Raw genomic sequence first — 60,948 nt, 5'->3', positions numbered from 1 at the left:
TGCTTTGATAGATTGAAGACACAGTATTTCTTTCAACCAGTGTTCTGTAGACAAGCCAAATCTCAGGCATACAGCATTTCCCTTCAATGCCATGCACACAAATTCAACCACACAGTCACTTCAATAATTGAAAAGAACATCTGATGAAAATCAAACATCTCTGAAGGAAAGAGGTGTGGCTTCCTCAATATGCCTATACCAAAAACATTGAAAGAGTGCATTTACTAATTTGTAGGCTGTTTCAACTCTGCTACTAACACAAAGACTGATACAATACAGTATGGTCACATCATTAATAATACTAGAAAATACAAATTTGACTTTTCCTCGAATGATAAAGCGGCAGTTTATTGTGCACTCGGATAAACAGATGTTACTGGTAATTAATTGTTGGAGGCTCCTTAGATGCTTGTGTGCCAGTCATAATACAGTTTGTTTACAAATGAGAGATCAAACAACAAATTATTTTGTAAAATCTGTCTTCACTCATTAAAAAAAACATTCAAAAATAAAGCATGTTAAGCTGTACACATTTGCTTTGGTGAACGTACGAATTATATAAAAGGTGATCACATGATACACCACAAGTAAAAATGATCAAAGCATTGTACATGTTGGTTCAACACATTTTCACATCACTGAAATGTAATCCAAAGCATTTGATAACATTTTTACTTTTCAGTTTTCTTAGATAATTCTTTCAGATTATTACCATTTCTTGATGTTACTGAAACTCCAGAACAGCTTCCACTAATATTCTCCAGCATATTTTCCCCCTTAGATTGCTAGCAGATCATGACAATTTCAGACTCCCTAAGTTATATATTTTTACACACTGTAATACAATTAGTATTAGTTATATAAACTTTCATCAAATTACATTAAGGCTTTGATCACTTCATTAAACTGTCTCTTATCCCATTCTATTTTAATGCTCCTATATAAGATGTGTTATCCCATAACATTTTATAGTTTACAAGAAAATTGAACTAAAACACCGCTGATTTTCATCCGCTCTCATTGCTTACTTTGGAGAAGAGCACAATCCAAAAGAAAAAGTGTCTATGAGTTATTAAAGGGTATTGACCAAATAAACAGAGCAAATGTTTATCTTTGCACAGCTATCTAGAATGAGAGGTCATGGTTTTAGGCTAAGTAGGGCAGATAAAACAGAGATGAGGACGAATTACTTGTTTCAAAGGATGGTGAATCTGTGGAATTCATGACTCCAGAGTGCAGTGGATGCCGAGACGCTGAATAAATTTAAGGAGATAGATAGATTTTTAATTTAGTAATGGGCTGAAGGGTTACAGAAAGTAAGCAAGAAAGTGGAGTTGAGGCCGAGATGAGATCAGCCATGATTATATTAAACGGCAGAGCAGGCTCAAGGGGCTGAATTGTCTACTGTTAAGTATGTATTTAGCCCAAAGTCATAAATTGGTGGTTCCCTATCATAGCTGATAAACAGAAGCTTAGATCTTTATCTGCTGCAACCTGTGGGCTTACGTCGGTGGTATTGTGATGCTCACGTTTTCTGACTTTTCTTATGCCTTCCACCATTTTAAATTGTGTGCTTTGGACATTTGTGTGAAACTCTTTACTTCAGCAAATTTGGGCCTCAATGAGATCCAAAATATTCATCAAATGGCAATATTCATCAAATCCCAACAGCAGTTTAAGTTGATTTCACGAAGCCGATGCCTGATTAAAGAAATATCCATAAAAGATAGATGAGAAGCTAAGTGATTTCTCTTCTGAAGTTTCAATAACAGTGAGGAGGAACAGCAGGTAGTTCTTAATGAAACATAGGGCCCACCCTACTCACCCTCTCTTCCTTATCAGTGATCATCTACCCACCCTTTTCTAATCCATTTAGCCAAGTGACTAGGAACTGTTTGCACTAATGCTTGGCTGCATCCTTTCCTGCAGCTTCGATCATTAATGCTACAGTGGGGCATGGGTGTATTTAAACAAACTCTGAGGGGTCAATTGATCCGGGTTTGATATCAGAGAGCTTGCCCAACAGCCCAAATGAATGTAACTCAATTATCCAGAGTGAAAATTAGGATAAAATCTCTATGACTGTAACAATAACTTAATGACTTTCTTTTGTTAAAAATGTGCTCTCAGTTTGAATCTTGCACAGTCCATGTCAGATTGAACACAATCTCAGTCACTAGCAATGCATTCACTCATGATATCTGAATTTTCTTGTATTTGTGTATAGAAGCTTCTGTCACACCAAGACTCACTTGGAAGATACCTTTAGGTACCAGAGAGGCAAAAATCTGTGTTTCCACATCAGACTGCCCTTTGTCAACTGACACATGCTGCACGCCGATATTTTCTTCTGGAACAGTACCCGATTCCTTTGGTGATGTGTCTGTGTTTTGCTGGGCAGTAAGATTCCCTTTGTTATTCGGGGGGCTCTGTAGTTTCTGCCAATGCTGCATCTGTAGTGAGAGTTCTTGGCTAAGTAGTAGTACAAGTGTCCCACCAATGCTAAGCACCCTATTTTAAAACAAGTAGATCACAGGTATTAGGTGCAGAGTGAACGCTCTATACTGAATTTGAACAAAACCGTTAAAGAGAGATTTAGAAATAAAAAAAAATCATGAACATTTGGTTTCAGTACGTTCATAACTGAACTCCAAAAGTAATCAGATTATGGCATGAATTTCACTTCCTGACTGTCAACTGATCTCAAATTTGCAATTGGCTCAATCACTGCAAGCTCTGGAATTTCTATCCTCTATGACAGAGAGGCTGCTAAACGTGTGTCTGCCACATCCAAACCCTTAGCATGATAGTTGCAATATGGGGAATAGCTACAAGATGCATTGCACAAACTCATCAAGCTTACTCAGATAGTCATTCTGTCCCTTATGGCCTCCACAACCAAGAACAACAAAAGCAACAATGTCAAGGGGAAACCATCTGGTTCCCCACTAAAGTCACACAGTATCACCTCTTGGATCTAACTAGTACCACCGTAGGAACATCAGCACAAGGGCTGTCTGAGTTTAAGGAGATGGTCCTCCTGAAAAGTCTCAGGCCGACTGTGCTGTGGTGTAAACAGCAGGGAAGTAATGTGGTAGTAAACTTGTACTCATGCTTGAGTAGTATAAATAATCAAATTAAACAGACTAATTGCTAGTAGATTTTTCATGCCACGTGGGGTTTTAATTTCATCACCATCAGCACAGTGTGAAACTGTAATTCTAAATGAGCTGTTTAAACCAGAATTACCATATATACTCGCATATAGGTCGATCGCATGTTTAAGTAACCATTTTATTTTTGGCCAAAAATGTTGTATTTTTCATATATCTCATTTATAAGTTGACCCTAGTATGTCACATTATAACCTCTTACAAACGAAACTGCATGTTCCCATCAACTTATTTTGCTGAAATTTCATAGATTTTTCAAAAAATATCTGCTTAATGAAGAAAATAATTCAATTAGATTCTCTACAATGTGGAAACAGGCCCTTCGGCCCAACAAGTCCACACCAACCCTCCGAAGAGTAACCCACCCAGACCCATTTCCCTTTGACTCATGTACCTAACACAATGGGCAATTTAGCATGGTTAATTCACCTAACCTGCACATCTTTGGACTGTGGGAAAAAACCGCAGCACCCGGAAGAAAGCCACGCAGACACAGGGAGAATGTGCAAACTCCACACAGCTAGTCACCCAAGGCTGGAATTGAACCTGGGACGCTGGTGCAGTGAGGCAGCACTGCTAACCACTGAGCCACCATTCTGCCCACTTTCGCATTCATTCAGTCATACCAGTAACTTTACTCATCACTCTTTGACTATACTGCATCTCTGTTCGTTCATTCATAACTCTACTTAGCCCACTTGTTTTACTACAGCACATTTTGATTCATTCATTCACTCATTCATTCAGATCAGTACTTAGTCTATCGGTACTTATTGCACTTTGTTCACTATACATCCAAAAGTTAATATTGTTAAAAAATGAATCATTTTAATTGTGCCATTAAATCTGAATAAAAGTGAGACATACCGGTACATCTTTAATTCTTTGACATTTCAGTATACCGTTTTGTTCAGTTCCAAAACCATACGAGGAATAACATTAAATCCACTCATGTAGAGGATTTTACTGGATACATTGTTCCTCTTTTATAATACAAAATTGGATTTTAAAAGAGGAACAATCAATGTTGGTGCAATTATGCTAAGTTAATTTACAATTAGTACTCTCTTTAGAATAATAGTGTGGGTGTGCAGTTTAAGTTTCATTTCTTTAATTCAAGCACAGGTTGTTGATGAGCTGCTGTGTAACAGGGCCTTGCCCCCACTCCCCGTGGCTACCCTCCCCCCTCTCTTCTTCTCTCCCCGCTAAATTCAGTGCTATGCTACAAACCTCCAGCGCCTTCCATCAGCACGGTCCCGCGCAGGTGCATGGCGGGGAAGCAGTGCCAGTCACCTGTCTCCAACAACATCACTGCCCGCTAAGCAGAACACTTGCCTGTTTGATGGGCAGGCTGCAATCCAATCAGAACTGCAGCCTGTGGGCAAGGAACCCGCCCACCCGACTGTCACAGAGAGATTGGAACTCCATGTACTGTATCAAAGAATGTAGCAAATTGAGGAAAGTTTGTGTTTCTGACTCAGACCTGGCAGGAAGATGGACCGCAGAAAATTAGGTTTCAGTAACTATTTAGGATTCTTCTTTGCCCGGGATTAATTGTGCGATCAAATCAGCTTCTGCTAATAATATAGTATTTCGAACTACAGAATGAATTTCAGCCGCTCGAAAACAATACCTTGTGTCCAAGTCGACTCCTAATTTCAGTTTTAAAAAAAATCATCTTCAAAATTCAACCTATACACGAGTACATACAGTATTTCTTACTTTTGTATGTTCATGGAATCTATGTGTTGGGAGTCAATTTATTGCCCATTCCGGATTGACCAAATCACTCAGTTGAATGGACAATCATGTCAGAGGGCAGCTAAGAGTCAAGCATATTACTCTGGGTCTGGACTTACATGTAGGAGAAAGTGAGGACTGCAGATGCTGGAGATCAGAGCTGAAAAATGTGTTGCTGGAAAAGTGCAGCAGGTCAGGCAGCATCCAAGGAGCAGGAGAATCGACGTTTCGGGCATAAGCCCTTCTTCAGGAATGAGGAAGGTGTGCCAAGCAGGCTAAGATAAAAGGTAGGGAGGAGGGACTTGGGGAAAAGGCCAACCAGGTGAGTATGGATCCCATAAGAACGTGTGTGAACCAAATCGGTTGCAACCATTGATTATAGTTGTCATGGTCAACATAACTGAGACTGGCTTCCAGTTCCAGATTTTATAGTTCAATTTAAAGTCCATTAACAACAGTGTTAGGATTTGAACTTGCTTCCTTAGAGCATTAGGGACACTGAGTGCTGGAGTGGCGTGGGAAGGGCACACAGAGTGCTGGATTGGGGTGGGGATGGGACACACCGAGTGTGGGGATGGCATGGGGCGGGGGGACAACACAGAGTGCCAGAGTGGAGTGGTGGAAGACCAAGTGCTGGAAGGGATCAAGTACTGGAGTGGCGCAGGACGTACCGAGTTCCGGAGCAGTGCAACTTACCATTGTGCAGCTGAATCGTGACGTGGAATGGAGTGGACTGGAGGCTTGGAAAGGAACTACTACCTTGCCTTTTACTGCTCTTTTGTATCCAAGATTTGTACCTGGGTACTTGTACCTACGTTGGCATCATTAAAGGCAGCCATTGTAAAAGGTTTTCACCGTACTTCTGCTCTTCCGTACTGGAGTACATGTGACAATAAAGGATATTCTATCCAAGTCCACCACTTAGTGTGGTTATGGGCCATGTTTAACATGGACACTTAAATTAGTCATTGGCAGTAATATGCCATCTCAGTTCCTACTACCATCTGTCATGGGTTTGTTTCCTGATTTTGGCCTTGGTGGGAGGATTTCAGCCTCCAATAAAATTTAGCTTTATGTAATTTAAAAGTAGTATTTTGGCATTCCAGTAACAGTTTTCTTCCCCTCCTGAACCTTAATTGCAATTTTAACTGAAATCCAGAAACAAAATCTAAAGTTAAAAACAGAAGAGCCATATCCTACCTCACCATCTCTTTGAGGATGTATGGCATTATTGTCTTCATATCCTGTGAAATCTTAAATTTTTTTCCAAATGGAATGTCACAGATGACTACATTCATGCTTTCTGTAAGTAGAGGCAATTCTGCAATATGTAAAACCAAAGTTATAAATTTTAAAGTGAAGTAAAATTCAACTTTGTCAAAAACACTTACTTATAATCAGTGCAAATCCAAGTTAAATTGACTTGTTGCTGAAGTACAGTGAAATTAATCAATGTTAGTACCAATTAACCAATTAGTTTTAGTATTAATACAGTTTGAAGAGAGTATCAACATTGATAAGAAAGTGAGGTCTGCAGATGCTGGAGATCAGAGCTGAAAATATGTTGCTGGAACAGCGCAGCAGGTCAGTCAGCATCCAGGGAACAGGAGAATCGACGTTTCGGGCATTCCTGAAGAAGGGCTTATGCCCGAAACGTCGATTCTCCTGTTCCCTGGATGCTGCCTGACCTGCTGCGCTTTTCCAGCAACACATTTTCAGCTATCAACATTGATACTCCTTTTAAGAAAGAATCAAATAGATTAAGCATATGGAACATTCTCTCCTCATTTTTGAATGCATTTTATTTGAAAATGAGGACACAATTAAACATTAAAATGTATTTATGAGGGAGACAAATTATCGCAAGATGCACTCCTAACCCAAGGATCATTATGTGCATTGCTTAAACTTTCTTGCCTAAAGGATGTCAAAAAAGGACTTAATCTACCTATCCCACCAGACGTGGGGCACTTGTTAAAGATATGCCCAAAGGTAGGGCTCTAGCTTATTCATTAAAATTACCATTATGGATTTATCATAGCACGATGAGGATTAACTCTACAAATTTGTGCTGGAAAACCACAAACTCCATAGGAAATCCATGCTCAAAAGTCATGAGAATACACAGGAGCCTTGATTACTTGAACACTATTTTGTTCTAGTGCTAATTAACCAAATTGATTAGTGGTTAATTGATTCGATGCCTCTCCTCTGGGGCTCGGAGTTTTCTGAAGTTTCCTTTTTCTTTGCTCTGCCTGCCTTGCTGCCTCTCTCTGTCTCAGGGTTTGTTTCTGAGCAGACACACCCTTGTGTAAGGGACCTGCAGCATTGCTGAAGTCTACCCTCCCACCATCAGTTCAATACGATTGACACAGTGAGCACTTGCTAAGTCCGCTCTCTGTTCAGGAGACTAGACAGCAGCACACCATGTGCGAGCCCCCGCACTCCCCCCCCCCCCCTCGCCGCTGCCCACCATCCGTCCCCACACCCCTTATCCGCCCCTCCGACCCCGCTCCACATCCACCCCTAACCTTGCCCCGTCCAGCCCCACCCCTGCCTCCTGTCCAACACTGCCCCCCTCCTGTCCAACTCCACCTCGATTCACCCCTGCCCTCACCCCAGGAGAAGGGTGGTTTCGGGTACACCCATGTAGAACTCCAGGGAAAGTGTGGGGAGAGAGAGAGGAGGGCGGTCAGTCATTTGGAGACGGTGCCTGGGCTCCCATCGATGTTCAGGACTGTTCTTGGCAGCATTTCACTAAGCAGAGTTCATTTTTAATCACTGTAAACAAAACACGCGATCAGTGTTGAAAAACCTCTTTGTTGTAATGTTTCTATCAGGACCTTGAGATCAATTTGGATAATTGATATTCGGATAATCGAGGTTCCTCGGCAGATGGCCTCGCCTAATTTCTGCAATACTGCCAGTTCTTCTGTAACGTGATCATTAAGTTCCTGTGCAACCCTGTGCCATCGTTATGACACGGGTCAACCCCCCTGCTTAATTTAAACCAGCTACACTGAAAAGACTTATCTCATGCAGCAATCTGTGAAAATTCAAGGGGCCAAGAACTATTTAACTTTATTTCTTAAAGTATAACAGAGAATAATTAACCAACAACTATTTACAACTCCTTTCTCTACCCTATCTTTTCCTTTCCTTTCTATTATACTAGTCTGATAAAACCCTCGAGTAAGATTTACCAAAAATTCAAATCTCAAAACCAGGCAGCTGTCGAATCTTTCCTTTATATATTTTCTCCTTGTTAGGGATTTCTATTTCACAGGTCCTTGATAAATACAGGTACCTTTAAGAAAGCTGTGTTTTGGGCAATCTGTACATGCTGGTGGCTTGGCAGTTCTCCTCTCAACTGTTCAGGTTTTCCTGGTCTTATACCCCAAGCATCAGATTGTGTCATTGGCTTTTAATATTGTCAACATACTAAATTTAAACTTGATTGGAGTTCGGTTTTTTTTGGGGTATATTTTAAACTGATTAGTCAAATTCAATTTTGTTTTTGTATCTAGGCAACTGGCTACTCTAGCTGCTGGACCAAATGTTACAATATAACTTCTCCTGCACTCTGTGTGCCTCTCTAAGTCCTTCACTCCCTTAAAGGTACAGTACACTTCTACACTTTCACAACACTGTATAAAAATTGCACAATAGAAATAACACTTACAAATGTTGGCAATGCAATCACGTTAAAACACACGTTTTAAAAGTTCACATTTTAGAGACAGTGTTCCCTATTCATCAATCTTGTTACAGCCATTTTGTGTTAACAAAATATACATCATATCAGAACTGACTGTATGACTAAACTTTGAATAGCAATTTGAAGAAACTGAGAGATACCTTCAGAAATGCAATTTAAATCTAAATAAATTACATCCAAATTAAATTGAAATAGAAATCTGTTAGATTGCACTTTGTAAAAAGATGGTAAGTAGAATCTGTAGTTTTACACAGAGAGATTAAAAGGTGCAGCTTGACTAGCCATCATGCTGCATGTTTCCTCAAGTAACCAGCCACACTCTGAAGTTAACACAAAATAAAAATACACCAAACATTCCAGAATTGGATTAGAAATTTCTGTTAGTATTGCAAAATGCATGTTTGCCCCCAAAATTAGGAGGTGCCTATTACCTGTGACAGAAGCTCTCATTAGGTCAATGTTGCTGGTCAGTTTTGCAAAGCACACATTAGCAGATGCCATCTGCAATTGTGAGGCAGTATTGTCTACTCCATGGTAATATGCATTCTAGAGAAACCAAAAAGAAAGTCAAGGTAACTGCATCAAGAGGAGAATGTTCATAGGTAAGGAGGAAAGATCTTCATTGCGAGTTCTTAAAAAGGTGAAATCTTTTCTCCTTCCTTTCCTTTTTAGGTTTGAAGTCAAGTATTATTGCTGTCGATGTATGCAAACAATATGTTGTCATGTCTCTTTTAACATGATTCAGCCAATTACATCAGAATATTTATCTGCCCAGAAGTTGTCACTCAGATGATAAAAACTCATGATAGGCACCTCATTATAATCATCGTCAAAATTCAGAACACGCACTGTGCTTAAAAAAAGTCAGTTGTAATATAAATGCAGAGACTGCAGTATCCTATAAGACTTAGAATTTTGTTGAAATACAATCAGGAATTACAGGATCTGCAAGACAGCTCTTATAAAAAGGTTTTTGACCTGAAACTTTGAATCAATTTCTCACTTTCAGATATTGCCAAGTCTGAAAATTTCCAGTATTTCCCATTTTAATTTTAGATTTCAAGCAGCCACAATACTTGCCTGAATAATTTGATGATAAACTACACGCAATCATAGCAAGAGGCAGATTATTTGTCTGCACTCCAATGTTCAGTAAAATATCAGAACCCCCGGGATATACAAACTTTGTGACAGTGCCACAAACTTTGATATTATTTCATGCCACAAAAATAAATTTAAAAAGCCATGATCAGAATTACTTTGAGATAATTCCGTGATAAATGTATAAAAAGTTATAATTTCCTCTATTACCTTCAATGAAACTGATTTTCATCAAACCTTTTAGTATTTTCTGCGTTGTACCTACAATGCTTCATCCATGATTAGCAATGTTTAATTACTGTGAAGTATAAAAAGACACCCAAGTACTACAAAGTTTAAAAACTAATCTGGGTGTAGTTTTATGGTAACATATTATTCCAAGTTCTTAAAATAGTATTAAGACACTTGACAGGGTAAATAACTGCAGGACCTTCCCTCTGGTGGGGATTGTCAGAATTAGGTACACAGTTTAAGGGGGCTGCCAGTCTGTGGAATTCTCTTGCCCAGAAAGCAGTAGAGGCTGGATCCTTGAAACTATCCAGGGCAGAGTTTGATAGATTTCTGATAGACAAGCGAGGCAACGGTGCTGGGAAAGACACAAGAAAATTGAGACCACAACTGGATCTTACTGAATGGCCTACTCCTGCTCCCAACTTCAAATTTTTATGCAAGACTTCATTTCTAATATTCTTAGAGAACAAAGGTTTAAATGCTCCTTCTCTACACTGACTACACCAAACATTTATAAACTATTCGTAAGTTCATACTGAGATATTACTTACAGGCCATTCTTTGGCAGCTTCCAGCAAAATGGTTCCTAATCCACACATCGGATCAAGTACTAGTGAACCAGCCTAGAAATAATGAGAAAATATTTGTGTTCATACTCTGCATGATGTAGTTTGGAAATCTTATATTGCCATGCATTGTGCCCTGTAAAATCCAAATCTGTGGTCCAGCAATTATACATGAGGTGCAGTTGGCTCGAATGTTTTACACTTTGATGAAAGTCGCACTGTGAACGCAGAGAAGAATTGCAAACAAAGCATCATTCATTATGTGCTAGACAGCCTCTTCCTTTAAAATATAAAATGAAATTCAAACACGTGAATGACTCAAAGGCCAGAAGAAATATTGTTATGTTGGTGCTTCCATTGGAACCAGGAATTATATACCTGGTAGACACATAGTAAATCTGAACAGGAACATTTTACTTATGATGTTCACACCTCCATAGCTGGTTCTAGAGTTGACTCAAGCTCATTCCCCCCACCCTCACCTCCTTCCACCTATCGTATTCCCAGCACCCCTCCCCCAAATTCCCTCCCCCCTACTTTTATCTCAGCACACTTGGCACACCAGCCTCATTCCTGAAGAAGGGTTTATGCCCGAAACATCGATTCTCCTGCTCCTTGGATGCTGCCTAGCCTGCTGTGTTTTTCCAGCAACACATTTTTCAACACTGGTCTCCATCATCTGCAGTCCTCACTTTCTTCAAGCTCACCCCTTCCAGGTCACATGACCAATTCTCTCACAGGAACAGCACCCAGCCTAAATACATCAACACCCTTCCTACTTTATTTTAAAAACTCCAGTTAATTAACATGTATACAATTATCAAAATTATACATGCATTATAGCCAACATATGTACACAGTCAGGAATATCTACAAAAGCATGGCAAACATGGCATAACAACTACTCCCCCCTTTTACAAGATGTTCCATCCATAGACTACATCAACATGATCAGTCTCTCAGGGGGACACTGATTCCTCGAAGACCATCTCCTCATCTCAGGAACGTTGTCTAGAGTAGTCTCCCAGGCTTACGGAAGCTCCTGGTATTCCACAGATATGCCCCTCTCTGATTGGCTGTCATTGCCCTGTGACACTGCTATCGACTCCTTCATGGTATGAACAACCCGTGTTGGAGACACACCGCTAGGTCGACACCCCTGGTCCCACCTGGACCAGTTTGGTTTTCTGAGGGATGTCCTCCTGTTGATGGGGTCCAGTGGCCAGCTGCTCTATGTATCTCCACCAGAGCAGTACATTCTTAGCCTGTACCATATACGATGCCAGTCCTGTATGAGCAAACATCACAGATGGGATCCATTTCTCCCCAGACCTAAAATTTTGGGCCAGCACGATCTTTCCTCTTTGGAATACCCTCGACCTCATGAGGCAGCTGCTTTTGTGTACAGGTCACAAAGTCAAAAGGTGCTGTGAAGAGGAGTCTTAGGGAGTTACTACAGTGTATCTTAGACACAGTGCTACTACAATGCACTGGTGATGGCACAGTGAATGTTTAAGTTGGAGGATCACATCAGGCAAGTGAGAAGTATTCAACCACATTCCTGACCTATCCCTTTTAGATGATGGACAGGATTTGTAGAACCAGGTGATGTTATTCACTGTGGAATTCCCAGCCTCTGACATGCAGGTGTAGCCAAAATAGTGATATGGCTGGCCCAGTAAGGTTCTAGTCAATGGCAACCATGTGAATGTTGATGGAAGGGGATTCAGTGACAATAATACCACAGGGAGTTGGTTGGACATTTGCTCATTGACAGTGGTCACTGTCTATCATTTTGAGGTAACAATACAACTTGCTATTTATCAACCCATGAGCAAAAGTTGTTCAAGTATTCAAACTATGGGCATGTACTGATTCAATATCTGAGGAGTCATAAATGATACTGAATACTGTGTAATCATCAGTGAATACCTATTTCTGACTTTATGATTGAAGGTATGATAAAGCAGCTGAAGATGGCTGGGCAGATAACATTATTCTGAGGAACTCCAGCATTGAGTCCTGAAACAGAATTGATTGCCCTCCAACAAACATAATCATCCTTTGAGTTAGATCTGGCTCCAAATAGCAGTTTTCCCTGACTCTCACTGACAAGTTTTGCTTGGGCTCCTTGTTTCCACACTTGATCAAAAATAACCAAGGCAGTATTTGAAGAAAAAGAAAAAAGGGGAGCAAGACTACTTGGAAAGTTTTTTTCACCCCCCCAATACAAAAATATCAATCAGGAATGAATGATTTAGAAGCATTCTGTGCTTTATGAATCTAAACCACATTTCGCTCTGCCTGCTGCAACTGGATTCTCAGCTTCCTGACCCACAGGCCACAATCAGTGAAGATAGACAACAGCACCTCCTCCATGATAATCCTCAACACTAGCATCCCACAAAGATGCATTCTCAGGCCCCTACTGTACTCCCTGTACTCCCAGGATTCTGTAGCCAAATTTCATACAAAAACTAAGTGCGAGTTTGCTGACCTAATCACCATGGTAGGCTGATATCAAACAAGATGAATCAAAATATATGAAGGAGATGACTTGCTTGGTGTCATGGTGCAATGATAAATACCTCTCTCTCTCTCTCAATGTTGGCAAAACAAAAGAACTGATCATTGACTTCAGGAAGAAAGGAGGAGGACACACCCCAATCTACATCAACGGAGCTAAGGTGGAGAGGATCAAGTGCATCAAGTTCCTAGGAATGACGATAACCAACATACTGTCCTGGACCTCCCATGAAGATGCGATTGTCAAGAAGGCACAGCAATGCCTTTTCTTCCTCAGGAGACTCAGGGAATTTGGCATGTCCATAAGGACCTTCACCAACTTTTACAAATGCCCCATGGAAAGCAGTCTATCCATGTGCGTAACAGCCGGGTATGGCAACTGCCTGCCCAGGACTATAAGAAACTATAGAAAGTTGTGTGCATAGTCCAGACCATCACGGAAGCCAAACTTCCATCAATGGACTCCATTTACACTTCTATTGCCATGGAAAGGCCGCCAACATCATCGAAGACCCCTCCCAGCCCGGTTATACTCTCTTCCAACTTCTTCCGTCAGGCAGAAGGTACGGAAGCTTGAACACACTCACCAACAGGTTCAAGAACAGCTTCTTACCCACGGTTCTTAGACTGCTAACTGGACCTCTCTAATCCCAAATAATGTTAATCATGTTTTGTGCACCTCTGTGCAGTTGTAACCTTGTATGCCTCACTCTGACTAAGCACCCCATAATCTGCATGTCCTTGTTTGCCATATGCCTGTACTGCTCACAAAACAAAACTTTCCACCATACTTAGGTACATATGACTACAATAAATCAAATCAAAATGGCTGTTTGCACTTTCATTGATCCTTTGTCTCTCACTCGCTATATGAATGAAAATTCTGATTATTTTGTGTGTTACTTACCTTGATGTCAGCAAGATATGCCATAGCCCAAGCCACTGTAGATCTCAGTCCTGCACTTTTAATATAATCCCTGCTGGCTAAAGGAAGCCTAGAAAAATACAAGAAACTTACATGGGATTCTGTGTGCAATTCGCCTACAAAGATCAAACACTTCAAAAGTATTTACAAAAAAGATACAATAAAAACACTACAGATTTGCACCAATAATAAGTGATCTCCAAGAGCAAGACCATGTTAAATTTTGAAGAATTCAACAACATTAATTATTCTGTAAGAAAAAATTACCTTACAATAGGAATCCCGACCACACAATGAATGTCACTTAAATGAACATAGACCTGCAAAGAAAGTTTTATCAAATTAAACTTGGCTACAGCGAGTCCTCTGTGTTAAGCTTCTCCTACTAATTTTGTCTCAACACTTATCCTTTGGGGCCTACTTTTTACATTTGCATGGTTAATACTGAAAATCAAAAAGGCACAAAGACAACAAATGCCAAGGGGAAACACATCAAAGGGTTATATCAACTGTACTTGAAGAAGAGATTTCCTCTCATGATCTCAACTATTATATGGTGAGGTCTTGCATTGGTTTGTAAATGTCTGTGATGGTTGGCAACACATTCAAACATGATTAGGCAAAATTTGATCAAAGTCTAATTTTGTCTCAGACCAGCTCAATGAGAAAGGGCTCCCAGTACATTACTGAAAATTGACAACATACTTTTCCTGTCTACCTTGACGCACCATACTCAGCTTAATGCTCCAAGTTACACCCTTAATAGATTTTAAACTTAAATGATAAAAATCCTTTGAGAAAAATGGCAGATTTAATCAGTGAATTAACCAGTTGAAAGAAGAGCCAATTTTTTTCATGAACTTAACTTGAAGATAATATTACAGATTAAACTGAAATGAATAATTTGCTTTGCCCAACATTCCAGAGATATTCTGGTACAGCAAGTATATGTAAATCCCATTGGTATGAATCTGTGGAAATTCCAGAAAAAACATTGGAAACCCATCTGCAGGTAAATGTTAGACTTGGGTAGCCACCTGCAAGACAGGAATAAGCTTTGTCTGCAAAGGGTGAATAATGGTGAGGAAGCAAATCATTGAGGCAACTAAACACAATATGCAAAGCTAAAAGCAGATTTGAAAATAAATGAGACATCCCTTGATTGAAAGACTACCAAAGAAAATTTTTAATAATGCATTTTGCTTTAAGATTGGAAGAGCTGCAGAAAATGCACTTCAGGGACAAGGTTTCTGAGAGATATGGAGAAACTTTCTGTGGATTTTGGGGAAATATTAGAGGATCATCTTGGGGCCACCCCTCAGCTTCTAAGCTGTACAAAGGAAGCCATTCAGCCAGTCATGCTGACTTATTTTGCAAAATTATTTCAACTGAGAATGCGTAGTGCTACAATACAGCATTTGATCTGGCCCTTTTCCAAGTGAAACGTGCAAAGGAACCTAAATTTGACTTTAACATTGATGCCCATATGAATCGATGATTCACTTAAAGTTGTCACAGCTAAAGTTGTAATTTTCAGGAATAACTTTAAGTAAGCATTTACAGTGGTAGAGAAAATGCTCAATCTTGTTTATTATGAGCCATAAAATCTCAATTACTTTAAAGATATGAAAAAAAATGGATGCAGTGCTCTGAATTCCATAATTACATGTTAAACATGTTGACTTTCAGTGGTACCACCTTGTGAGTCAATGCCCAGTGTTCAGGTTAATAGTCAGAGGAATTAAAGACAGAGCTCGAGACCAAGGCTAACATTCTAACACAGATTCGAATACCAGCAATGGTGAACTTTGAACTAAATTAATAAATCTGGAATTAAAAGTGATTCTGATGCTGACCATGAAACTATGTCAATTGCCAATAATCAACGAATTCTGTGAAGCCATTACAAGCACAGTGGACAATGTGGACCCAGTCGATGTGGTGTTTCTAGAATTCCAAAAAGCATTGCAGAAGGTGCTGCACACAAGGCTGCTGACAACGTTGCACGGTGTAACGGGCAATGTATAAGCATGCGTAGAGGACTGGTTAATTAACAGGAAACAAAGAGAGGAGATAAATGAGTGCTTTTCTGGGTGGCAGTGATGAGTGGTGTGCCACAGGGATCAATGTTGGGATTGCAATTATTCACAATTTATATAGATGACGTGGAGTTGGGGACCATATGTATTCTGTCAAAGCTTGTGGATGACACTAAGGAGAGTGGTACAGCAAAGTGTGCAGAGGACTGTGAAACTTTGCATAGGGACATAGATAGTTTAAGTGAGTGGACAAAGGTTTGGCAGATGGAGTACAATATTAATAAATGTGAAGTCATCCATTTTGGTAGGAAAAACAGTAAAAGGGACTATTATTTGAATGGTAAAAACCTGCAGCGTGCTGCTAAGCAGAGGGACCTGGGTGTCCCTGTGCATGAATCACAGAAGGTTGGTCTGCAGATGCAACAGGTAATTAAGAAGGCAAATGGAATTTTGTCCTTCATTGCTAAAGGGATTGAGTTTAAAGTTAGGGAGTTATGGTGCAGTTGTAAAAGATGCTGGTGAGGCCACATCTGGAGTACTCTGTACAGTTTTGATCTCCTTACTTCAGGAAGGATGTACTGGCACTGGAAGGGGTGCAGAGGAGGCTCATTAGATTGATTCCAGAGTTGAGGGAGTTGGCTTATGAGAAGAGACTGAGTAGATTGGGATTTTATTGATTGGAATTTAGAAGAATGAGGGGGGATTTCATAGAAACATATACAATTATGAAGGGAATAGCTAGGATAGAAGTACAGAGGATATTTTCACTGGTGGATGAAACTAGAAAAAGACAGGATAGCCTCAAATTAGGGGGAGCAGACTTAGGACTGAATTGAGAAGGAACTTCTTCACCCAGAGAGTTGTGAATCTGTGGAATTCCCTGCCCAGTGAAATAGTTGAAGCTTCCACATTGAATGTTTTTAAAGCTAAGATAGATAACGTTTTGAACAGTAAAGGAATGAAGGGTTATGGAGAAAGAGAAGGCAAGTGGAGCTGAGGCCATGAAAAGATCAGCCATGATCTTATTGAATAGCGGATGGTCTCAAAGGGCCAGATCGTCTACTACTTCTCCTGATTCTCATGTTCTAATTAACAAAGACAAGTATTTCATGTGTTGTTGGAGTTCAATAATCTCAACCATACGACATTATACTGAGTAATTCCTGCAATGGTATGCTAGGCCCAGATACCTTCAGCAACTTCATCAAAGGCCTTCTCACCATTATAAAGGCCAGAGTTGGGGATATTACTGAAGTTTGGATCACATTCAGCACCATTCATGACTTTTCTCATAATTGAATCAGATGGCGTTCAAAAGCCAACATTCAGGTTTGGGCTATTAAACGGATTGAGAAAAGGACCTGTAATCCAGAGGCCCAGGCTAACGTTCTGGGACAAAGGTTTGAATATCTCTTTGGCAGATGGAGAAATATAAATTCAAACCCAAAATAAAAAGCTAGACTAATAATTATGATGTAACCACTGTTGATTGTCATAAACAGCCATCTGGTTTACTAATAACCTTTGGAGAAGGAAATCTGCCATCCATACCTATTCTGGCCTACTTGCGATTCTAAAGCCATGGCAATGTTGTTGACTCAATTTTGCTTGGAAAATAAATACAGGCGATGTCCACATCCTGTGAAATAATATATTAAAAGATTAAAAGTAATATTTGCACCACACAAGTGCCAGTCAATGACCATCTCAAACAAGAGAATCTTCCAGTGACATCGAATGAAATTTTCCATTGCTGAATCTCCCACTATCTACACCCTGAGGTTACCACTAACCACAATGGGAACTGGACCAGCCAAATAAATACTGGGACAAGAGCAGGTCAGAGACGAGGAATGCTGTAACTGAGTTACTCACTTGCTGACTCCCAAATATCTATCCACCTTCTACAAGGCAAAAAGAAAATCAGGGGTGTAAGGAAATACTCACTTACTGCCTCGAAGAGCATGGCTCCAACACTCAAGATGCTTGACGCCATTCAGGATAAAGCAGCCTGCTTGACTGTCAACCCATCAACATTCAGTACCTTTCGTCACCCAGTGGCATCAATATGCAACAACTCACCAAGGCTCCTTTCACAGAAGTTTCCAAGCTCACAATCTCTACCAGCCAGTAAACAAAGGCAACAAATACAACAGCTCATTCCTGAAGAAGGGCTTATGCCTGAAACGTCGATTCTCCTACTCCTTGGATGCTGCCTGACCTGCTGCGCTTTTCCAGCAACACATTTTCAGCACTGATCTCCAGCATCTGCAGCCCTCACTTTCTCCTCCAACAAATACAGGAGAATACCTGTAAGGTCCCATCAAGCCACGCGCTATCCTAATGTGGAAACATATAACTACTCCTTCACTGTAGGAGAGTCAAATTCCTGGAACTGCCTCACAACAGCACTGTGGACATATTTAAACCACCTGGACTGCAGCAGTTTAAGAAAGAAGCTCACCACCACCTCCAGAGAAGGTATTTGCGGTGTCAGCAGGCTTAAGAATGGACAAATCCCCAGTTCCAGATGAATTGCGTCCCAGGCTGCTGTGAGAGACAAGGAAGGAGATTGGAGAGACACTGTCCCAAATTTGTTTTCTCTCTGGCCACGAGGAGGGGTCAGAGATCAATTAATCATGCTATCTGGGATGGAAAATTTAAGTTATGAGGAAAGGTTGCATAGGCTTGGGCTGTTGTTCTTGGAGAAAGTGAGGACTGCAGATGCTGGAGATCTGAGTCGAGTGTGCGCTGCTGGAAAAGCACAGGTCAGACAGCATCCAAGGAGCAGGAGAATTGACGTTTTGGATTGATTTGACTGAAGTATATAAGATTGTGAGGGGCACAGAGAGTGCATAAGGAACAGCTGTTTTCCCTTAGCTGAAAGGTCAGCTACAAGGGACACAAGTTCAAGGTTCTTCAGCCAAAGAGTGGTGAATCTATGGAATTCACTGCTACAGAAAGCTGTCGAGGCCAGGTCATTGAGTATAGTTAAGACAGAGATAGATTGGTTCTTGATTGTCAAGGGGATCAAGGGTTATGGGGAGAAAGTGGGAGAATTAGATTAGATTACTTACAGTGTGGAAACAGGCCCTTCGGCCCAACAAGTCCACACCGACCCGCCGAAGCGTAACCCACCCATACCCCTACATTTACCCCTTTACCTAACACTACGGGCAATTTAGCATGGCCAATTCACCTGACTTGCACATCTTTGGAGTGTGGGAGGAAACCGGAGCACCCGGAGGAATGGGGCTGAGAAATTTATCAGCCATGATTGAATGGCAGAACAGACTTGATGGCTGAATGGCCTAATTTCTGCTCCTATGTCTTATAGGTCTAAGGTGAGGGGCAGGAGATTTAGGAGGGATGTGATGCAAGGAATACCTTTTTAACCCAGAGGGCAGCGACAGTGTGGAATGCACTGCTTGGCAGGGTGGTAGCAGCAAATTGTCTCACATTCTTTAAAAAGGACCTGGATGAGCACTTGGCAGGTCATAACATTCAAGGCTATGGACTAGGTGCTGTATTTAGGATTTAGCTAAAGTCAGGTATTTCCCACATGTCAGTGCAGACACTATCTGCACTGCATGATCCTATAATTCAATGAAGAGCAATTATGGATGGACAGTAATTGATTGTCCTGCTAGTGATGCTCATATCCCATGAATTAATATTAAAAGTTTCAACTGAACCAGGGAGACCAAATGTAATTCAATACCATTTTGAAGACTAATATTGTCATTGTTTTGACACTTCTAGTCAGCCTTCTGTAGTGCAGTCTTTGGGTGGAGCTGAACTGCGAGATAGTAAACATTGCACTGCAATGGATTAGGACTGGAGTGAAAAGATGGAATGCTAGGCTTAGGACAGTGGAAACTTTAGATAGCACTGCTCTTCATTCACCTTCAGCTCCCCTAGTCCATCATTAGATGTTAGGATTAGCCAATAACCAACAAGCTTCCTACTAGGGAGTGAGATAGAAAGAGATGTGGATATTGTGTTGTATGGCTGAGTGAATAAATAAGGTTTTATCCAATTTAAGACCCTTTCTTAATTTGCTAAATGGAGAAAAGTGAGGGGTGGGGACCAATTTAGACTGGTTTTGGGGTCAGGGGTGGTGGTCAATTTAGACTGGTTTTGGGGTCAGGCGTGGTGATCAAATTAGACTGGTTTTGGGATCGGGGTGGGGACCAATTTAGACTGGTTTTGGGGTCAGGGGTGGGGACCAATTTAGACTGGTTTTGGGGTCAGGGGTGGGGACCAATTTAGACTGGTTTTGGGATCGGGGTGGTGATCACATTAGACTGGTTTTGGGGTCAGGGGTGGGGCCCAATTTAGACTGGTTTTGGGGTCAGGGGTGGGGCCCAATTTAGATTGGTTTTGGGGTCAGGGGTGGGGCCCAATTTAGACTGGTTTTGGGGTCAGGCGTGGTGATCAAATTAGACTGGTTTTGGGGTCAGGGATGGGGACCAATTTAGACTTGTTTTGGGGTCAGGGGTGGGGCCCAATTTAGACTGGTTTTGGGGTCAGGCGTGGTGATCAAATTAGACTGGTTTTGGGATCGGGGTGGGGACCAATTTAGACTGGTTTTGGGATCGGGGTGGTGATCAAATTAGACTGGTTTCGGGGTCGGGGTGGGGACCAATTTAGACTGGTTTTAGGGTCAGGGGTGGGGACCAATTTAGACTGGTTTTGGGGTCAGGAGTGGGGACCAATTTAGACTGGTTTTGGGGTCAGGAGTGGGGACCAATTTAGACTGGTTTTGGGGTCGGGGTGGGGCCCAATTTAGACTGGTTTTGGGGTCAGGCGTGGTGATCAAATTAGACTGCTTTTGGGGTCAGGGATGGGGACCAATTTAGACTTGTTTTGGGGTCAAGGGTGGTGGTCAATTTAGACTGGTTTTGGGGTCAGGCGTGGTGATCAAATTAGACTGGTTTTGGGATCGGGGTGGGGACCAATTTAGACTGGTTTTGGGGTCAGGCGTGGTGATCTAATTAGACTGGTTTTGGGATCGGGGTGGGGACCAATTTAGACTGGTTTTGGGGTCAGGGGTGGGGACCAATTTAGACTGGTTTTGGGGTCAGGGGTGGGGACCAATTTAGACTGGTTTTGGGATCGGGGTGGTGATCAAATTAGACTGGTTTTGGGGTCAGGGGTGGGGACCAATTTAGACTGGTTTTGGGGTCAGGGGTGGGGACCAATTTAGATTGGTTTTGGGGTCAGGGGTTGGGACCAATTTAGACTGGTTTTGGGGTCAGGGGTGGGGCCCAATTTAGACTGGTTTTGGGATCGGGGTGGTGATCAAATTAGACTGGTTTTAGGGTCAGGGGTGGGGACCAATTTAGACTGGTTTTGGGGTCAGGGGTGGGGAGCAATTTAGACTGGTTTTGGGATCAGGGGTGGGGATCAATTTAGACTGGTTTTGGGGTCAGGGGTGGGGACCAATTTAGACTGGTTTTGGGGTCAGGGGTGGGGAGCAAATTAGACTGGTTTTGGGATCGGGGTGGTGATCAATTTAGACTGGTTTTGGGGTCAGGGGTGGGGACCAATTTAGACTGGTTTTGGGGTCAGGGGTGGGGAGCAATTTAGACTGGTTTTGGGGTCAGGCGTGCTGATCAAATTAGACTGGTTTTGGGATCTGGGTGGTGACCAATTTAGACTGGTTTTGGGGTCAGGCGTGGTATTCAAATTAGACTGGTTTTGGGGTCAGGGATGGGGACCAATTTAGACTGGTTTTGGGGTCAAGGGTGGTGGTCAATTTAGACTGGTTTTGGGGTCAGGCGTGGTGATCAAATTAGACTGGTTTTGGGATCGTGGTGGGGACCAATTTAGACTGGTTTTGGGGTCAGGCGTGGTGATCAAATTAGACTGGTTTTGGGATCGTGGTGGGGACCAATTTAGACTGGTTTTGGGGTCAGGGGTGGGGACCAATTTAGACTGGTTTTGGGGTCAGAGGTGGGGACCAATTTAGACTGGTTTTGGGATCGGGCTGGTGATCAAATTAGACTGGTTTTGGGGTCAGGGGTGGGGACCAATTTAGACTGGTTTTGGGATCGGGGTGGTGATCAATTTAGACTGGTTTTGGGGTCAGGGGTGGGGACCAATTTAGACTGGTTTTGGGGTCAGGGGTGGGGACCAATTTAGACTGGTTTTGGGATCGGGGTGGGGATCAATTTAGACTGGTTTTGGGGTCAGGGGTGGGGAACAATTTAGACTGGTTTTGGGATCAGGGGTGGGGATCAATTTAGACTGGTTTTGGGGTCAGGGGTGGGGAGCAATTTAGACTGGTTTTGGGATCAGGGGTGGGGATCAATTTAGACTGGTTTTGGGGTCAGGCGTGCTGATCAAATTAGACTGGTTTTGGGATCTGGGTGGTGACTAATTTAGACTGGTTTTGGGGTCAGGCGTGGTGATCAAATTAGACTGGTTTTGGGGTCAGGGGTGGGGACCAATTTAGACTGGTTTTGGGGTCGGGGTGGGGACCAATTTAGACTGGTTTTGGGGTCAGGGGTGGGGACCAATTTAGACTGGTTTTGGGGTCAGGGGTGGGGACCAATTTAGACTCGTTTTGGGGTCGGGGTGGGGACCAATCAGACTCGTTTTGGGGTCAATCACACAGCAAATATACTGGAGAAAAAAAACAAGAGAACACCGTGATAGCAGGGTGGAAAGAGAAGAAAACATTATATAGACTCAATATGGAACTGATATGAAATAGGAGAAAGTGAGGACTGCAGATGCTGGAGATCAGAGCTGAAAAATGTGTTGCTGGAGAAGCACAGGCCAGGCAGCATTGAAGGAGCAGGAGAATCGACATTTCGGGCATAAGCCCTTCTTCATGAAATAGCAAAGTGTAACAAACAGAAATACTGTTCTCCATTCTCTCTGGTTATAAAACTGTAAGCTTTGCAAAACAATCTGCTGATAGCGACAGATAGAGGAAAATCACTTCCCCATAAAATTGGAAATACCTAAGAATGATTAATGTTTCAGGAGTAACCTTTCTGTCCTTTACACACACAGGCTGCGTTCTCAGCATTTTCTCTTGTTTCAGATTGCCAGTAAATTTTCAATCAAAATAGAATTAAGGAGAATCCAAAGGGTTTTTACAAATATATTAAGGGCAAAAGGGTAACTAGGGAGAGAATAGGGCCCCTCAAGGATCAGCAAGGCGGCCTTTGTGTGGAGCCACGGAAAATGGGGGAGATACTAAATGAGTATTTTGCATCAGTATTTATTGTGGAAAAAGATATGGAAGAACTAGACTGTGGGGAAATAGATGGTGACATATTGCAAAATGTCCATATTACAGAGGAGGAAGTGCTGGATGTCTTGAAATGGTTAAAAGTGGATGAATCCCCAGGACCTGATCAGATGTACCTGAGAACTCTGTGGGAAGCTAGAGAAGTGATTGCTGGGCCTCTTGCTGAGATATTTGTATCATCGATAGTCACAGCTGAGGTGCTGGAAGACTGGAGGTTGGCTAACGTGGTGCCACTGTTTAAGAAGGGCGGTAAAGACAAGCCAGGGAACTACAGACCGGTGAGCCTGACCTCGGTGGTGGGCAAGTTGTTGGAGGGAATCCTGAGGGACAGGACGTACATGTATTTGGAAAAGCAAAGACTGATTCGGGATAATCAACATGGCTTTGTGCATGGGAAATCATGTCTCACAAACTTGATTGAGTTTTTTGATGAAGTAACAAAGAAGATTGATGAGGGCAGAGCAGTAGATGTGATCTATATGGACTTCAGTAAGGCGTTCGACAAGGTTCCCCATGGGAGACTGATTAGCAAGGTTAGATCTCATGGAATACAGGGAGAACTCGCCATTTGGATACAAAACTGGCTCAAAGGTAGAAGACAGAGGGTGGTGGTGGAGGGTTGTTTTTCAGACTGGAGGCCTGTGACCAGTGGAGTGCCACAAGGATCGGTGCTGGATCCTCTACTTTTTGTCATTTACATAAATGATTTGGATGCGAGTATAAGAGGTACAGTTAGTAAGTTTGCAAAGGACACCAAAATTGGAGGTGTAGTGGACAGTGAAGACAGTTACCTCCGATTACAACAGGATCTGGACCAGATGGGCCAATGGGCTGAGAAGTGGCAGATGGGAGTTTAATTCAGATAAATGCGAGGTGCTGCATTTTGGGAAAGCAAATCTTAGCAGGACTTATACACTTAATGTTAAGGTTCTAGGGAGTGTTGCTGAACAAAGAGACCTTGGAGTGCAGGTTCATAGCTCCTTGAAAGTGGAATCGCAGGTAGATAGGATAGTGAAGGCGGCATTTGGTATGCTTTCCTTTATTGGTCAGAGTATTGAGTACAGGAGTTGGGAGGTCATGTTGCGGCTGTTCAGGACATGGGTTAGACCACTGTTGGAATATTGCGTGCAATTCTGGTCTCCTTCCTGTCGGAAAGATGTTGTGAAACTTGAAAGAGTTCAGAAAAGATTTACAAGGATGCAGCTCAGATCCTCCAGGGTTGGAGGATCTGAGCTACAGGGAGAGGCTGAACAGGCTGGGGCTGTTTTCCCTGGAGCGTCAGAGGCTGAGGGGTGACCTTATAGAGGTTTACAAAATTATGAGGGGCATGGATAGGATAAATAGGCAAAGTCTTTTCCTTGGGGTCAGGGAGTCCAGAACTAGAGGGCATAGGTTTAGGGTGAGAGGGGAAAGATATAAAAGAGACCTAAGGAGCAACTTTTTCATGCATAGGGTGGTAGAGTATGGAATGAGCTGCCAGAGGATGTGGTGGAGGTTGGTACAATTGCAACATTTAAGAGGCATTTGGATGGGTATATGAATAGGAAAGGTTTGGAGGGATTTGGGCTGGGTGCTGGCAGGTGGGATTAGATTGGGATGGGATATCTGGTTGGCATGGATGGGGTGGACCGAAGGGTCTGTTTCCATGCTGTACATCTCTATTACTCTATGACTTCATCAGACTTTGTTCCTGAGCTGAGGAGCTGAACATTTGCAACTCATGGTCTTGTATAGTGACAAGGGAACCCTTGCACCGAGCACAAGAACAATATTCCATTAAAGAACTGACATCCTGCAACTCCATGCTATGCATATGTGTGGAAAAGAAGTTAATATTTTTAGGCTTATTCAGTAGAAACGAGCATGTCAAAATCTTTCTGCTTTTCAAGATAGCTCTCATTCTGCACCACAAATTCTTTTACTCAACATGTAACTAGCCATTTGAAAATTAAAGCTATATTTAAAGAAAAGTTGATACATTCTCAAACCAAATTTGCTTTGGTTATACAGAACATGAAAATTGTTGCTTGTGCTTTTTGTCTTGCAACAACAGCAATTTCAATCTAATCTAACAATTTATGTTACAGGAGAAAAGGGCACCAATTTGTAGAACTTGGTGGTACGTTTCAGCTGTTGGCTAACTGAATCTTACAGCATGTTTTCATTAATTATAACAGCCCAAGTACAAAATTTACTCCACCAGCTCACACTTGCAAAACCTGAAAAAAACATTACACAGACATGATTTTGCGACTGGGTGGCATCAGCCACACAACTGAAGTTTTTTTAAAAAAATTCATTCATAGAATGTTGACAGCCCTGGCTGTGCCAAAATTTATGGCCCATCCCCAGTTGTAATGAGAAGGTGGTGGGAGCTGCCTTCTTAAATCACTGTAATCCATGTGCTGTTGGTAGACCCCAATGCCATTAGGGAGGGTGCTCCAGGAGTTTGATGAAATGGTACTGAAGGAATACTGAAGTTTGGATAGTGAGTGACTTGCAAGTGGTGGTGTTAACATGTTACTGATGCACTTGTCTGTCTAGATGGCAGCAGTCAGGGCTTTGGAAGGTACTGTCTAAGAAGCCTTGGTGAATTTCTGCATCTTGTAGATGGTACACGCAACTGCTACTGATAGTTGATGGTGGAGGCAGTGAAGGTTTGTGGCTGCGGTGCTAATCCAGCAAGCTGTTTTGTCCTGGATGTCAGGCTTCTTGAGCGGTTTTGGAGCTGCATTCATCTAGGCAAATGGGGAGTCAGGAAGTTACTTGCAATAGAGATCCTAGACTCCGACCTGCTTTTCTAGCCACATGCTCGTCCCCTTCTGGTCAATGATAATCACCAGATTGTTGATGTTGAGTGCACTAATAAATAAACTAGTTAAGTTTAACTGAATTAATTAACTGATTATCTTAATCAGTTGAACCCATAGTATGTGTGAGAAGTGACTTCCTTTCATATTCAGAGTACTGCTCAATGTCAACAAAAGGTTGTCATTCAAATGTTGCAATATCTTTGAAATATCTGGGAACTTTTGGAGTTTAATGCTTCTCTTTGCCTTTTCCATGGCAATGCCTCAGACTTACCAGCCAAATAGCACCCTTTTCTCCTGTATTATATATTTTTGTAATCATTTGAAATTAACATTCTTATATTTGGCCTGAGTGCAAGATGAAAAGCTTTGGCCCATCCTTCCTCTTAGCACATACTACTTTAAAGTGAAATTTATTCAGAGGCACCACCATTTCTTCTTTCAATAAAAATTTCCCAGCAATTTGCCATGATGATATAACATTCTTTAGAGTACTGAAATAAATTCTCCTCATTCTACATTTCATCCCATTTTATTAAAGTTACATCAGCATTCTACTTAACAGTTTTGCATTAACAATTTATTTAAAAATACTTGAGAACTTACGTTGAATACTCAAAAAATCCCCAGAGAAAAAAGGTTTGCTAGAACTTTTATTCCGAGAAAAATATTAATATTTTCCAATCCGAAACCTTTTGCAATTTTGTTGCTATGCAGTAACATGGTGACCTGACTGCATATATATACCATCCAGATCGGAATCTCACAAGGAGGCTGCCTGACTACAATTAACTACCTCAATTAGAATGAAATCTTCCAACACAAAATAGATGGAGATCTGATAGAAAGTCAGCAATTTAAATACTATAACACAGCTTCTCTTACTTCAAAAGCAGCTAGACAGAGTATAGAAATATACAGCACAGGAATGGGCCCTTCAGCCCACAGCGCTGTGCCAAACGTGACGCCAACTGAAACTAATCCCTTCTGCCTATCCTTGATCCATATCACTCCATCATTTGCATATTCATATGCTTATCTAGAAGTCCCTTACATGCCCTTATTGTATCTCCTGATGAAGGGCTTCTGCCCGAAACGTCGATTTTCCTGCTCCTCAGATGCTGCCTGACCTGCTGTGCTTTTCCAGCACCACTCTAATCTAGAATCTGGTTTCCAGCATCTGCAGTCCTTGGTTTTTACCTTTATTGTACCTGCCTCAACAACAACTCTTGGCAGTGCGTTCCAGATTCTTACCACTCTCTGTGTAAAAAACTTTCCTCTCTAACCATAAATGCATGTCCCCTAGTATTAGACCTGACGAGTGTTTCCAAAGTCTTCTTTTAAATTTCTAGCATTTTGCTGTAATCTATGTAGGTGAACTTATGTTCTCATAATAAATGTTTGTAAACAAGTCAAATGATAACATCAGAACTCAAAATAGAGATGGGCAAAGGAAAAGGTGCCCTCCAAACAAATCGGGAAATTCATTCACAGGGGTGAGTATTCAATGAAATGTTATACTCAGCTGTGAGAGACAAAATTTGTGAAGAGCTGCTTTGCCAATTACATGGTCTCTCTCATATTCCTCCAATCACAGGATGTTTCTGATCTGTTCTGTCTCAGCAAACATGGGGAGAACCAGCCTGTTATGGGAGGACTAACAGAGAAGATTAGTGCTGCAGTGAGCATATTACTTGGATTGGAAAATGTGGTATCTGGGCCTGGGGTTGTTCGAGAGAAGAGTCCTAAGAAGGAGAGAAGGGATGAGGGAGGCTGCAAGACATAGAGATTACTGTAATGATAGGGATAGGGGTAAAGGCAGAGGGAAAACTGGAAGGAAAGGGGCTGTCAGCTCATGGATATGGGCTGCAGGGAAGAAAGAGAAGAAGGGAAGGAGACTGTCAAAGTAAAAGAACAATTTTAAACCTATCAACTTGAATGTAATAAATTCCTTAAAAATGAAAATGGAATCTCTCGTTTAAGGCTTCATATATTCAGGAAAAAAATGCAGTACATGTTATTGCAATGAACTCTATGTCAATTGTTAAATTAAAATCTGGTATTGAGCTCAGATATGCAATAAACTACTTTGTTAAAAATGTCCTGGCATTGTGCATATGTGCTGCAAACAAATTAGCTGTGATCTTATCACTCTGCAGGAGACATGTTCAACGTGATGGATTTTATTTGTAGAAGTTAGGTCGGTTACTTTGAAAAAAATTTTGTTGCTCACTTATGTCTGTTGTCTTGTGCTAACTCAAATACTATGTGTCAAAGAAACTAAAGCCACACACAAACACAGAAAGTGTTTAGAGTAGTGATACTCTAATTGGTGAATTCTAATAGTTTTGCTTCTGAGACTCTAACCATCGACAGAAATACAGGAAGTAATGTTTCTACATGACTGCATCACTAATAGTGATGTCACAAAATTGTTACAGTGAAAGGAGGCCATTTATTTCAGCACTAGCTTTCCAAATGTGCATGACAAAGTATCAATCTCTTGCCTTCTCTCCTTAAGCATACACAATATTTGTATTTGAATAATAATGTAATATCGTCTTGAATGCCTTAAGTGAATCTGCCCCCACTATAGTGCATTTCAGACTCAATCTATGCATTGTTTGAAAAGGTTCTTCCCCCCCACATCACATCTACTGTTTATAAGTCAGTTTAAATCTGCCGTTTCTTTCTCAATTCCTTTACAAATGGGAACAGTTTCTCCCCAACTCCTCTACCAGCCATGTTTTTGAAAACTATAAGATCTCCTCTTAGTCTTTTTTTCTTCAAGGAAAACAGTTCCAACCTCTCCAATCTACCTTCATAACTGAAGCTTCTCTTTCCTGGAACGATTTTTGTAAATCTCTTCTGCACTGTCTCCAATCTGTTCAATTCCTTCCTACAGTGTGGCTCCCAGAACCTGACACATTACTCCAACTGAGATCTAATAAGTATGTTATACAAGTTCAGCAAAGCACTTTGCTCTTCTACTCCATGCTTAGGTTAATAAACCCCAGGATACTCTGTGCTTTATTAACTGCTCTCTTTATCTGCTTCATCACCTTCAATGATCTGTGCACACATACACCCAAGTTTTTTTGCTCCGTTACCTCCTTTAAAATGGCACTCTATTTTATATTGTATGTTGAGGTCTTCCTACCAAGATACATTCTCTACATTTGATTTTAGCTGCCACCTATTTGGCCACTCCACCAATGACACTTTTTTGAAGTTCTGCACAGTCCTCCTCACAGTTTACAAAGCTTCAAAGTTTGAATCATCCACCAACTTTGAAATTGTCACCTGCATGAACTGACTCCAGAAAGGCTGGTATCAAGTCACCAAATCACCCTTTATTTACACATCTTTGACACTGATCCAGCTCCCTCCCAGCCATCTCTTAGAGGGAACAGAGCTTCTGACCCTCCTGTCCTCATTCTATCTGCCAGGGTTCTCTGATTGGACCAGGATAACAGCCCCAATGAGGGAACTCATTCTATGGGATCCATCTAGTTGACCTTGTTACAATTGCGACACTGCCCACCAAGATTGAGATCATTAATATTTATTAAGAAAACCAAGGGTCCCAATACTATCCTGTAGGGATACACAACAAACCTATCATCAGCCCCCCAAAAAGATCCTTTATCATACTGTTAGTTTTCTGTCACTCAGCTAGCTTTTTCATCCACATTTGTGATTTGCTCACTGAGTGAGAGGGAACGAGAAAAGGAGCCCCTGAAAATAAAAATGTAGCCCTCAGGAAAAAAAAATAATTTTGACCCCTGGCTTACTGACAAAATCAGAGACTTGAGTAAATGAAAACATAAAAAACTGCTTTTTACTGTTCAACCAATTTTGCGAACTGTCTTATTGATACTGCCTCAGCAAAATACTTTTTTTTGTTTTGAAAGTTTGAACTTTTAAGCATCAATGATTACAGCAATCTTACCAAAATCATGGTTCTTACCTCCAGCACTGGGTTTCTCAATTCTGCTTTCCAGCCCAATTGTCTGCTGAGGGCAACACCAATCACTCTCCCTAGCTCCTGTGAGAAATCAATTATGGACAAAAACGTTTACACACTTATTTTACTAGATCACATTAAGTTACAAATGAGAAAAGGTGCCATAAACTGTAACAACCTTGCAAAATTCTCACCTTTACTAAGCTATACATCATTGCTCATGCATGGTATTGATAAAGTATAAACAAAAAGAAACATAATAAAATATCTCAAAGCACTTTAGAGCAGAATAGATACTAAGTTGTGACATGGGAGGTCATAGAGTCATAGAGATGTACAGCATGGAAACAGACCCTTCGGTCTAACCCATCCATGCCGACCAGACATCCCAACCCAATCTAGTCCCACCTGCCAGCACTAGACCCATATCCCTCCAAACCTTTCCTATTCATATACCCATCCAAATGCCTCTTAAATGTTGCAATTGTACTCTGGCAGCCCATTCCATACATGTACCATCCTCTGCGTGAAAAAGTTGCCCCTTAGGTCTCTTTTATATCTTTCCCCTCTCACCCTAAACCTAGGCCCTCTAGTTCTGGACTCCCCGACCCCAGGAAAAAGACTTTGCCTATTTATCCTATCCATGCCCCTCATAATTTTGTAAACCTCTATAAGGTCACCCCTCCAGGGAAAACAGCCCCAGCCTGTTCATCCTCTCCCTGTAGCTCGGATCCTCCAACCCTGGCAACATCCTTGTAAATCTTTTCTGAACCCTTTCAAGTTTCACAACATCTTTCCGATAGGAAGGAGACCAGAACTGCACGCAATATTCCAACAGTGGCCTAACCAATGTCCTGTACAGCCGCAAAATGATCTCCCAACTCCTGTACTCAATACTCTGACCAATAAAGGAAAGCATACCAAACGCCTTCTTCACTATCATATCTACCTGTGACTCCACTTTCAAAGAGCTATGAACCTGCACTCCCTAGGACCTTACCATTAAGTGTATAAGTCCTGCTAAGATTTGCTTTCCCAAAATTCAGCACCTTGCATTTACCTGAATTAAACTCCATCTGCCACTTCTCAGCCCATTGTCCCATCTGGTCCAGATCCTGTTGTAATCTGAGGTAACCCTCTTCGCTGTCCACTACACCTCCAATTTTGGTGTCATCTGCAAACTTACTAACTACATCTCTTATGCTCACATCCAAATCATTTATATAAATGATGAAAAGTAGAGGATCCAGCACCGATCCTTGTGGCACTCCACTGGTCACAGGCCTCCAGTCTGAAAAACAACCCTCCACCACTACCCTCTGTCTTCTACCTTTGAGCCAGTTCTGTATCCAAATGGCTAGTTCTCCCTGTATTCCATGAGATCTAACCTTGCTAATCAGTCTCCCATGGGGAACCTTGTCGAACGCCTTACTGAAGTCCATATAGATCACATCTACTGCTCTGCCCTCATCAATCTTCTTTGTTACTTCATCAAAAAACTCAATCAAGTTTGTGAGACATGATTTCCCATGCACAAAGCCATGCTGACTATCCCGAATCAGTCCTTGCCTTTCCAAATACACGTACATCCTGTCCCTCAGGCTTCCCTCCAACAACTTGCCCACCACCAAGGTCAGGCTCACTGGTCTATCGTTCCCTGGCTTGTCCTTACCACCCTTCTTAAACAGTGCCAACTTCCAGTCTTCTGGCACCTTACCCGTGACTGTCGATGACACAAATATCTCAGCAAGAGGCCCAGCAATCACTTCTCTAGCTTCCCACAGAGTTCTTGGGTACACTTGATCAGGTCCTGGGGATTTATCCACCTTTAGCCGTTTCAAGACATCCAGCACTTCCTCCTCTGTAATCTGGACATTTTGCAAGATGTCACCATCTATTTCCCTACAGTCTATATCTTCCATATCCTTTTCCACAGTAAATACTGATGCAAAATATTCATTTAGTATCTCCCCCATTTTCTGTGGCTCCACACAAAGGCCACCTTGCTGATCTTTGAGGGGCCCTGTTCTCTCCCTAGTTACCCTTTTGCCCTTAATATATTTGTAAAACCCCTTTGGATTCTCCTTAATTCTATTTGTCAAAGCTATCTCATGTCCCCGTTTTGCCCTCCTGATTTCCCTCTTAAGTATACTCCTACTTTCTTTATACTCTTAGGATTCACTCAATCTATCCTGTCTGTACCTGACATATGCTTATGGGAAGGCTGACTAAAGGCTTGATTAAAATAGATGACTTTTAGAAAAAGAAAATTATGCAAATAATTTAAAATAGTGAATGGAATTCAGATGTTTGTCAAAGAATTTTTCATCCACAAGAAAATTAGTCTCAAAAATAATAAATGTTAAAGGCTGTAAACATGGAATTCTATACTTGTGATTTAATTTCATGTTTAGCCTTGCCAAAATAAGCACTTTCAAAATAGAAAAATAGTGGTCTTATAACTCTAAAACATTTAAATAGTTTGCACCTCTTAAAATTCAATCTATTGCTATATTCTTTTATTGTGGAGAATTAAGGGATTAATGGAATGTTACAGATTATATTACTGTAGTTCAAAAGCTCAAGCTGTTCTTTTGTGTTCTTCTACTAGCCTGCTCATCTGAGAGAACATACTTTCCAGAGATAACGGTGAAGCCAGGAGTGATGCAGGCTGAATGTTTTGAATCCAGTGAAGCATTGGTTCTTTTAGAATTTTGTTTTAACAATTTTGCTGGATGTACCTGATCTTATAGTCGAGAGATTTCAGAGTTTACACAGACTTAGACAGAGCAGCTTAAGGAACTTGAAAATCATCTAGAGGTCTAGAAGTTTGAATTTTCGAACTACACGTTTATTATTGAATTTCTTCTTTAAACTTTAACCAACAGTTACCTCATAAATAGAGAAAAGACTAGTTCATCTACTTTTAGCTGAAGGAGAGGTGTTGTAAACACTCCAAACGCATTGGAAAAACGTGAAGTCTGGATTCACTAGGATGTTAATGGACACAAGTCCCATAGATTTCAAAGTATTAAGTTGCCCTTTCAATTCTCAAAAGGTGTTCCTAAATTGGGGCGGAGGGTCATAATTTATACCTCAGGAACTAAATGTGAACCACCAGTTGGTGCAATAAAATAAAAAATTGGGTAATCCAAATTAAATAAATTGACACTTTTTTGGATGAATTAATTCTAAAACAAGAATAAGCAAATAATTTTAACAAGTATCAAATACATTGGTCTTTGGCACCCGATGCAGAATGTTCAAATTTATTCTGAATCAACTGCAAGGGTCCCACACTGGATCAGATTTGGTATTTTCAGTTCAGAATCATCCATTCCCCACCAAACAACAAATCATCCTCCCCATTTACTGAATTACGGTTGACAGCTTGAAATTTTTGAATGTTTGTGCATTAATAGCTTTCCAAATCCCACGCAAAACATCAAATGTGAAAATAATATCAATTTCCACTCCAAGTGATCATTTCTTCCTCCATCAACTATCCACTTATTCTATCCAGCAGAAGCATGATCCTTGACTGATTTGTAAAGGCAAAGCAACACTGAAAGAGGTTGAACTCTGGATGTTAATTTTAAACTCCTGTCCATTATCCTGGTAATGTGGCCTGCACAAGACCACATGCTGACTTAAGGTCATCATGCATTGCTATGGTGAAAACTTGAGGCCAAATCCCAATTAGCATAGCATTTCTTTGCAGAAAATGAGGGATCAAACTTACACTCAGTATATAGTCATAAATATGAATTTTGGTATTGTGAAAAGAGATGATATGTCATCTACTGTATCCATTGCACCGGATGTTGTCTCTACATCGGGGAGACAGGATGCCAACTTGCGGATCGTTTCAGAGAGTATCTCTGGGACGCTCGCACCAATCAACCCAACTGCCCCGTGTCTGAACACTTCAACTCCCCCTCCCACTCCACCAAGGACATGCAAGTCCTGGGCCTCCTCTGTCGCCAAACTCTAATCACCCAATGCTGAGACGAAGAATGCCTCATATTCTGCCTTGGGACGCTGTAACCACACAGGATTCAATGTGGATTTCACAAGTTTTCTCATTTCCCCTCCTCCCACACTGTCCCACTCCCAAGCCTCCAACACAGCACCGCCCTCTTGACCTGTCCATCACCTTTCCCATCTATCCGCTCCACCCACCTCTCCAACCTATCACCTTCTCCAACACCTTCATCAACCTATTGCATTCTCAGCTACCTTCCTCCCACCCCACCCCCACCTCCTCCCATTCCTGATGAAAGGCTTATGCCCGAAATGTCAATTCTCCTACTCCTCAGATGCTGCCTGACCTGCTGTGCTTTTCAGCCACCACATTCTCGATTGAGATAAAGAGAGTCATCTTGTATGCTGAGTCGACTTGTGCACCACGATCATTAGTAGCTCTAGTTATGAACAGGGGCTGGATGCAGTACCTCAATCTCTGTAATTAAGCAGCTCAGAAGGTGGTGTCTGTATTGGTGATTTACTCTGGTTGCTTCCTTGCATGACTGAATGAGCATCATGTTTCCCTGTTATGGCTTTTCACATGACAGCCAAGAGGACCAAGTGACTTCAAAAGATTCAGTGTTACAATGAACCAATCAATCTCAACTGGTCCATGAAACCACAACAAGAAAACAGATTTTAAAAAGGATGGTTAGAAAAATGCTTTACACATCAGATTGCTGCAGTACACTTCAGTAAGTTAATATCCTCTCTTCAGAAACAGCTTGCACATTACAACAGCAAACAGTAGGTATTGTCCTCCTTTAAAAATATGATGCAGCTTTTTGTATGCGTTCAAGCAGCATTGGATTAATGTTCAGTCAATAACTAATCACGTTAGTTCAGTTATCTATTAACAACTTCCAATACATTCGCAAAAGCAAATCTTTTACTACACAGCACCATTAAAAGCAAGGTCAAATGATATAATGGAAGAGTTATGGATGAGGGAATTTATTAGACTGATATAGTTGGTGATTTACAGCATCCAATCAAAACTATTCATAACCAAAATAGCATATTAATATTAGCATGCTACCCAGAATGACAATCATTGAAAAGTCTGCTGAACATTAAGTTGTATATCTGTTAAAATTACTTCACTGGGGCTATAATTCCTTTTAGTGCCTAATTGTGCTCAAAAGTATTTTTTTCCCATTAATAGCTTTCACTTTGCTATTAATGGTGCTGTGCTTTTGCTGATTACATGATGTGTGAACAATGAATGAAGGCATCCTTCCTAATAAACATGCAGCTCGCTGGCACTCACTTACAAGTACCATGCATGAATAATATACAAGTGGGCACCTGCAAACTAACATATAAAAGTCGATACCTTCAACAATGCAATTACCTGTGAGGTAAACATTTTAGCAACTTTCCCACTGCAGCGACAAGATACTCTAAAATTCATACTGGATGCAGCACCTTGACCCTCAGAATTAAGTAGCTCATCAGAAGATGGTGTTTGTATTGGCGATTTAATCTGCTGGCTTCCTTGTATTACTGAATGGGCATCATGCTGCCCTGTTGGACTTTCATAAAAGTCTGTCATTGGAGGTTCACCCAGCTCTAACTTTGACCTTTTTCTAGTTTCACTACTCTCTTGCTGCGCTGGTCGTTTTAGCCCAGTTCCAGTCGTGTCTGAAGTGCATTCTTCTTCTTTGTTAAGATCCTGAAGAGATTTCCATTTGGCAACAATATTCAACCAGTCACTTGATTCTCCAATCACATATTTCTGAAGAATGTGAATAACTTTCCCTTGGAATTCAAAAGGAAGAAAAACTTGTTTGAACATTACAGTCGGAATACATAGTCAAGTCTGAATGCATCTTATTTCAAATCCAATAAACACATCAATAAACTGACACATTCGTTACTAACAAACCTAAAGTAATACTGTCAAAAACTCCACAGCTTTAATTCTCTCAAATCCATGAAGTTTTGTTATCAACATTTAGAAATCTGTAACTACAAGAAAATCAAAGTTAGGATCTAAACATTCAGGGGACATAACTTTTTAAAAGAACAGTTATTTTGCCTTCTTACTACTTGCTGAAACTGGATGCTTGCTTTTTGTCATTTGTACATGTGGACCCCAAATCCCTCTGTGCAGCCTTTCCCCATTTAAACAATATTCAGCCCTTTTCTTCTTCCTGCCAAAGTGCATAATCTCACATTTTGCCATACTATCTTCCAACTGCCAAGTTTTCGCCAACTGACTCAACCTATTCCTTGGCAGACTCTGGGTCATCCTCACTAGATGCCTTCCCATTTACCTTTATGTCATCCAAATTGGTGATAGTGCATTCGTTGACCATAACATTAGGGAAAGGTGGTGGAGTAGCTTTGTTGTATGAGATGGAATAAGTACAATAATAAGAAATGACCTAAGATTGGATGGTACAGAATCTACATGGAGGGAGGTAAGAAATAACAAGTAGAAGACATTGGTGGGAGTAGCAAAGTGGCCCTCCAACAGTAGCTATTCTGTAAGACAAAGAACAAATCAGGAGATATGAGGGCATGTTTAAAAAGGCAGTATATTCTTCATTGGTAACTTTAATTTTTATGTAGATTGGGAAAATCAAATTGGCAAAGGTAGCCATGAGAAAGAATTCACAGAACATATTTGGCACAGTTTTTAACAACATTATGTTGCAGTTCCAACCAAGGTCAGGCTATTTTGGATGTGGTGATGTGTAATAAAGTGCATTTAATAAATGATCTCAGTAAAAGATAACATAGGGAACAGTGACCATAACTTTGGAGGATTTAGCATTCAGTTGGAGAGTAACTAACATGGGTCAGAAACAACTGGGCTAAATTTAGTTTAGCAGAATTGAAGGTTGAGGAACAATGACAGTAGTTTAAGAAAATGTTTTATGACAAAGATGGACACTAGTGAGGAAGAATTCTAGGAAGGGATAAACCGATTATGGTTAACCAAGGAAGTTATGGACTGTATCAAATTGAAAGAGAACAAACATACATACAATGTGGTTAAAGATTAATGGTAAGTCAAAAAAATTTTAGAATGTTTTAAAGGCCAACAAAAGATAAAAAAATAAATGATGATGGTAAATTAAAAATTGCAGAGCCAAGAGTTCATTAAAGATATGAAAAGGAAGAGAAGTTAAAATGTACATAGGTCCTTATAGAATGAGGCTGGGGGAATAATAAGGAACCAGGAAATAGTTCTTCACAGCAGAGGATGCAAACAGCTCTGCAAAACTGTCCAATAATCAAGGGGCTAAGGTGGGGGGAGGGGGGGAGGGTGGAGTAGGAGAAAATAAACACAGTAATTATTGATAAAGAAAACGTATGAGGGAAACTAGTGCAGCTAAAGTCAATAGGTCTTTTGGAATTGATGGGATGAATCCTGGGATATTAAAGGAAGTGGCTATGGAGATAGTGGATGCAGTTGTCGTAATCTTTAAAGAATCATTAGATTCAGGGAAAAAGTTCCAGGATCTGGAAAACTGCCAATGGCAGCTCAAAAAGAACCCCTCTTTTAGAGATCCTCATTCAAAAAGAGAGGAAGACAACAAAGGGTAACTATAGGTCGGTTCGTTAAACATCTATCATTGAGCAAATGATAAAGGAAGTAATAGTAGAATATTTAGAAATGCATAATATAATCAAGGAGAATCATCATGGCTTTATGAAGGGGAAACCATGCCTGATAAATGTACTAGAATTCTTTGAAGTAACAAGCAAGATAAAGGGAAACTAGTAGATGCATTTGCATCAAATTGAAAGAACTGGGTTTGAATTTCCAAAAGGCCCTCGAAACGCCTCACAGCGCCAGAGACCCGGGTTCAATTCCCGCCTCAGGCGACTGACTGTGTGGAGTTTGCACATTCTCCCCGTGTCTGCGTGGGTTTCCTCCGGGTGCTCCGGTTTCCTCCCACAATCCAAAAATGTGCAGGTTAGGTGAATTGGCCATGCTAAATTGCCCGTAGTGTTAGGTGAAGGGGTAAATGTAGGAGAATGGGTCTGGGTGGGTTACGCTTCAGCGGGTCGGTGTGGACTTGTTGGGCCGAAGGGCCTGTTTCCACACTGTAAGTAATCTAATCTAATCAAAACAGTATTGCACGTAAGGCTAATTAATTAAGATAAACGGCCATGGGAATAGAATATTAGTAAGGAAAGAGGATTTGCTAACCAGAGTTGGGATAAAGGGGTTGTTCAAGAATGATCACTTTGATCTCTCTCCTCCTTTTCATGTATTTAAAGAACTTTCCATGCGATTTATTGCGAGTAAGCTTACTCTCATCATTTATTTTCTTCCTCTCTTTTTTTGTAATCTTTTATTAACCTTTAAAACTTATCTTTTTTTTAAGTTTATCACTGATCTTTGCCACAGTTTGTGTTTTTCCAGGATGGAAAATTGTAACTAGTGCCACAGGAGTCAGTGCTGGGGCCACAATTATTTACAAAGTATATTAATGACTTGAAATGACAGAAGATGTATTATCACCGAGTGGATGACATAAAAATAGATGGCAAGGCAAGTAGTAAGGATGACACAAACAGTCTACAGAGGAATAGGCTGTGAGTGGTGAAAACTTGGCAGGTAGAGTACAGGATTTTTTTTAATCAATCTGTTCAAAAGATGTTATTACAAACCTCTGGAGCAAATGGGACTTGAACTCAGGCATTCTGGACCAGTGTCCACTACTGTGACACAAGGGCCCCAGAAAAGTTAAGTATAATTATCAGATCAACAATGATCTCACTGAATGGCGGAGCAGACTTGATTGGCCAAATGGTCTACTTCCATTTCTAGGAGATAGTAAGGACAGCAGATGCTGAAAGTCAGAGTCGATAAAATGTGGAACTGGAAAGGCACAGCAGGTCAGGCAGCACCACAGGAGCAGAAAAGTCAACATTTTGGGTCAGGACCCTTCTGCCTTTTCAGCCCACTTTTTAATCGACCACTTCTGCTTCTAAGTATTACGGTCTTAAGTGTTTTAAGTCTGATACGAACTGAGTTCTGAAGAAGAGTCAAGAGACTGGCTGAGGTTCTCCACAAATTTTCTGTGCGTTTCAGATTTCCAGTATCCAAAATATTTTGTTTTACTTGCGATTTCACTCTAGCCCTGTCAGCTAGAATAGGTTGTATCACTATTGGAGAAGTTGCAACTGGTACTGAACCATATCATCGCAACTGCTGACCTTCCAATAAGTTCCTAACAACAACCACCAAATTCCTTCATGGATGGATTTTAAAGGTGGTAAGGACAAGCCAGGGAATTATAGACTAGTGAGCCTGACGTCAGTGGTGGGCAAGTTGTTGGAGGGAATCTTGAGGGACAGGGTAGACATTTATTTGGAAAGGCAAGGACTGATTAGGGATAGTCAAAATGGCTTTGAATGTGGGAAATCATGTCTCTCAAACTTGATTGAGTTTTTTTGAAGAAGTAACAAAGAGGATTGATGAGGGCAGATCGGTGGAAGTGATCTACATGAACTTCAGTAAGGCGCTCAACAAGGTACCCCATGGGAAACTGGTTAACAAGAACACAGGGAGAACTAGCCATTCATAGAATACAGGGAGAACTAGCCATTAGGATATAGAACTGGCTCAAAGGTAGAAGACAGAGGGTGGTGGTGGAGGGTTGTTTTTCAGACTGGAGACCTGTGACCAGTGGAGTGCGACAAGGATCGGTGCTGGGTCCACTACTTTTCATCATTTATATAAATGATTTGGATGTGAGCATAAGAGATGTAGTTAGTAAGTTTGCATATGACACCAAAATTGGAGGTGTAGTGGACAGCGAAGAAGGTTACCTCAGATTACAACAGGATCTTGATCAGATGGGCTAATGGGCTGAGGAGTGGCAGATGGAGTTTAATTTAGATAAATGTGAGGTGTTGCATTTTGGGAAAGCAAATCTTAGCAGGACTTATACACTTAATGGTAAGGTCCGAGGGAGTGTTGCTGAACAAAGAGACCATGGAGTACAGATTCATAGCTCCTTGAAAGTGGAGTCACAGGTAGATAGGATAGTGAAGGCGGCGTTTGGTATGCTTTCCTTTATTGGTCAGAGTATTGAGTACAGGACATTGGTTAGGCTACTGTTGGAATATTGCGTGCAATCCTGGTCTCCTTCCTATCGGAAAGATGTTGTGAAACTTGAAAGGGTTCAGAAAAGATTTACAAGGATGTTGCCAGGGTTGGAGGAGTTGAGCGATAGGGAGAGGTTGAATAGGCTAGGGTTGTTTTCTCTGGAGCGGAGGCTGAGGGGTGACCTTGTAGTGGTTTATAAGACCATGTGGGACATGGATAAGATAAATAGACAAAGTCTTTTCCATGGGGTGGGGGAGTCCAGAACTTGAGGCATAGGTTTAGGGCGAGATGGGAAAGATATAAAAGACAGCTAAGGGGCAACTTTTTCATGCAGAGGGTGGTATGTGCATGGAATGAGCTGCCAGAGGAAGTGGTGGAGACTAGTATGATTGCAACATTTAAAAAGGCATCTGGATGGGTATATGAATAGCGAGGGTTTGCAGGGATATGGGGCAGGTGCTGCAAGTGGGACTAGATTGGGTTGGGATGTCTGGTCGACATGGACGAGTTGGACCAAAGGGTCTGTACATCTCTATGACCTCCTTGATCCCAAAGTTAATCAAACATTGGCTTCGAAAGCAACTACCTTCCTGATCTTTTCAGCCAATTTTTGGATAAAAGCTATGTGACAAGGTCTGAAATTAAGCATCAGAGTGATCTCTGTTAAGTAGTTGGTTAAAAATCATACAACACCAGGTTATACTCCAGTAGGTTTGTTTGGATGTACCAGTTGTTGGAGTGCTGCTCCTTCATCAGGTAGCTGTGTGGCAGGATTATAAGAAACAGCATTTATTGCAAAAGGTCACAATGTCATGCATGCAACTGATGTGATATTGAACAAACCTAGACTGCTGTTAAGTCTTTCATCTTTTAGAATGGGTTACAGGTTTCAGTTCATTAATATGTAAATCCCAGAACTTCTTTCAAGTCACATTCTTGAGATAACTTAAGGTTTTACAAAAAAAGGTAACATCTCAGCTCAGACACATTCTTGATGAGGATGAGCACCTCACCAATTACCTGATGAAGAAGCAGTACTCCGAAAATTAGTACTTTCGAATAAACCTGTTGAACTATAACCTGGTGTTGTGAGACTTTTAACTTTGTCCACCCCAGTCCAACACTGGCACTTCCATGTCTGTTAAGTAGTTAGCACTTTTTGGCACTATCGATTACTTTATCCACGCCACTCAATCTTGGGAGAAAGCTGAATGGTCACATTATATTTGTCCCATCACTGCTTCTCTGTGGATGAATATTCTAAACTGGAGAACAGATGTCACTACTAGTTATACAGTAGTTAAAAAAAACATTAAATATTATTTCTAAGAACGCTAAATACACTTACCTTATTTAATGCTAGGGTTAATTATTAAAAACTAAACTGACAAATACAATGTATTGCACCTTTATGTCTTGCAATCTGGATTGGGGGGAGTTTTTTCACAAGTAAAAATAACCGCTCTGCACATTTCAGGCTCCTCAGCTTTTTCAAATCTGCATCAGCTGTAAAGAATACTTTTCCTGAAAGCTGTTCCACCTACAAGATTAGAGGAGGATAAAGGTCAGCATTTAGCAGTTTCTCTTCATGACTGCCTTCATGATTGAAGATCTTACAAGAAAAATATACCTGCACAAGAGGATGCTTACGCAAATCAGTACAGTAATAGTCAGGGAACAGGGACGCCTGAAAACAAAATTTGATTCATAAGGTCAACAAACTATGTCATATCATTTTGTCTAAAAGATCAATTCATAAAACTGATGTATAGCATCCATTAGAACAAGTCAAGCGCTGAAGACATCTAGTTGATTTATGCTTATATGTTTCAAAGTCAATTTCAATGAATTAAATCTCATAGCCCTTAGCTCAATCACTTCAAATTACTTAATAATTAGGTTGTAAACATTCAGTTTTTGAAGGAACTAGGTTTTATCAGACTAAAATTAACCGTGGTTATCTATAAAGTTCCATCCTGCAATTTTTCACATCATTCACAAGATTGGATCCAATGCACAATATACAATGGTTCAAATAAGTCAATTTACTTAGGCTTATTGGGGGTGGCTTATACAAGGAAGCAAGTGTGTTAGGATGGGTTGGACCCCCAAAGTACTATGGACATTTTTAACTTGTAATTTTGAAACATATTTTTAAAGAAGGACTAATACAGCAAGAAACAGCTGAAGTTGAAAATTAAGTAGCTGTCAGAAAAGAACGCACAGGGAATTTGACACACAAGCACAAGGGTTTAAGAGTCAGTTTCAGCTCAACTGGAGTGAGCTAGTGAGACAGAATATTGCTCTGCGTACCAGCCTCAAGCATTAGCATGCCATGAAGGTTACAGTAAAATAACTATCCCCAGTTAACGTTGCAATGCGATTAAAGGCCACCTTTCACAGCGTTGCAAACCAAACAAAAGGAAACAGGAAAATCAAGGGAGCTTCACCCTGAATGGTGGAATTCAATCACAGTTAGAAAGAATTGGAATTACAGCAAAACTAAGGTTTATGAAACTGACTGTTCAAATTGTAACATCAATGTTACTAGTAAATACTACTGCAATGACGCAACATTAAACTATCTGATTGGGAGGTGCCGTGGTTGGACTGGGTTGTACAAAGTTAAAAATCACACAACACCAGGTTATAGTCCAACAGGTTTATTTGGAAGCACTAGCTTTCAGAGTGGTGCTCCTTCATCAGGTGGTTGTGGAGTACAAGATTGTAAAACACAGAATTTATAGCAAAAATTTAGTGTGATGCAACTGAAATTATATGTTGAAAAAGATTTGGGTTGTCTGTTATGTCTGTCATCTTTTAGAATGACCATGTTGGTTTCAGTTCTTTCACATGTAAACCCCAGAACTTTTTTAAAGTTGCATTCTCAAGTGAACTTTAACAATAAGTGCCATGTTATCCCAGACTTGTGTGAGGCTGTCCGTGCCCCAATGTTCAGACTGATTCTATTTCTAAAATAAATTTTCCTCATTTCTGTCCGAAATGGTGCATCCTGCATCCTTAGACTGCTACCAGTGGTTCTAGGCTCCCTAGTCATCAGAACATTCTTCCTATGTTTACTCTGTTAAAATTTTATAGATTTCTAAATGATCCTCAACAGCCTCTCTCTTCAAGTATCAGTCCTATCATTCCAGGAAATCAGTACAGTAAAGCTGTATTCATTGCCAGAATATCCTTCCTCAGATAAGGAGACTACAATTACACGTGTGGTTCTCACCAAGACCCTGTAAAATTGCAGCAATTGATCCTGTATTGAATCTGCTAATTAAGAAGGCCAACACACCATTTGCTTTCTTCACAAGTTGCACTTGCACGCTTACTTTCAGTGACTGGTGTACAAGGTCATTGTGATACGATAAACTTTAGAACTTAAATAACTTTTCATAGATTGAAAAATTCAGAAATAATTCTTTCTTGAATAAACTGTTTCCTGAGATAACAGGTCAAGGAATTAAAAGCAACATGCCAATTAGCTATCCCTTTGAAAAAAAGGTGTAAAAGCAAAATAATGCATTGATCTAATAATTAATTGATAACTACCTACCTTGAGACAAATGGGTAATTGAGATTGCAGAGGAATTTAAGGAGTTGATGGTTCTGCATGTAGGTTTGCTCACTGAGCCTGAAGGTTCGTTTTCAGATGTTTCGTCACCATACTAGGTAACATCTTAAGTGAACCTACGAATGAAGCACTGGCAGTGTAACCAGCTTTCTATTTATATGTTTGAGTGTCCTAGGGTCAGTGATGTCATTTCCTACAGTGATGTCATTTCTTGTTCTTTTTCTCAGGGATGGTAAATGGGATCCAAGTCAATGCATTTGTTGACAAAGTTCTGGTTGGAATGCCATGCTTCTAGGAATTCTGATATGTGTCTTTTGTTTAGCTTGTCCTAGGATGGATATGTTGTCCCAGTCGAAATGATGTCCTTCCTCATCCGTGTGTAAGGATACTAGTGAGAGTAGGTCATGTTGTTTTGTGGGATACATGAACATCAACTAGCCACAGTCATTGAAAGTAAGTGTGTAGGTGTAACTTGTGAAGAATAGGAAAGGATGTCACCACAGGAAATGGCATCACCGACCCTAGGAAACTCAAACATGTAAATTGAAAGTGGGCTACACCACTTCATTTGGAGGCTCACTGAAAATGTTATCTAGTACGGTGATGAAACATCTGAAGACAAACCTTCCAGCTCAACGAGCAAACCTACATCCAGAACCTCAACCTGAGCTACAAATCTTCTCAAAACTTGCTAAGGAGTTGATGGCAGGAGAGGCTGTCTTTTGAACAGATAGCTAACCTGAAATTAACAATGAACAGAGAAACTACAGCTGACAAGAAAGCAAGCTACAGACGCAATGACTTCAGAAGTGTCATAAATAATGTCACACCACAAGCTTCACAAGACAAAAATTCCTGTAAGAATTCAACTTCTGGATTCTTTGGCAGCAAAAGTCTGGAGAACAATACTGCTCAAGGATCAAATCCTGGACATATCCAGAGACAGACATTGTTGGTTGGAATTGTAGCTAATTTCCACCATTGATCAGGTACTGGCTAAGTTGGGTTACTTCAGGGGCCTTATTTTGGTAGCTGCATGCAATAAAGCTTAAGTAATTGTTTCAGTATTTGATTGTCTGTGAGATTTTCTAATAACTAACCAAATTTACAAATCTATGGTCATTTGCACACAACACCTAGGTGTCGTTCCACATTCCCCTTTCCCACTCATAATAATCTGCCTTCCTGTTTTTGTTACTAAAGTGGATAACCTCACATTTATCCATATTACATTTCAACTTTCATGCATTCACCAACTCATCCAACTTACACAAATTACACTGAACCATCTCTGCATTCTCCTCACAGTTCACTCTTCCATCCAGCTTTGTGACATCTGCAAACTTGGAGTTATTCCATTTAGTTCCATTTAAATCACTGATATATTGCAAGTAGTTGGAATCCAAGCACAAATCCTTGTGGTACCCCACCAATCCCTGGTTGCCACTTGGAAAATGACCTGTTTGTTCCTACAGCTGGTTTCCTGCCTGCCAACTGGTTCGCCACCCATGTCAATACACCACTGCCCAATCCCGTGTTTAGTCTCTTACACAAGATCTTATTGAAAACCTTCTGAAAGTCCAAGTAAACCATACCTACTAGCTTCAGCTAGCAGTTATATCCTGGAAAAAAATCCATAGATATCTCAAGCAAATATTCCTTTTGTAAATTCCTGTTGACTCTGTCCAATCCTGTCACTGTTTTCCAAATGGTCTGCTGTTAAATCTTTCATAATGGTTTCCGGAATTTTGCCCACAACCAATGTCTGGCCAACTCTATAAATTCCCTGTTTTTTATCTCCTTCTGTAAATAGTAGGGTTGCATTTGTTTCCCTAAAATTCAAAGGAACTGTTCCAGAGTCTATAGAATCTTTAAAGATGGCCACCAATGCATCCACTATTTCTAGAGCTACTTCCTTAAATGCTCAGAAACATAACCGATGGAATCTGGGGATTAGCCTTCAATCCCATCAATTTCCCTAACATCATTGCCCCACTACTACTGATTTCCTTCAGTTCCTCCTTCTCGTGAGACCATTTTTGGATGTTATTTGATCCTCCTTTGTGAAGATAGAACCAAAAGACACATTGAGTCGGTATGCCTTCTCTTTGTTCCCCAATTTAATTTCCCCTGTTTCTGACTGGAATGAATCTACATTTGTCTTCACTAATCTTTTGCTCTTCATGTATCAATATAAGTGTTTACAATCAGTCCCTCCAAGCTTGCTCTTGAACTCTATTTTCTCATCCTTCACCAATCCCTTTGTCCTCCTTTGCTGAAACCTAAACTATTCAGAATTCCCAAGTCCGACGCTTTTTTGGGCAATTTGTATACCCCTGCCTTGGATCTAAATACCGTAGTCGGCCACAGTTGATTGTCCATTCCTGTTTTATTTTTGGACCTCACAGGAATAAACAATTCTTGCAGTTTCTCCATGCACTCTTTAAATGTTTGCCATTGCCTATCCACGGTCATCCCTTCAAGTAATGTTTCCCAATTTATCATAGAATGTTCATACCTTATACTATCATTGTTTCTCTTATTAAGATTTAGGATCCTATTCCCAGAATTAACACACCATTCTCCATGTTAATGAAGAATTTGGTCATATTATGGTCAATCTTCTCCCAAGGGCCTCGCACAGCTGGAATGCCAATTATTCCTTTCTCATGACACAACACCCAATCTAGAATGGCCTGTTGTCTGGCTCCTCAATGTATTTATCCAGAAACCATCACAATCTAATAGATTTGGGATTAAATTCGCCCCTTTGAACACAGCAGCTCTCCAGTGAATTCCTTTTAAGGATAGAACACTTTGACATTTACTATGATTCATTGGAGCCTAAATGTAACAGCAGCTAATCCATCTTTTAATGAATTAATACATCACAACTGTCAAAATGTACAGGCCTCATGATTATATTTCTAATACTGCATCCAAATTTAAAAAAAATACTAAAGATACAATATTCTTTCCCGAGGGTCTATTAATTATGTACAAATTTTTTATGTTTCCCTATCATGTGATGCTTTTATGGCGTTTGGCAGAGACTAGAATATGTCACTTACTCATCACCTCCAAGTTTTGTTTCATTTGTTTGCAGGCTAACAGTAGCAAAATTGAGAAGTTTTTCTATTACCAGCAGTAGAGGGTTGTTTTTTGGACTGGAGGCCTGTGACCAATGGTATGCTGCAAGGATTGGTGCTAGGTCCACTGCTTTTCATTATTTATATAAATGGTTTGGATGAGGCTAGAGGAAGTATGGTTAGTAAGTTTGCAGATAACACCAAAATTGGAGGCATGATGGACACTGAAAAAGATCTCAGAGTACTACAGGACCCCAAAGAGCCGAGGAGTGGCAGATAGTTTAACAAAGAACAAAGAAAAGTTACAGCCCAGGAACAGGCCCTTCGGCCCTTTAAGCCTGAGCTGATCCAAATGTACTGTCTAAACCTGTCTGTCAATTCCTAAGCATCTGTATCCCTCTGCTCCCCACCTACTCATGCATCTGTCCAGACACATCTTAAATGAATCTACCGTGTCTGCCTCTACCACCTCTTCTGGCAACGCGTTCCAAATGCCCACCACCGTGTGTGTGAAGTACTTACTGCGTGTATCCCCCTTAAACTTTTCACCTCTCACTCTGAAAGCATAACCTCTCGTTATTGAATCCTTCACCCTAGGAAAAAGCTTGTCTCTATCCATCCTGTCTATACCCTTCATGATTTTGTAAACCTCAATCTCCTTTTTTCTAGTGAAAATAAACCTAATCTACTCAACCTCTCTTCATAGCTAGCACCTTCCATACCAGGCAACATCCTCATAAACCTTCTCTGTACTTTCTCCAAAGCGTCCACATCCTTTTGGTAATGTGGTGTCCAGAACAGTACACAGTATTCTAAATGCGGCCGAACCAATGTCTTGTACAATTTTAGCATGACTTGCCAGCTCTTATACTCAATACCCCGTCCAATGAAGGCATGCATACTATATGCCTTCTTGACCACGCTATCCAGCTGTGCAGTAACCTTCAGGGTACAATGGACCTGAACTCCCAGATCTCTCTACCCATCAACTTTTCCCAAGGCTCTTCCATTCATTAATTTTAATAATTAATGGCAAGGCAAACCAGGGCAGGACTTGTACAGTTAATTGTAGAGCCCTGAGGAGTGTTGCCAAACAAAGAACCCTTGGGGTGCAGATATATAGTTCCTTGAAAGTGGAATTGCAGGTAGACAGGGTGAAGGAGGCACACTTGTCTTAATTGGTCAGTGCATTGAATTTAGGAGTTGGGACATCACATTACAGCTGTACAGGTCACTGGTGAGACAACCTTTAGAATACTATGTTCAATTCTGGTCTTTCTGCCAAAGGAAAGATGATGTTAAACTTGAAAAGGTTCAGAAAAGATTTACAAGCATGTTGCTGAAATTGGAAGGTTTGAGCTGGAGGGAGAGGCTAAAAAGGCTGAGACTTTTTTTCCCTGAAGTGTTGGGAGGCTGAAGGGAAACTTTATAGAGATTTATGAAATCATGAGGGGCATGGATAGGGTGAATAGCCAAGGTCTTTTCCCCAGGAGGAATATAGGCTTAAGGTGAAAGGGGAAAGATTTAAAAGGAACCTAAGAGGCAACTTTTTCACACAGAAGGTGATGCATGTATGGAATGAGGTGCCAGAGGTAGTGGTGGAGGCTGGTACAAATACAAACATTTAAAAGACATTTGGATGGGTACATGAATAGGAACGATTTAAAGGGATATGGGCCAAATGCTGACAAATGAGACTAGAAAAGTTTAGGATGTCTGGTCAGTACAGATGAGATAGACCAAAAGATATACCCTTTCTGTGCTGTACAACTCTGACTTAACCAATCCCTAGTTGTCCTGGTGAAGGTGAAGGTGAGCTATTCTCGTGGTCCATACGGTATTGATACACACACCCAGAGCAGTGAGAAAAGCAGTTCCAGGACTTTGACCAAGCAACAGTGAAGGAATGGAAATAGACATCCAGGTAGTGTGTGTGTGGCCTGGAGGGGAATTTACAGGTGGTGGGATCCAGGTGGTGAAATATACTTGAAACATCACCCGCATCTTGTATGTGTTACACAGAGCTACCATTGTGCATTAGTTGTGGAAGTAGTCAAGGTTTAAGGCTGTGGATGGGGTACCAATCAAGTGGGTACTTTGTCCGGGATGGTGTTGAGCTCAAGTATTGTGTGAGGTGCAATTGCATAGGCAAGTAGAGAAATATTCTACACTTCTGACTTGCGCCTTGTGCATGCTGGACAGACTCGGGAGAGTCAGGAGGAATTTTAACTAGAATTCCCATTGTTTAACCTGCTTTTGTAGGCATAGTATCAACCTGATTTCTTGTTACTTAAAGACATGGATGGCTTCAATATTGGGGGGGGGGGGGGGGGGGGGGGGGGAGAGTCACAAACAGGGCTGAACACTACTGTTTGAGATGGATGGAAAACATTGATGAAGCAGTTGAAAATGCTTGGGCAGAGGACCTGACCCTGAGCAACCCAAGGCCCAGATTCAGGTCCTACCTGCTCCAGAGCTGCGTAATAACATTCTAAACAGGTTGAGTTGAAAATAGATACCTTGAGAAACTCCTGTAGTGTTATCCGGAAATGCAATGATTGACCTCCAACAACCACAACCTCATTATTCGTTGATGAAAAGTGAACCTGATCTGCAGAGTGCTTCCACACCTCAATCTTACTAGGGTTTTTTAATACCAGACTTGATCAACTACTCATTAAAAATGAGTACTGCAGATGCTGGAGATCAGAGTTGACAGCGTGGTGCTGGAAAAGCACAGCAGGTCAGGCAGCACCCGAGAAGCAGGATGCTGCCTGACCTGCTGTGCTTTTCCAACACCTTGATTAACTCCTCAATACCAAGAGTAGTCACTCTCATCCTACCACTTGAGTTAATCACTCTCATTTATGTTTGGACCAAGGTTGTAATGACATCAGGAATTGGGTGGCCAGAGAGCAGACTATTACTGTAAATGCCACTTGATAGCATTTATCACTTTGCAGATTATTGAGAGCAAGTTAAACAATACTTGAGGAAGCACTGAGGATAGCAAATGCACAGGATGTACTCTAGGCATGGTACTGATGCTTAACAGTAGAGTGAATAGGTAGTAATTGGCTGGGTTAGATTTGGATTTGTCATTTTATTTTGTGTACGGGACACACTATGGCAGTTTTCCATGTGGCGAGGTGAGTATTGGAGCTGCACTGGAACAGCTTGGTTAAGGGTGCAGCAACTTCTGGAACACAAATCTTCAGTACTATTGCCAGAATGTTGACAGGGCCCATAGCCCTGGATTGATCCACAGGCTATAAAGTTAAAAATCACACAACACCAGGTTATAGTCCAACAGGTTTATTTGGAAGCACTAGCTTTCGGAGCACTGCTCCTTCATCAGGTGGTTGTGCTGATGAAGGATTTTTAACTTTGTGCACCCCAGTCCAACACCGACATCTCCAAATCATGACTACACTGGCTATAAGTTGATTAGATCATGATCACTTGAAGGTACAACATGTGTCTGAGATCTGTACGGCAGGTAAAGAGAATGCCACATCTAACACCATAAGCAAATGAGTATGCAAGCATGTGATCAGCATACTGTAGGTCAAAATTCAAAATGTACAAAATCCCATATATAAGATACAGGTCAATGAACATACACACAAATCAATACAGAAAAACTATTTTGTAGACTTTAACACGTACTCTAACACAGTGTAAACAGAGAGAGCTCTATGTGTTTGTGTGTGTGTGTGTGGGAGTGTGTGTGTGTGTGTGTGTGGGAGGGGTGGGAGTGGTGTGTGTGTGTGTGGGAGGGGTGGGGGAGGTGGGGGAGGGGTGGGGGAGGGGTGGGGGAGGTGGGGGAGGTGGGGGAGGGGTGGGGGAGGGGTGGGGGAGGGGGAGGGGTGGGAGTGGGGTGGGTGGGGGAGGGGAGGGGTGGGGGAGGGGTGGGGGAGGGGTGGGGGAGGGGTGGGGGAGGGAGGGGTGGGGGAGGGAGGGGTGGGGGAGGGAGGGGTGGGGGGGGAGGGGCGGGGGGGGAGGGGCGGGGGGGGAGGGGCGGGGGGGGAGGGGCGGGGGGGGGGGAGGGGCGGGGGGGGAGGGGCGGGGGGGGAGGGGCGGGGGGGGAGGGGCGGGGGGGGAGGGGGGGGAGGGGCGGGGGGGAGGGGCGGGGGGGGAGGGGCGGGGGGGGAGGGGCGGGGGGGGAGGGGCGGGAGTGGGGGAGGGGCGGGAGTGGGGGAGGGGCGGGAGTGGGGGAGGGGCGGGAGTGGGGTGGGTGGGGGAGGGGCGGGAGAGGGGCGGGAGTGGGGTGGGCGGGAGAGGGGCGGGAGTGGGGTGGGTGGGGGAGGGGCGGGAGTGGGGTGGGTGGGGGAGGGGCGGGAGTGGGGTGGGTGGGGGAGGGGCGGGAGTGGGGTGGGTGGGGGAGGGGCGGGAGTGGGGTGGGTGGGGGAGGGGCGGGAGTGGGGTGGGTGGGGGAGGGGCGGGAGTGGGGTGGGTGGGGGAGGGGCGGGAGTGGGGTGGGTGGGGGAGGGGCGGGAGTGGGGTGGGTGGGGGAGGGGCGGGAGTGGGGTGGGTGGGGGAGGGGCGGGAGTGGGGTGGGAGTGGGGTGGGAGGGTGTGTGGGAGGGGTGGGAGTGTGTGTGGGAGTGGGGTGGGAGTGGGGTGGGAGGGTGTGTGGGAGGGTGTGTGGGAGTGGTGTGTGGGTGGGAGGGGTGGGAGTGGTGTGTGGGTGGGAGGGGTGGGAGTGGTGTGTGGGTGGGAGGGGTGGGAGTGGTGTGTGGGTGGGAGGGGGGTGGGAGTGGTGGGGGTGTGCAGGAGGAGTAGGGATGGGGGTGTGTGGTAGGGGTAGGGGTGTGTGGGAGGGGTAGGGGTGGGGTGTGTGGGAGGGGTAGGGGTGGGGTGTGTGGGAGGGGTAGGGGTGGGGTGTGTGGGAGGGGTAGGGGTGGGGGTGTGTGGATGTGTGGGAGGGGTGGGTGTGTGGGAGGGGTGGGGGTGGTGGGGGTGGTGGGTGTGTGGGAGGGGTGGGGGTGTGTGTGTGTGGAGGGAGTGTGGGAGGGGTGGGGGTGTGGTGTGTGTGGGAGGGGTGGGGGTGTGTGGGAGGGGTGGGGGTGTGGTGGAGGGGTGGGGGTGTGGTGGAGGGGTGGGGGAGGGGTGGAGGGGTGGGGGAGGGTTGGGGGTGTGTGTGTGTGTGGGTGGTGGGTGTGGTGTGTGTGTGGGAGGGGTGGGGGTGTGTGTGTGTGTGGGTGGTGGGTGTGGTGTGTGTGTGGGTGGTGGGGATTGCAGTGAGAGCTCGGACAGACAGTGACCCTGCCACAAGCTGCTCCCTCTGGGATCGGGATCCTTCACCCACCTGAGTGGCGGACAGTTTGAGATGCACCTCCTCCCTCAGCAGCGGCTCCAAACCGCGGCTGGCGGTGCAGAAATACCGGCTCGCGCTCCAACCGCCACCTCCCGCCATCCGGGACACAGCACCACAGCAGCCGGCTCGAGGTCAGGAGCAACTCGGAGCCGAGGCCCGGTTGTCAAGGCAACCTCACCGGAAACATGCTACCCCCCCCTCGACAGGAAGTGACGCGGAGTGGAGCGGATTTCAAAATGAAACTGTCCAAAGAGCAGCAACAACTTGGGGAATATCCCACCTCCCCCACTCCGGTCAGGCAGCATCTGAGGAGCACGAAAATCGACTATTGCCGGCAAACGCCCCTCATCAGGACTGAAGGCAGGGAGCCTGCAGGGTGGAGACAGTACTGAGAGGGATGTGGGGGTGGGGAAGGTAGCCAGGAGTACAATAGGTCAATGGGGATGGGGGTGATAGGTCAGGGAGGAGGGTGGGGTGGATAGGTGGGAAGGACGATGACAACGCCTCATCTTCTGCCTCAGGACCCTTCAACCCCAGGGCATCAATGTGGGCTTCACCAGTTTCCTCATTTCCCCTCCCCTTACCTCACTCTAGCTCCAACCTTCCAGCTCAGCACCGTCCTCATGACCTGTCCCACCCGTCAATCTCCCTTCCCACCTATCCGCTCCACCATCCTCTCTGACCTATCACACTTATCCCCACCTCCTGCACTCTTTGCTACCTTCTCCCCACCCCCACCCCCCTCCCATTTATCTCTCCACTCTGGAGGCTCCCTGCTTGATGAAGAGCTTTTGCCCAAAACATCGATTCTCCTGCTCCTCGGATGCTGCCTGACCTGCTGTGCTTTTCCATCACCACTCTTCGAGATTCTGATTTCCAGCATCTCCAGTCCTCACTTTTGTCCATTCTCCCATTCCCCATTTCCCCACCCCCATTTCCCCACCCCCATCTCTCCCATTTCCTACTCCCCCTACCCCATCTCCTCCATTTTCTCAATTCCTCAGTTTCCCCTTCTCCCCCCATTCGCAAATTCTCCCATTTCCCCATCCATAGTGAAGGTATCTATCTTTACTCAGAGAGTAGTAAGGGTATGGAATGCTTTGCCTGCATTGGTAGTAGATTCACCAAGTTTAAGTGCATTTAAGTTGTCATTGGACAGGCAAGTGGACATACATGGAATAGTGTAGGTGGGATGGGCTTCAGATTAGTATGACAGGGCAGCGCAACATCGAGGGCCGAAGGGCCTGTACTGCGCTGTAATGTTCTATGTAACATTGTATTGACTCATTGGTTAAGGACCCAGTGTGAGTGCAATTACATTGGTCCCGTAGGCTCTGTTTGTGATCCATTATCTTGGGAGGCACATCATGTCCATGTCTTTGCCCCTGAGATAGACATAGGGTTTTCACAGCAGGAAAAGAGACCATTCAGCCCATGGCATCTGCACCTGTCATCAAGTATCTATCTAGTCCCATTGTCCAGCACTTGCTCTGTAGCACTTTGGCACAGAGTCATACAGTTGTACAGCATGGAAACAGACCCTTTGGCCCAACTTGTTTATATTTACTGGATATCCGAAACTAATCTAGTCCCATTTGGCCCATATCCCTCTAAATCCTTCCTAAACATATACTCATCCAAATGCCTTTTAAATATTGTAATTTCACCAGCCTCCACCACTTCCTGTGGAAGCTTGTTCCATTCATACATCATCCTCTGCATGAAAAAGTTATCTCTCAGGTCCCTTTTAAATCTTCCCCTTCTCACCTTAAAACTATGCTCGCTAGTTTTGGATTTCCCTACCCCGGGGAAAAGACCGTGTCTATTTACTCTACCCATGCACTTCACGATTTTCTAAACTTTTATATGTCATCCCTCAGCCTCCGGTGCTCCAACCTATTCAGCCTCTCCTTATAGCTCAAACCTTCAATACCTGGCAACGTCCTTGTACATCTTTCCTGAACCCTTTCAAGTTTCACAACATCCTTCCCATTGCAGAGAGACCAGAATTGAACACATTATTCCAAAAGTGGCCTACCCAATGTCCTGTACAGGCACAACATAAGCCCCTAACTCCTAAAGCTGTTTATCATGAATTTGGAGCTTATGCTCGTAACATCAACTCTCTTGCTCCTTGGATGCTGCCTGACCGGCTGTGCTTTTCCAACACCACACTCTCGACTTGAGACTTGGTAACAGTCATAACAAATTTTTGATTCTGATCTCCAGCATCTGATGTCCTCATTTTCTCTGCACTGACCAATAAAAGCAAGCATTCCAACCGCCGCCTTGAATGTTTTCATAGTTTCTGTCTTTACCACCTCGTTGGGCAGTGTGTGCCAGAACTCCACCACCCTCTAGGTAAAAATATTCTTCCTGAAATTCCCTCTAAACCACCTATCCTATACCTTGAATCTGTGCCCCGGTTTATTGACCCTTCTAGTTAGAGGAAAGGCCTCTGCCATAACTGTGTACATCTCAGCCAATACTTCCCTCTCTCACCCACCCCTAGACTATCAATTCTCACTTCATAGTTGTTCCAGTAAAATTATCAGAGCTGAATCACTCCAACACAGGTAACATCCTGATGAATCTGATAAAGAACAAAGGATGCTGGAGCTATGAAATAAGAACAGAAATTGCTGGCAAATTCTGGCAACATATGTGAGGAGAAACTAGAATTAATGTTTTGAGTCTGGTGGCTCAATATGAAAGGGGTAGGTAAACAAAGGGATTATTGGTAGTGGGCCGGGACAGAAGAGAAGCTGAATAAGTGATAATGAGAGCTGAGAGGATGGGTAGGCTGTGCTGAAAGCAGCTCACCCTGATGAATTTCCTCTTCTATCTCCTCTACAGTGATGATGGTACCCAGTCTTTGAAATCAGCAAATTGTATCTAAAGTTAATCAAAGGGCTGCAATAGAGAGCCAAACGCTTGTTACTGGCTTTAATGTTGAACAATAGGTATGGGTGCATCTGACAGTTGCAGCTACATGCAACATCTCAGATCCAGGGATTATTTGGTGGTGTGGGCATTGGGCAAAACCTACACATCTGTCCCTCAGGGGACAGGCACTTCCAACTGATTCAAAACACTGATTTGGTACACAGAATGAAATTCTGATGGTCACCATGACCACACCCAAGACCTTTTGGCATTAGGATGCACAATGTTGATCAGGCTATTAACATTCACCAATTTACTAACAATAACAGAAGAGTTATCCAAGTTGCACAATTTTGGAATTCAAAGATAATCAGTAGTTTATTTTAAACACTCAAATTCACTGAAAGAGAAAATAGACATTATAGAAAACAAGAGGAACTGTTAGACGGAGGAGTAAGCAGTATGAGATTCCTGGAAGGACAAATACATGTTAACATTTTGAGATGTTGACATTGACTATTATTAGCCATCCAAATTCTCACTAGCCTTTTTAAAAAAATTGTTCCAAGCATCCTTGAGAAGGTGAGGATGTACCCTCGAGTCCAAGTCAACTAAATCATCTGTGACGTAGTTTTTAGCTTCTGTCTTGTTGGGTGTTAGCTGATATTGTGAATCGTTCTCTCTGTATCTGCTTCATATCTATAATCAACACCCTTTAGCCCTCATAACAGTCTCAGTGCTGTGCGATGGGAGGGGGAGAATCTAATTGCATTTCAATTTTTATTTTTCTGAAGGAAAATCTGTTTTAATAAGAGCTTCAGTACAAACTACTTGAATGGTGGCTGGACCGTGTTAAACTGCATGCTGATAAACAAGTGCTTAGAGGAATGTTTGAAAGATACTGAGCAGAATTTTAACTGGCAAAGAGTGGAATTGAAGTCCAAACAAGTATCACTGATTTGGGAAGCTGTTACAATCATGCCCACATCTGATTTAAGTGGAGTGTCTTCGGAGGCGATTGGGAGACTTCCATGGAACTGTTGGGTTGGGTATTTAAGTGTTGAAACATTTGTGGATTTATGGGCTTCCTGAGGTGTGTGGAACTGCCAGTATTAACAAGGTGCAGACACAACAGGGATCATTGGAGTGTTAAACTGCCAGACTGGAAAACCTTTTACAGTTGCTGCCCTGTCTATGTGAAAGGCCTGTGTACACAGCAGTTTTCAGCAATCCAAATTTCACTGCATCATCATTGATTTTCAAATTTGACAACCATCCATTCTCTGCCACAATTTCAGTATCTAAGGATGTTCAAAGGATTATGATCTGTACCTCTTCTATTTCCTCCCTGAACATGCTAGCATGTCATCACAATGTAATTTTTTTCCACTTTGTATCATGTTTTCTGTGCTACATCCTTAAATGTGATTATCCTATTTTAACTATTTCCCGACCTGTGATTAGTCTCTTTTAACAGTTTCCTTTTCTATGATTATTTTATTTTATAATTCTCTGTTTTAAAGATTAGATTCCCTACAGCCCAACAAGACCACACCAACCCTCCGAAGAGTAACCCACCCAGACAAATACCCCTACTCTATGTTTGCCCCTGACTAATGCACCTAACACTCTGGGCAATTTAGCATGGCCAATTCACCTTACCTGCACATCTTTGGATTGTGGGAGGAAATCCACACAGACACAGGAAGAATGTGCAAACTCCACACACACGGTTGCGTGAGGCAGGGATCAAACCCATGTCCCTGGTGCTGTGAGGCATCAGTGCTAACCACTGAGCCACCGTGCTGCCCTTTGGTGTTGTGTCTGCACCTTGTTAATGCTGGCAGTTCCACACATCTCAGGAAGACCGTAAATTTATGCTTTAATTTTTGTTCGGTAAAACTTCTAAGGGCTTTAAAGTAATCAGGTAAATCACTTTTATTTTAAATAAATCATCAGTGGCCTAACAGAATAGCACAAAGGTTTGAATGATTGACTCCCTGTTCTTATGTTCCTGTGAATCAAGATGATCCTGATGTCATTAAGTAAGGGTTCATCATTGCTCCATTCTCATATGCCCTTATTTGATATCAACATGGAATCACAATAAATTATGACTTACAGAGAATAAAATAGTAACAAAAACTTTTAATGAAATGTACCTTCATTTGCTATTCTTGCTCTATGTCCTAATTGGTAGCGATTACTTGACGACTGATTACACAAATATTATCTATTGTTAGTCCCATATCAGTCTGGATAATTACGTCGGCCCTATAATATAAATTTTAATTGCATATCCAAGAAGATATATAAATGGAAATGCATATACATGCATTGAAATTACGTTCTATATATCCCTTATGCAGCATTTTGAAAAGGTTAATTAGTTTCACATCATGGCAGTGCAAGACCATTAGCATTTTCTCCTGGTGAAAGTCATAAGGTGAATCTGAGAAGACAGTTAAATAATTCCAACACTAGGGAACTGAACAAGCAGGTTTTTTTCCACATATGAATCGGTATTCTATATTCAGTTTTTGTCATTACAAATTCATAGGATTTTATTTCCAACCATGCTATTCTAGCTCTCCTCAGAGCTATCCAGAGTCCCAATCCTCTGCCGTTTCTCAAAATCCTTTCATTTTTCTCTTAATTCACCCATCGGCCATTTAAAAGCTGTTCTGCTTGCATTACTGATTCTAGTCAAGCATTCCACTTTTTAACAAAGCTATGCATTAAGCATGATCTGGTAATCACCTTTTCATTATTTTGGGGATGATTTAAACTATGCTGTCTAATTGCTCACTAGGGGTAAGTTAGCTCAGTTGACTGCTGTGTGGCTCAGAATAATGCTAACAGTTCTTGTTCTGGTGAACTTGGGATCTGCCGCCTTACCCGGCTTCTGAAAATTGAAACAAACTGCAAAGCACCGCTGACAAAAACTGCCAAGAAAAATTGTTCAGGATGAAATATCAGCAGGCAATGGCTTTGGGTGTAACATTCATAAACAAAGTTCTTGGTTCATCAGCCACTGACCATTTCCTTATTTATGAGAAGATTTGTAGCTCAGGTTGAGGTTCTGGATGTAGGTTTGCTCACTGAGCTGGAGGTTTGTTTTCAGAAATTTCATCACCATACTAGGTAACATCTTCAGTGTGCCACCAAATGAAGCCAATGAGACTTCATTTGGAGGCTCGCTGAAGATGTTACCTAGTATGGTGATGAAACATCTGAAAACGAACCTTCCAGCTCAGCAAGCAAACCTACATCCAGATTTCCTTATTTCAACTGAGCCAGAACTCATCAAAGAATTCTCTTGATCATCTTTGTTTAAGTGAAAAATAATCCCAGTTTCGATAGCCTTCCCTTATAGTTCGGGAGATGGTGACTTTGTGGCACCATCACCAGTGTGGTTTTCCAGATACCCAGCCTACTGTTCTAGGATCACGAGTTCAAATCCTGTCATGGGAGATGGTGGAATTTAGAGCTGGGGGGAGAGAATTGAATTGAATTGAATAGTAAAGTGAAACATATTTATTGAAGAAAATAGGAAGGTAGAAAACATGGAACTATAGGTCACTTAACCTAACGTTTACTATGGGGAACTTGTTGGAATCCATGACTAAGGAAGTTCTCGTAGGATATTTAGAAAATTATAATAGGATCAAGCAGAGTAGAATGAAATTGTGAATTTGAAATCATGTTTAAGTAATTTAGTACTGTTTTGTGAAGAATCAACATGTGATATAAATAAAGAGGAACCTGTGGATATAGTGAACATAGATTTCTAAAAATCTCAAAATAAGAGCTCATGTGTAGGGAGTAATATATTAGCACGGAAATGGAATTGATTAGCTAATAGGAAGCAGAGAGTAGTGATAAATGAGTCACTTTTGGGGTGACAAGCTTTCAGTAGTGTTATTCCACAAGGGTCAATATCAGGGTCTCAATTATTTACAATCATTATCAATGACCTGGATGAGGGAACCAAATTTTTGCTAACTACATTTGATGATGACAGCAAGATACTTAGGAAGGTAAGTTTTCAAGTGGAGCTTAAAATCTTTAAAGGGATATAAATAGGTTAAGTGGTTGGAAAAAAAGTTTTAGCAGATGGATTACAATGTGGGAAACTGTGAACTCATCCACTTTGACAGGGAGATGAATAAAACAATATATTAGTTAAATGGAGAAAGAATGAAAAAACTTGGTGATAGAGAGGAATAGGAGTGTTCTGGTATGCAAATCACAGTAAGTGATTAGGAAGGCAAATGGAATGTTGTGTTTCTGGCACTTTGATTGGAATATAAAAGTAGGGAACCTTTACATTAGGTATAAAGGGCCTGTTGAGACACTACCTGGAGTACTGTATGCAGGTTTGGTCTCTTTATTTGAAAATAAAAGATTATAAGGTATATGCAACATTGATTTATACATCCCAGCTAAAAATCTATATTTAGGCATGTATTCCTGTAGCTTCAAGCTTCTTCATATGGGTCATGAAACATAAGTATTTCTCTCTTTTGAAAGAAAATAATATCACAACATAATTGAATTGGGCTTGCTTGGAGCCTTATAGCCTTCTACCAACACCTCATTGACATGGCAACCATCGTCCATGTGAAATCAGACTATGCTGCAGCACTGGTTAGGTTAGTGATTGACTTGGGAGAATGGGGGCAGTTTAGAAGGTTAGAGATAATATAACCATTGTTTGCACTCTTCATTATACAAGATATGAACTGATGTCTTGCAGTTCTCTGCAGAAAATGTCATTGATAATTGAATCTGAACAGATACTTTGCGTGGTGTTGATGAAGGGATCCAAGGGCACTCTGAGATTCTTCCTTATGAACATTTAAAGATTTTGTGTAAAATCCCTTTAAATTAGGGCCACTACCATCCTTCAAATAGATCCAGGCATTCTACAATTTAATTTCAGGGTCAATATAATTAATTGCATTATGATCTCTGCTGCTTGCATTGAGGCAGTTGATAGACTTCCTGTCATAATAGGTAAAAACAATGACTGCAGATGCTGGAAACCAGATTCTGGATTAGTGGTGCTGGAAGAGCACAGCAGTTCAGGCAGCATCCGAGGAGCAGGAAAATCGACATTTCAGGCAAAAGTCCTTCATCAGGAATACAGGCAGAGAGCCTGAAGGGTGAAGAGATAAGTGAGAGGAGGGTGAGGGTGAGGGTGGGGAGAAAGTAGCATAGAATACAATAGGTGGATGGGGATGGAGGTGATGGGTCGGGGGGGGGAGGGTGGAGTGGATAGGTGGAAAAGAAGATAGGCAGGTAGGACAAGTCCACCCCCCCCCCCCCCCCCCCCCCGACCTATCACTTTCATCCCCTCCCCCACTCACCTAATGTACTCTATGCTACTTTCTCCCCACCCTCCTCTCACTTATCTCTCCACCCTTCAGGCTCTCTGCCTGTATTCCTGATGAAGGCCTTTTGCCCAAAATGTCGATTTTCCTGTCATAATGCCAATATGAACTTTCTAAGAGTTGGACCTAAAGAGATTTTGGTCTCAGATTTAGAAAAGTCAATGTGGTTGCTATCAGTTCGCAAGGATATTTCTTTATGTGGTGTATTTCCTTTGGCACAACACTGCATCCAAAGCATTCAAATCAATACCAATGGGTATTAATAATAGGCATTGTCTAGTAAGTGAAACCTCACTTCCACCCATGTATTCTGATTAATAGTCAGATGAACTAGAAAGAATAATAACCCTAACGATCATATTGTCTCCAGTGGTAGCACAGATGGCTTGAGTATGTCGTTTACATAAATCACACTGCAGTCTAGTTGATTGCCCCTGACTAGAAAAATGCACAGAGTGCAGGGGTAATTACCTCTGCCTGAGTGTCCTCTAGATCATGGACATGGATGAA

At 42.0% G+C, this 60,948-nt stretch overlaps 1 protein-coding gene across 2 annotated transcripts; it reads right to left on the bottom strand.

Moving 5' to 3' along the window:
- Positions 1-329: 329 nt before the first annotated feature.
- Positions 330-52,297, bottom strand: thumpd2 (THUMP domain containing 2). 2 transcript variants are annotated; one of them, XM_087983868.1, is made up of 11 exons: positions 52,148-52,291; positions 41,796-41,852; positions 41,573-41,705; positions 35,444-35,850; positions 30,067-30,144; positions 14,248-14,300; positions 13,963-14,050; positions 10,515-10,586; positions 9,063-9,177; positions 6,114-6,234; positions 330-2,511 (listed from the first exon to the last, which is right to left on the bottom strand). In XM_087983868.1, the coding sequence occupies exons 1-11, from the start codon at positions 52,253-52,255 to the stop codon at positions 2,193-2,195; spliced, it is 1,551 nt and encodes a 516-aa protein (XP_087839994.1). In that variant the 5' UTR covers positions 52,256-52,291; the 3' UTR covers positions 330-2,192. The 2 variants fall into 2 exon arrangements, with proteins under 2 accessions (XP_087839994.1, XP_087839998.1); XM_087983872.1 differs by lacking the exon at positions 41,796-41,852 and having other exon boundaries at positions 52,148-52,297.
- Between the last annotated feature and the right edge of the window lie 8,651 nt (positions 52,298-60,948).

This window comes from Chiloscyllium plagiosum, unplaced genomic scaffold (genome assembly GCF_037043375.1).
Source record: "Chiloscyllium plagiosum isolate Xiang-an unplaced genomic scaffold, Cpla_swu_hap1 HiC_scaffold_3, whole genome shotgun sequence".
Lineage (NCBI taxonomy): Eukaryota > Metazoa > Chordata > Chondrichthyes > Orectolobiformes > Hemiscylliidae > Chiloscyllium > Chiloscyllium plagiosum.
The sequence above is the reverse complement of the archived record's forward strand: the minus strand, read 5'-3'. Positions and strand labels throughout refer to the sequence as shown.

What these genes read in the sequence shown, in the direction of transcription:
- thumpd2 (XM_087983868.1), bottom strand. Translation starts at nt 52,255, where the DNA reads ATGGCGGGAGGTGGCGGTTGGAGCGCGAGCCGGTATTTCTGCACCGCC. An exon ending in TGAGAAACCCAGTGCTGGAG is followed by an intron (nt 14,301 to 30,066) that starts GTAAGAACCATG and finishes CTTTCTTTGCAG; the next exon opens with GTCTATGTTCATTTAAGTGA. An exon ending in CATATCTTGCTGACATCAAG is followed by an intron (nt 10,587 to 13,962) that starts GTAAGTAACACA and finishes CATTATTTCTAG; the next exon opens with GCTGGTTCACTAGTACTTGA.